Raw genomic sequence first — 64993 nt, 5'->3', positions numbered from 1 at the left:
GAAGCTGTCAGATTGCCTTGAAGACATGGAACATAAACACAAGACTCAAGTTGGCTGTTGGATGGCAACAGTTTGCGGTGTCACGGTAAGTTTCCAGCAAACAGGGGGATTCTAGTGGACAAGGCATTTTAAGTTGTGCGCCCGGTTTTCATAAAATCAGGTATATATCTCTGGTGAATGATGGGTTAGCTGGTAAATTAATTCTGCAGCGGACTGGAATGAAGTCATGTAGTGCCAGAGGCCACCTTAAAGTGAACAAAAGTTGGATTTTCTTGAAATATATGCCTGGAGTTTTGAAAACGAGTGCAAAATTTAAGGCTGGGAGCCAGGCAGGAACACAGCCGCAGGCTGTGTTTCTGCCTTGAGTGGAGCTCTTATTTGTAGGGGGCTTGCCGTCAAGGATAGTCTGGCTAGACAGTACAGGAGCAGGGCTAACAGGCCACATGACTCGGGGGTGCCTTACTTAAATCCAGGGGGGGTAGGGTGGGTCAGAATTTGACACTTAATGCATTTTCTCGCTTGAGTGAGTATAGGTAGGGCTGCATTAGTTTGCTCTGATTTCAATTGCAGACTACATGAAGCTGTCAGATTGCCTTGAAGACATGGAACATAAACACAAGACTCAAGTTGGCTGTTGGATGGCAACAGTTTGCGGTGTCACGGTAAGTTTCCAGCAAACAGGGGGATTCTAGTGGACAAGGCATTTTAAGTTGTGCGCCCGGTTTTCATAAAATCAGGTATATATCTCTGGTGAATGATGGGTTAGCTGGTAAATTAATTCTGCAGCTGACTGGAATGATGTCATGTAGTGCCAGAGGCCACCTTAAAGTGAACAAAAGTTGGATTTTCTTGAAATATATGCCTGGAGTTTTGAAAACGAGTGCAAAATTTAAGGCTGGGAGCCAGGCAGGAACACAGCCGCAGGCTGTGTTTCTGCCTTGAGTGGAGCTCTTATTTGTAGGGGGCTTGCCGTCAAGGATAGTCTGGCTAGACAGTACAGGAGTAGGGCTAACAGGCCACATGACTCGGGGGTGCCTTACTTAAATCCAGGGGGGGTAGGGTGGGTCAGAATTTGACACTTAATGCATTTTCTCGCTTGAGTGAGTATAGGTAGGGCTGCATTAGTTTGCTCTGATTTCAATTGCAGACTACATGAAGCTGTCAGATTGCCTTGAAGACATGGAACATAAACACAAGACTCAAGTTGGCTGTTGGATGGCAACAGTTTGCGGTGTCACGGTAAGTTTCCAGCAAACAGGGGGATTCTAGTGGACAAGGCATTTTAAGTTGTGCGCCCGGTTTTCATAAAATCAGGTATATATCTCTGGTGAATGATGGGTTAGCTGGTAAATTAATTCTGCAGCTGACTGGAATGATGTCATGTAGTGCCAGAGGCCACCTTAAAGTGAACAAAAGTTGGATTTTCTTGAAATATATGCCTGGAGTTTTGAAAACGAGTGCAAAATTTAAGGCTGGGAGCCAGGCAGGAACACAGCCGCAGGCTGTGTTTCTGCCTTGAGTGGAGCTCTTATTTGTAGGGGGCTTGCCGTCAAGGATAGTCTGGCTAGACAGTACAGGAGTAGGGCTAACAGGCCACATGACTCGGGGGTGCCTTACTTAAATCCAGGGGGGGTAGGGTGGGTCGGAATTTGACACTTAATGCATTTTCTCGCTTGAGTAAGTATAGGTATGGCTGCATTAGTTTGCTCTGATTTCAATTGCAGACTACATGAAGCTGTCAGATTGCCTTGAAGACATGGAACATAAACACAAGACTCAAGTTGGCTGTTGGATGGCAACAGTTTGCGGTGTCACGGTAAGTTTCCAGCAAACAGGGGGATTCTAGTGGACAAGGCATTTTAAGTTGTGCGCCCGGTTTTCATAAAATCAGGTATATATATATATATATATATATATATATATATATATATATATATACGATGAAAACACCTGAAGCCTGAACTTCTGTCAAGAATTATATATATATATATATATATATATATATATATATATATATATATATATATATATATATATATATATATATATCTGTCTGGATTTTTAAGAACATGCCCTCAGAAATTAACCACATTTTGAGACTTTCTAGGCTGATGGAATATGCTAGTCCAGAACATGACTTTAATTAGGGCTCATCACAAGAAAGCAAGGTCAAAGAATACTACAGACCTGGTATAGAAGGTTTGTCTTTGAAATTGGACATGACACTAGCACTGACATTTGAACTGACATGAAACATGGCCTATGTGTTGACAAAACAAGTGCGACATTTCGCAATTATTAACGGCGCCAACACATCTTAAATCTCACCAAAACCCGGTCTTTTAGCGGTCCAGTCTAGCCTTCTACAACAGAATCGGCTTAATCGGAGCAAGACAGCGTTCTAAATTGATTTTCCGAATCTCTTCTATATTTACAAATCGAAACGAATCACGCCGAACGACATCTGGAAATTATTTATGACATTGAGTCCGGAAATCCGACCCCAAACCACACCTCTCGACTAATCGATCACTAGCCTAACAACGCTACAGTTATAACGGCGAAAAATAATCGAATAGCTTGCTGCATAGACCGCAAGCTTTTTGATAACATTGTTAGTGATCAAAACCATAAATTGAAAGCGCTCCTTCCACCAGGTTATGACAACTCACGCTATAACCTAAGACGACAGCGTCATTATAATATACCGAAGCTTTGTACAAACAGAACAAGAAACACTTTTATCTATGCGATGTCAAGGCTGTAGTTTTATCCCACATACTTTGTAAGTTAACATATTTTAATATAAATACTTTATATAGAATTTTTGACACTGTAATTAGTTTTTTATTTATTATCAAGGATTCATTTGTAAATTTTTAAAGTATCATAAAACATTTGTAATTAATTGCGCAATTCAGCCTTTGGCTGCGATGCAGTTTTTCTATCTAAACCCCATATATAAGCAACCCATGATGTTCTGGAAACCTGTTTTCAGTAACACTACATCATTGATTGCTAACTCCGGGAAATGACAGACATTTAGATTCTAAAAATAATCTGGAGTGTTTGGACAATGACGCAAGTGTTCTGGAATGTTCTAGACGAATTGATTACGTAATTTCCGATGTTCAGGTTTTGTCAACTGTGGGAGAATCAGTGTGAAAACATAGTATAGGTGATATCTGCAGCTACTCAGTGTGCGAATTCTGAAACAGTTTCTAATATAGTTAGGTTAAACTTGGGGTTGCGTGACACGTCACCAGAGTTTTGAAAGATCTTTTGAACGGATGCTCAATGCAATGGTCTTCGATGCGTGTGCTGTGAGAAAATGGATTCAATTAATAACCTTTGCTGATTAAGCAAATATATGGCATTTGTAGAAACTTAGTGGTGCAGCATTAAAGGGGAAGGAATAGAAAGAACGGGTATGTTTTATTTAACTCTTTCAATAATCAATGCTAAATGCGAGTGTGTACTGTATTTGTTTTACTTTCTACTCGTAGACGGGAGTTATCAGTTTTGAAATTGCTACAAATATTATAAAACAGGCGTTTCTTTTTCCCTGAACTGGGATATTTATCCATGAATAAATCTCTTGACATCCTGACGTCTTGAGAAATCGGCAAATTGTTTGTTTATTTGTAATTTATCTTCCTTTTCAAATTACACGCGTACGACTTCAAGCGCTTGCTCACAGGTATTTTCATCTCAGTCAAGTAAAATACACTGTATGGCTTAAAATGTAAGCTTATTTCGTGTCCTAACGAATTAAGACGTTTCTCTAAGACTTTAATTAAAACCCCTAACAATTCACAGCATTTGTTTCCTTTGAAATGTAAGCCGAAATGTAAGCAATACTTGTCGACAACAGTTTGCAATTAGGGAAGTCGGCAAGGTGAATAACTAACCGGTGGTAAACATGGCGGGATATCCAGCTCCAATTTGCTTTTCCAGGATAACAAAAACCTCAGGATTCGCTTATTCTACACGATGATAAAATTCTTTTAACGTCGAGTGACAAATCAACACGACTGAAGTTTATTTTTTAGATTTTGTCCTAATTCCAGTTAATTAGCTTCCATTTTGTCGTTAAATCTTGCGTCATTTGAGCCGAACACATTGCAAAAGTTCTCCGATTTTCTCAGAGGGAAGCGTTGCGAGTCCGAGCTTGAAACTTGGCATGGAGAATGTTTAATAACTATATGTTAAGGCTGTAAAGTGAAATTATCGAAAACAGAGGTACCAGGAACACTTTTGTGCCGTTAAATATTACCTATATTTCGCCGCTATTTTTAGCGCTCTACAAAGGTGGTTTTAAAGTGCTCGCTATAATCACAAAATGAATAGATTTGAAAATGTTTAGTAGTGGACAATAAACAAGAATAGTTGTTCATTGTTTGTGTAACAGTTTGACTTCAACTGAAGTTATTTTAAGCATTTGGCAATGCTTCGTCTGCGCACCCTATTCTAAACCTTCAGTTGGCCGAAAAACCGCACTTTGACCGCATTTTCAATTTTTTGCGAATCTCTCAAAAATCAAAAAGTCGCTGGAACTTTTAAATATGATTTTTTAAAATAGTTCACCAAAAGGTATTTTTTGACGGAATATGAGAGATTCGCCAAATTGGTCGTTGACGGGACAGGGCTGAATAACGTCTGCGCATGTGCGGCTTGTCATGGCGCGCGCAGCCTGGGAATAACAACAAGCCGTATTAAAATGGCGGTGTTTTCAAAATTTTGCGAGCGGCCTCCAGTTTTTCGACAAAAAGTAGAGTTGCGTGAAAACAGTAGATTAAAATTTTCAAACTACCCTCCCCGTTAATATCGTATCATTTGCTGTTTTGTACAAAGGGTTTAAAGTTTGTGCAAGCTGTGAAAACATTGAACGAACACGAAAATTTTATCGCGAAATGTTTATGTTACACTTTACTGCTGTACTCTACATGCTCTTTATTGCTCCTAAGAGAAGATGCGCAGCCCAAAGAATCGATTTGTTGGTTTCATAAAAAAACAAAAGCTGGAGAAGAATTCCATGGTCCCCTGCGGAATTTTGAGGAAGCTATTGCACGGTTCGTCGGTGGGAATTTCAACTACTGGGTTTATACTCGGAACTGGGCTTTCGAACAGAAATACACAAGGAGATTTTACCATCTGCTTGATTGGTTAGGGACATATATCCCTAATTACCGGCACAGAACCCGCTGGTGCAACAAGTGCGCCACGATCGCGGATACTTTTTTCCTCGGACGAGTAGGACTACATTACTCCTGCAAAGGTACGTACAAATACAATGTTTCTCTTGTTTATATTTATTTCAAAATTACTCAAAAAATACGTGAAATGTTTATATAAAATGGATTCAAGACGACTGAAAAATGATACCCAAGGACACATACATTTTCTTACAGGGAAAGAAAAATAAAGGAATAAAAAGGCTTTTTGTTTTCTGAGATACCCCCCCCCCCCCCCCCCGCCAAAAAAGTAAAAAAAAAATTACAAAGTGGGAGACCTACCTATAAATTAGGTAACCTCCTAAAACCGTTTAATGATCAGATCAATACAAAAAAAACATTTTTTTTATAATTAAAGAAAAGTGTGCATATTTTCTCCATTTAGTATTTAAGACAACAAAACATTCAAGACTTAGTTATCTGTTCATTTTATTTCAGAGACAAACTAGCATCCATCTCTCACTGTACAGTCGTCTGTCGCTAATGATAATACATTTAGCTGTGTTTGTAACAATGGAAGACAGTTAAGTCAAGCACTATGAGAATAATGTTATTTTCCTTGCATGAAACTTCTTGGAGACTGCTACATCAAATGATTCAACAGATCTGCTTGAGAAAACCCTACAAAATAAGGACATAATATCAGGTTTGCTAGATTCTAAGAATCTGAACATTCAAAGGGTTTATTATAAGCTGTGTTGGCCGTTTTTGTGGATATTTTTAGTCAATAGTCAATTACTGAAAGACAACTTAGTGGGCAGAAATAACTTACCGGTATAATGTTAATAAACAAAATGTTCCAAATAAAACTTCCCCCTGCATATACCCCCAGGACATAAATTTTATTTCTGATTATCACTTTAAGTTATAAACTGCTTTGGGGTGTATATAAAGATGTAAATTAGACATTTATAACAAGGGGGTGTTCATTTCAATTTATTTAACACATTAAGAAATTGCAGTGAAAAAGTACAAGTACAAATGAATACATTCTACTTTGCAGACCTTAGCTTTGACTAGCTACTCAGTAAGTGCCGGGCTGCTACAATTATTATTGTATGTTCCAGAATTATGAAAGCAAACCAAAATGGAGCTGACCAGAGCTCTTGGGGACATCAATGTATCTGCTTTAGTTAGCAGCAAGCACTCCAAAGAGCAAACACTGTCAAGATGCCTTCTCTTATATCTCAAAGTTAAATAAGTTTAAATATTAACTTTGAGAAACACAGTGACACTCAACATTTGAAAATTTCGTAAATTTTAATTTTTTAAAGCAACTGTGTGCTTTTAAGTTAATTTTCAGCATATTTGTTTTACTAAAGCTTATGTAAGAAAAGTTATTTCAACGACAACCAGTACAGTTTGGATAGAATTTCTATTAATTAGGTCTATTAGTCTACAAATCACGCGAGAACAACGGCGCAAAGTTGAGGGTTTCTTTTTCTTAAAAAAAAATAGTAAATAAAAAATAGAACAGCCAATCAATACTTAACACAAAGATAATCACAAAGGTGTCTATGAAAGAAGTGGTTTATATAAATGGAAATTTTCACGTCGTACGGCAGCGTGCTGAAAAATTCATTTCAGCAAATAAACGCCGACACGAAAAGATGCGTTCGTTTCGATTTAAAATTCTTGAGATTTAAAATTAAAGGACTAATACTCACCTCCAGTGGCACTTTGTTTATCTCTCATTTCGCCGACGATGCATCACATAACATAATTTCTCTCAGGAAGGGAAGTACGGTAGCTGAACACGATAAAAAAAGCTCCCTCGCTACCAAAGTTGGTGCTACCTATGTGTTTCAAAATTCTCGTAATTCACGTCATTTCTCGTCCAGCAAACTATTTCGTCAACTTATAAGAATCCTAATTATTGTTTACGACGGAGAAGGAGAACACATTAACATTCTGTCCAAAAATAAAATACCTTTTCTTCCGTCTCTTCTCCATTGTGTTTTCAAACATGAAAACGAACTACAGACACGTTGGCGCCAAAAATTCGGATTGTTGTCATGACATGTCGCACATGCGCAGACGTTATTCAGCCCTGTCCGTTGGCGGCGAATTCTCTATCCTTACAGGCAACCTTTCAAGTCTATATAAATGAACAAGAAGTCGAACAAGTTAAAGAGACGATCCTTTTAGGTGCCTTCCTTGACGAAAATTTGTCTTGGAAGGCTCATATTTTTCATGTAGCAAACATCATTTTAAAATCGATTGGAATAATCTATAGATAAAGTTTTCTTTTCTCGAGAAGAATGAATTAATATCCTTATCTCTATTATTGTAACATTGTTTGGGGTTCAACTTAAAAATTAAAAGTAAGTCTAATTTTGATGCCTCCTAATTAAGATCCTATACCTTCAAGGAACTTGATATACATAAATTTGATAAAATCCATTTCTTAGTACCAGGTAAATTTATGTACCGTTACAAATATTCTATCCAGTAAGTTTAAAAATGCAGTCCTCATTTATGATCAAACTCATTCCTACAACAAAAGAATTCCTCTTGCTTTTAACTTGCCCTTTTGCAGAACCTAAGCCAAACAATTTTCTGTGTGCTATCAACGACCTAAGTACTCTAATTCTTTGTATAAAGACGTTTGTTACTCAGTATCTCTTTCCTTCTTTAAATCTATCGTTGAACAATATATCTACAATTTTTTATTCCGCTTGTAAGACCTCACCCCGGTTTATCTGAAATCTAGGAAACTAGACCCGATTACATTTCCCAATTTCAGGACAGTTTGTGGGCTTTAGTTACTATTAAAAGTATACAATTCGTCAAATTAAATCTTAACATGTAAAACGACTAAAGTCTGCTGAAAAGATTATTTCCTGAGGTAATTTATTGGGTGACCTTCCATTTTATGATCTTCTTTTTTTTCTTTTTTGAAGGTGAGGCTTCCGTCAGGTACAGTGGTAAGAATCCTGCGTTATTATTGGGGAAATAATATAGTGATGGAAGCTCCTAAATCAGACGAAACTAAAACGGAAGGCATGTGTGGAAATTATGACGGCATACCAGATAATGATTTCAAAAATGGGCAAACGACTTTCTCAGACCAAGATGCATTTGGAGAAAGTTGGAGGTAATCAGTGAAAATTGCTTCTCCTAACTGGCGAGGTGATGGGGGAACATACATACATACATACATACACACACACACACACACACACATACATACATACATACATACATACATACATACATACATACATACATACATACATACATACATACATACATACATACATACATACATACATACATACATACATACATACGTAGGAGATATATTTTCTAAATAATTTATCATTATTATTACAGTCGAACCTGTATATAACGGCCCTGTATTACCTGTATTAAGCGGCCACCCTCTATTAAACGGCCAGTTTTCAAAGTCCCGATTTTTTCGCTCATAGAAACGCTGTATTTGTTACCTGTATTAGGCGGCCACCTCTATTAAGCGGCCGCTGCCACCCTGTAGCAGTCCTATGTTTGTCTTTCTTTGTTATTTTTACCTGTATTAAGCGGCCACCTTTCAGTGGGAACTAAGCCATATGTTATTTTATGCGGTATTTTATTGTGCTTAAAATGCGACATATACAAAGCTACTGTAAGCTGATACTCGGCCGTTTAGTATCGTTAACACTTTTCAGATGTCCGCAATGTGCTGTAGTACCATATCACAAACGGTAAAAAAAGTTTGTTTTGAATATGCTTCACTCTTTAGCTAGAAATTCCTCTTTAATTAGCTTGTTCCTCAGCCATGTGATGGAGAATGAACCGCCTTCAAAGATCACTGTCAGATGCTATAGAACATGCAACACAATTACGGGCGTTTGCGCAGTACCATGGATAACAGGAATTGTCGCTGGCAGTGTCGACAGTTAACGACTTTGTTAAGTATTGATCGCTTGAAAGAGTGTTGATTGTCCTATTGTTTCCTTGCATGAAATATTTTTGTATGATACGCCATCAAAATTGACATTAGACCACGCCAAGTGAGTATTTTTAGCGATCCTGTATTAAGCGGCCACCTGTATTAAGTGGCCAGTTCCTCAAGTCCCAAGGGTGGCCGTTATATACAGGTTCGACTGTATTATTATTATTATTATTATTATTATTATTATTATTATTATTATTATTATTATTATTATTATTATTGTTATGTTGTTGTTGTTGTTGTTTTGTTTTTTATTTTGTTAGGGTAAACAAATCACAAAGTCTTTTCGAGACAGTACCTCCCTGCGATGCTGAGCCACAGTGTGACAACTCAGAACTGGAAATGGATCGCTGTAAATGTACTAAAGATGGTGGGGCGATGTCAATTGAATGTAACCTCACTCTGGCGGAGCGCAACAGTATAAATGGAGGAGGGTTTAAGGCCGTTACCAACAATGTTCAGAAATCTAATCGAAAAAAGCGAGACCTCATCTATAGTGATGATATAATTTACCTTTACGATGACCATGAACCGGAAGGAGACATTCATCTCACGCGAATGAAACGTTCGGCGAATACCAAAATGTCTTTAGAAAACGCGACTGCATATTGCAGAAAAACCCTACTTAACACAGCTGCTGCTAAAGTCTGCCTTGAAATTTCTGGAGTTAACGCCAGCAGTGCTATTCATTCATGTGCAGCTGATTTACTAGTAAGAACTGTAATTAGGAATCTTAGCATGTATTATGCATTGAAAAAAAAATAGTACTGATACTATCTGACGTAAATCGAGGATAGGCTCATATGTATGGCAGATGGATGGTGAAACAACTAAGCTACTGCGACGAAAGTCATTTCCTTTGATTCATGTGTGACACATATCATTGGCACAAAACAAGACAGATTTCGTTTTCCGTATGCTTACGGTGTTTGTTTATGGTTTCTGATGCTTCGGCAACTCATTTGCCTACGCTTGAGTTGCAGGTTGATAGCCAACCTAAAGGCATTGTTTTAACAAGCTACGAAAGCTAATTATGTATAAATTGTTTTAAAAGGGTTCAATTTACACATTTCAGTTCCCGAAAACATTTAACCGTCACATCATTTCCTGGTTGGTGCAACCTGCAGATTCGTTTACCTTAGCGAACCAAAAAAATTGCCATTTTAATCACACGACCATTTAATGAACCTATTTTATTCTATCTACAAATTCAGGTTACTGGAGACCTCACTTGGATAGAATCGGCATTCGAAAGTTTGAAAGTAAATTGCGAGTTTCAGGCCGTGAAAAACTTCTCTGCCTATGAGAAAGACGAAGAAGGAAACTTTGTCCCTCCAGTCAAGATTGCACAAAACCTATGCCCGAATGACTGCAGCTTTAATGGTAACTGTACCAATGGGAGTTGCATATGCTATGAGGGATTTGTTGCTTCTGACTGCTCAATGAGATTTGATGAGGTTCCTCGACTGTTCAGGTAACAATTTGCTAACCTTTTTGGCCACTAACGTGACGGGTATTGCTGTGTCATGGTTTTATTTGAAGTTGTTGGCCTAACGTTAAGTGAAAGGAATAAAGTTGTTTTCAACAGATACCGTATTTTCTCGATTAAACGCCGGACCCCGATTAACGCCGGCCTTGTTTAAACGCCGGGTCAAAACTGTTAATTTTTAAATAAACGCTGGGGGCGTTTGTTCGAGGTATCTGCGTTTATTTGCGTCGAGCCAACAAGTATAGATATTCACTAGAAAAGTACTGCTATGACACGTACTGTACGGTATACTGCTTTTGTTACTTTAATAAATGCTTAACAAACAAACAAGTCTGGCGTAATATTAACTGCGATGTATACTGTACAACAAAACAAACTTGAAAATATATAGCAATGTTCACATTCCTGTTGTTATGACTGCGGCACTCTCAGGTCTGTCAGGTCGGGTCCATGGGAGAAATTGTCCCGCCTTGACAAACTGCACAAGGGGTCTCAAAGAATGTAAAATAATAAATCAACCTAAAAATTGGTGAAAATTTTACTTCATTAATAAACGCCGGACCCCGATTAAACGCCGGCGTCAAATTAACGCCGGATCCCTGAGGCCAAGTTTTAAATAAATGCTGGGGGCGTTTAATCGAGAAAATACGGTATTCAGCTCGATATACTCATTAGCCAAGGTGATGCATTTTGAACAAACACCGTGACCTGCTATATTATTTTGTTGTAAAGTTGTTACTTATTGTTGTTGCTGTTCTTGTTGTTTTCGTTTTTGTGGTTGTTAGTTGCTCTTCGAATATGTTAAGCATTTATTTTTTTATTCACATGACGCGAGTATTTGTTTTGTTTTTTCTTCCTTTGACATTATGAAGTTTGTCGGATACTGTTCAATGTTGGCATAAACCCAGTGCCTTGTTTCAAGACACAAAGTACATTTCTATGTCTCTAAATTCCCCAAGTTCTTCAATAACAAAATTGTGACCGATGTCATTTGAGGATTTTTGTATAAATTAAAAGACGGCGTGCGATAAGAGATATACTAGCACGTGAACTGACCATTTGTCACAAGTTAGATGGTATGATCATCGAACTACATATATGTTTTATCTACTTTCTTAATATTTGTCAGCAACATTCATTCAGCTTCGTAATTCTTTTTAATGACCTTTTTTGGCAGGATATTAAACAGTGGAGTTTGCGATATCCGCACCAGACCATGCATGAGAACTATTGTCTTTGGGGAATACTTTTTGGATTCCAAAAATCTCACATGTCATGTGAAGGAATTTTCGGTAAGTTGATTTTGTACTTGTTTTTAGTCTTTTTTAGTAAAAGGATGAGGAAACTACCGAATGATGAAAGACGGACTGAGACACATTCCATTTATAATTAAAAATCGGTGCGGTTTATATCTAGCGTTTTGAGGGCTTTATATTTTCTAGCAACTGCAATGCGTTTATGCAGTTGAAATTGATTGCGTTTGTAGGTAACAGAGCTTATCTTTGATACAGTGAGGCCCATTGAACAAATAGATGGGTGGGAGTATTAACAACTGAACTGAAAATGATTATGGTAGCTTCTAAGTTTGCTCACGGACAAAAAAACGTGAAAGATTTTCAATGAGTAAACCTCCAGTTGAAGTCATTTTATGAAAGTTTACCTAACTATCTGATATTCTGTTTACAGGTAATTCCGACAAGTAAATGGATTCCATCAAACAAAACCAAGAGGCACGATGCAAGCAAAACTGATCTGTTTGCCGTCGAATGTCATCTCCCTGAGCCACCGATCAACCTTGGTAACTTTGACGTGGAGGGGAGTCCAGCAGCAGGATATATGATTTCCGTTTCCAATGACAAGGTCCATAAAAGCCAGGAAGCTTTAAAACTAATCATCTTTGACTCTGTTTGCCAGGAATGCAACATTTCCCATGGATGTTCGTTAAAGGTAAACTGAAATTTATTTTCTTCTGCACCGTAATAATAATAATAATAATAATAATAATAATAATAATAATAATAATAATAATAATAATAATAATAATAATAATAATAATAATAACATGGAGAAGAAGAAGAAAAAGAAGAAGAACAAGAAGAAAAAAAAAAAAGAAGAAGAAGAAGAAGAAGAAGAAGAAGAAGAAGAAGAAGAAGAAGAAGAAGAAGAAGAAGAAGATGAAGAAGAAGAAGAACAAGTGTAAATTTTATCTACGAACGTTACGGGAAATTTGAATTCAATAACATGGATGACAGTGAGTGTCTCGTCGAGTTCCGTTTTTAGAAGAGAGACATCCCAGTCTTTCTGTGGCTTAAAATGAGATAATTTCACTCACATTTAAACGCAGCGGCTTTAAGGAAGTGCTTGGGCATTTTCTTTCTACTTCTGCCTGCTCTCGTGGGATCTTAAGGTCTTTAATAACAAAGAAAGAAAAAGAAAAGTAAAAAAGGAGAGTAGCCCAGACAATGAAAATATTTGACAGTTACTTCACAAATTCGGGTAATATACGGTTCATCGTCATCCTGGCAGATGATGATACAGGAGTGAAACATTTGTCTGATATATGGCAACATCAGTATCAACGGATTTACCTTTTTTTTTTTTTTTTTTGTAATCTGCCTACTCGTGGGATGATTACTTCCTATTGAAGGAGCCAGTAAGAGATGGCGTCAGTTCTTAGAAGTGTAGACAGCCAAATGAAACCTCTAAGGTACTACGCCAATCTTCATGAACTAAATCCTACATTTCATTACAAGTTTGCTAAGAAAAAAAAAAAAGCTTGAAGCAGGGTTTTCATTTGAGGCCGGAGGCCGGACGTTTCGTCCGGTCGTTTGCCATTCCACGCCCGGTACTTTGAGATCAATATTGGCGATTTTTTTTTACTACTGTATTATATATTTTTCTTACCAAGGCATCTCATGAACATACTGACTGGAGGATAACAGAAAAATCAATTACATTCTTCAAAACGACCATATTACTCTTTTTCTTTACTTATTGAGCGGCGGGATATTTTATTGGTTTCCCCTCTTCATTTAAACAGAATTGAAGTGACTATTTCGTTTCACAGACAGTGATGATTCAGCTTTTAGCTCGGACCTTGATGAATAGACTACACTCTTGATGAATGGACTACAACCCAAGTTACCAAACATTTTTAAAAATCAAATAAATTCGCAATGATAAGCCGATGAAAATTCTGTTGTTGCCATTCTCCCTCCCCCTCCTCTTACCAACTGACCATTTTCATTCAGTAATTTACTTTTTAAAGAGAATTTTAGTGAGCGCCATCATTGCCTAGGAAACTGTTTCCTTGGTTCCAGAAACACTGGAAATGGCGTTTCTGAGTATTCTATTTTAAAAATTTCCTGGGGGAGCATGCCCCACACCCCCCTAGGTACTTGCGCCTTCGGCGCTCGCGAGGCGCCTTACGGCGCCAAGAAATCATTCACGTCCGGTGCTTTTAGAAGTATGTCCGCTACTTTATGAAAGAGTTGAAAACCCTGCTTGAAGGGATGTGATGTAGTCCCCACTAATGTGATATAGTTGCACTACATTTAGCTATGTGGGTCTTTTTAGCCGAGAAACCAGAATCATTCCTCACGATTTTTTTTTTTCCCTTTGTAACATTAATTGCCTTCTTCAACCTTTAAAACCTGACCGACTGGTGATAATCATTATAGTTAGCCTTATCATTGTTAGTTTTCGATTTCCTTTTCTCTTTTTCCTTGTTCGTATCGTTATCCTCTTATTATGTATTTTCTTCTAACTGTAGAGTGGCTCATGTTTGATCAAAAACCATTGTTTTGCTGAGGGTAATCCAAGTCCCAAGGACTGGTGCCAACAATGCAATACCACAGTTTCACAGTATCATTGGACAAGACGAACAAGTGAGTAAAAGTCAAAAGCACTGTCAACTTCTGATAACTGGAACCTTCAACGAAAATTGAAAAAGGTTCTAGTTATCGGGAGTTGAGAACAAATGATCGGAAACAAGGAAAAAAAACATCAGAGCTTTATTGGGTATTTCTATTCATACAGTGTGCAATTTAATCAAATCCAGTTATAGAGAAGTTGAGTGATAATGGAAAAATATTGCTAAATTTTTCATCAGAACGTCATGTAACAAAAAACAAAGCAAAACGTCACAAGAAGAAAAAAAACTGCGAACTTTGCAGGTTTCAAAGAGAAAAACGTCGGGCTACTTCTACAGACTTCATGCAGTTTACTTTTTTCGAGAAACAGACAGTTAATACGCTCTGACGCTTCTCAGCTTATCTATTCGATACTTTCGATTATTCTTGGAAGTTTTCTACCACTGGATTTGAAGGAATCGATATCTGAACGTCCACAAACAAACTGAACGTCTGTAGCAAGTCAATGGGGTGGCACAGTTCGAGTTTTGAGGGGCATTTCAGGGACAGCTCATCAATCACAACTCCGTCAGTCCTCCTCTTCCAGCTCATCTTCATCTGACCGAAATCCATGGTTCGAGTCATGAAGGGTAAAATTATATGGCAAATGACCTGAAGGGAAACGAAAAGTGGTTCGAGCAAGCGGAAGATTCGTGTTATCGAGGGTTTGAGTTACCGACGGTAAAATTACAGTAAATGTGTGACAGAAATCCGGGGGAAATCGACTGATTAGTTTCTTTCCATTTGATAAAATTTTCCTTTCTTTGTCAATTTGTTACTTTGTTTGTCTGATTCTTCATTTATTTATTTATTTATTTATTTATTTATTTATTTATTTATTTATTTATTTTTCTACCTTTTTTTTCTTTCTCTCTCTAACGAGGCCCGGAAGATTTTAAAGCTAGGCGCATTTTAAAAAGGGAAAAATAATTCTGCTATTCCGATGTCAGGAAATAAATTTCTAGCCTATGAAATCTGATGGAAAATTTCCAAGTGTATAAATGAATTACGCAAGGCAGAGACAGAGGCAGAGACAGAGGCAGAGATAGACAGAGAGACAGAGACTGGTTTAAGAATACTGGCACTAACATGCCCCTTTTTCCCATTGCAGTCAATTTTCCTCCAAACATAACCACACCAGGCGCAAGATTTGCTCTTCTTGGAGAAGACCTTGAGCTGCAGTTAGAGGGAGAAGATCCTGAAAGTAGGCCTTTCGTAATATCGTTGATAAGTGGAAACCCAGCCAGTGCTACACTGACCAACAAGGCTGTACTTTTGTGGAAACCTGAGTCCACGATCAAACAAACATTTTACTTTAAAGCCACTGACGAGTGTAACGCTTCATCAACATTCGAGATGACAATAGAAATAATTACCTGCCCTTGTACGGATAAGGGAACCTGCAAACCAGATCCAAGGCATCCGCGTGGTTCAGGCATGTACTATTGTGAGTGTCAGCCCGGTTATGAAGGACGTAGATGTGAAAATGAGATAGACGAGTGCTTATCAAGCCCTTGCATTCACGGTGAGTATTTGTTGCAAAGGGAATAGAAAGCAAACGTTCATATTGGATGACAGCTAGCTACTGAGAGCCTTTGTGATTGTCTTAGCAAATACCTCAAACTTAGTGAAATTTTTTTAACAAATGTATTCGGCTTCGTATACGTAATTTATATCTACTTAGTTTAATTTTGAGTCGCGCAATTTTCTTCCCACTCTCCCAGTCATTTTATGGTATATTTTCATTAAAACTTTGATCATTGTATGATGCAGTTCCAGAGTTTGGATTGAATCTGGTTAGCGGCCATGGCGTGTAGGCAAAGTAGATTAAGGAGTGCTAAGTTAGTGATGATGTCATGCGCCCCTGCAAAATCTGCGGGGATGCCAGATGAGCGTCCCATGATCCATTCATTCAATCAACGACTTCCCATACAATCTCGAGTATAATCTGCATAAGGAGTGCGTTCTTTCTACGTCGGAGCGTATTTATGAACAAACAGGATAGAAATACACAATTGTAAGATAAAACAACCACAACAACAGCAAAATTATTTATGCAAGATAAGATAAACGCAGCATAGATGATTTGATTGTGTCATACTACTATAAATTTCCGCATGATTTCTATTTGCTACAAGCCAAGAGTACAAGCAGTTTTTTTATAGATCGTAATCTGAGAGGAAAAATGGGGGAAGTCTTCTACCCTAGTGCAATACAGCACGTTTTGCAAGTCCAGATGTGACGTCTTGCCCAATAGCAATAGAAATTAACATCTTTTCCATAGAAATATGGATTCTTAACCCTAATACCAAAGAGGGTGCAGGAGGGTGTCAGGTTAAGCGAACGCTTAGAACTTTATTATTTGTATGCCTGGATTAACCCTATCTAGACCGGGAGAAGGACGGATTCTACCGTTCTTTGCCCAAGTTCGTCCCACACAGAAGATCTGCCTCAAATATCTATACTAGACAGATTATTCGTCAGATGATTCATCTTGACGGATGATCCGTCCGTACTATCAATTCGAGCCATAAAAAGCCATCCAATTACTGCTTCAAAGGAACATGTGTTGATCAAGTGAACAACTACACCTGTCAATGTGATCCTGGCTACACTGGTCATGACTGTAGTGTTGATATCAACGAATGCCACTCTTCTCCTTGCATTCATGGTATGTATCTACCGATTTTATGAATTTATTTTATAACGTTATAACTAACGAATTAATTAATGATCGCCTTTACATGAAAGTTAACGTGTTTACAATAATAATGGAATTTAAAATTACCAATGGAAATTTACACATGAACTGGGTGACGAAGTAAATGGTCTGAGAGCTAAGGTTTATATCATTAAGGTCAAAGCTAAGCTACAGTTTGATGCTATCACACTGAAGACTAATCAGTGCCCATTAGACTAATATATTAATATATGCTTATTCCATTTCAGATCATTCTGAAAACCCACACGTAGTATTTTAACATCACCCTGAATGTCACTGAATAGTAAAAAATGTTAAGTGATTTGTTTTTTAAAATTGATCGAGTAATTACAAGGGGAAAATGTTTAACAGGTAATAGTCTTAATATATGACGAATAGTTTGTCACTGATTTGTTAGGCACCTGTGTCAACGAAATCAACAATTTCACTTGTAACTGCGAAGCTGGTTATACTGGATTGAGATGCGATGTAAACATTGATGACTGCTACTTATCCCCTTGTGGAAATGGTAGGTGGAGGCAATATTATAAATGCAATAATATCCTTTCTAGGCTGACATTTTTTTGTCTACACGGGTCTGGGAGTAATTACTACTTCCCAGGCATAAAGGCCATGACAATGAGACTTGGATAGATAGTAGGTCCAAATATCTTCCCTTTGCCGCTCGCAACGGGAAAGTAATCAAAACGAAAAAAAAAAAAAATGACATACGAACATGAAATGTACTGTTTATCTTGTACATTAAAACCAGGAATCGTCCGAAAAGTCAAAAATTGGTTGCCATGGAAACACCGATTTTGTTGAACCCTGACCTACCTTAGCAAATTGATTCCAGATAAGGATGGTCTTGCGGGGATAGCAATGAATTACTTCACAGTAGTGAAATAAAATGAAAACTTACGATACAGCTACTTTCGCATTTTTAAAGCAAGTAAGAACGCCGAATTCCCTAGTTACTTTCTCGTGATTTGCCGTTCTGAGAAATTGCATGGTCGACGGTTTTAAAAACCTCTTAGTCTGTAGGATGGACACTCAAAGCCATACACTGTATTGCAGGATCCTGGCGTGGTGTATAAGAAACAACGACCGGGCCAATTGCGATGATATTTTGTCCCAGCATCTTTCACAAAAAATATGTATCGGTATAACTTTAATTTTCTGACTTTCATGTGTTTACAGCAAAATACGTTTTTTATTATTATTATTATTATTATTATTATTATTATTATTATTATTATTATTATTATTATTTTCTTAGGGACTTGTGTAGACCTCGTAAATAATTACACTTGCAGTTGTAACGTCGGATTCACTGGTCGAAACTGTGATGTAATCATCAAAAACTGCACGGCAGATTCTTGTTACCCCAATGTGACTTGCCACAAGAAGAGTGAGACAGTTAGCTGTGGCCCGTGCCCATTCGGCTTCAGTGGCGACGGAAAAAATTGCGAAGGTGCATTGAACAATTATATATATTATAACTAATAATAACTATTGCTTTTAAAAAAATTAGTAATTGCTCTTCTTTCTTCACTGTTTTCTTTCTCGTTGTCGTCTTTTTTATTGTTTTCCTTCTTCTTGTTCGAACACTGACGCCTCAAAATGACATTTTATTGCATCGCTATTCAATTTTATGACTATAATGATGACTGCTACTTATCTCCTTGTAGAAACAGTACTTAGAAGCAACATAAAATATACGGGCCTGTTTTTTTTTTTTTTTTTTTTTTGGGGGGGGGGGGGGAGGTTTTCACTCTAGACACTTAAGGCTGGCAATAAGAATCTTTAAACTGAGGAATGTCTAGTCAATTAACGAATGAGAATATGTTATCCTTCGGCTATGTTCAGATATCGACTACTGCAGAAACGCCACCTGCAAGAATGGTGCTTCGTGTGTGGATGGATTACACAATTACACGTGTTCGTGTCTTCCTGGATTTACAGGGGATCATTGTGAAACAGGTGTATGACTGACAAAGAAAAAACTTGTTTTGTTAAATGATGCATTACATTTTTAATTTATTTATCAACCAATATATAAAACACAAGTTTTCTACTTTCTTTGGGTGAATTCGAATTTCTCGAAAGCTTCAAGCAAGTTCTAGCCTTCCTCTGGAATTTAAATTTATTGTATAGAACAAACATTACGGAGTATGTTTGTTTAAAGTAGGGGGAATACCGTGAAATATGCAATAGTATTTAATTTACACGTCGATCAGGGGAATTCTTATGAGGTCCTGTGCCCCTACTTTCGTTCAGTAAATTTACTTACTTCTTCGTTAGATCATTCGTGGAAGGAAGTTAAACTATTTGCATCTCCGTGTACCGGGTAAAATGCAACTGTCGCTGCTTCAACTGTTTGCCTGTTGTTATCCATAACGCGTGGATTATATCAGAACGAAGTCAAGTATAACGACTTACTGTTACTTGCTATTTCCGGCCATCAACCTTTGCATGAGTATCACTATGTCATTTGTAAAAATTGTGGCCGTATCTACAGCTAGGTAGCCTTGCGAAATGGAAGATCGTTGAGTAATTCCACTGGCATCCTATATATTAGTTAATAGGGGGCCTCTTCGATAACACTGAACTGTTTTATATTTCTTTTTCTTTTTCTTTTTATCAAGACGTGAACGACTGCGTTAACAATAGTTGCCTCAATGGTGGATCTTGTATGGATAGAGTAAACAGCTATTCCTGTGTTTGTCCAGCTGGCTTCACTGGAAGTCACTGTGAAGTTGGTAAGATTCAAGTTGTGATGATGATCATCGCTTCTTCGTTTTTCTTTTCGAAATCTGGAGTTAGACATTCCATTAACATGAAACAAGTCAGTAACATTTAACATTTTCGCGAACATGTGGTGCCATAAATTTTACTTTTTTGCCACTCCTAGATATCGATTACTGTGTGAACGCTACTTGCAAGAACGGTGCCTCCTGTGAAGATGGATTAAACAATTACACTTGTGTTTGTGTAGCTGGATTCAGAGGGGACTATTGTGAAACAGGTACAGATCGAAAAATCCATCAGGCACACAGCTGGTTTTCTTATACATTCATTCCATACATTCGTTCGTTCATTCATTCTTGGTTGTTTCGTTGAATTGGTTGGATGATGCGTTCGTTCTTTCGTTTATTTGACAGTTTTTTACATGTTGTATTACACTGAAAAAATTCACTGGATAGCCTTGTCCTCTGTTGCTCGTACATGTCGGCTACAGTGTAAAAGTCACTGAAAAGAATTGTGTTTCATGCGTTGATGGATTCAACATATTGTGATCGATGCCTCTGCATCAATGGATTCCCGGGGTGATTATTATTGTGAGACAGATATGCGTTTACCTTACTATACTACTACTAACTTCATTGTTGTGCTGTTTCCTGAGATTTCTTTCCGATTCGCGCTGAAAGAACAGGATGTTCGTTGTCTCCTAGTTTATTACTTTAATTATAACACCAAAAACGATCGGTAGATATTTTTACAAAGACTTTACAAGCAGAGTCTTTATTAATGTTACACATCGCATTTCATTTTGCAGACATCGATGATTGTGTTAATCACACATGTGCCAACGGTGGATGGTGTATTGATGGCATCAACAGTTACTCATGTAATTGTTCCGTGGGATACACTGGAAATCGCTGTGAGACTGGTATGGCTGTGTTGACGAAGATACGTTAACCGATCACTTTTCTTTGCAATTATCCAAGGGTATAGAATTACTCCCACACTTATGCAGTTGATTCCTGCAGTCCTTTCCTTATTTTGATTAGTTTCTAAGTGAACAACCAGCATGGTGCAAACTTGTTGGAAATATTAATGGCTGTTGAGGAAAACTTGATACATGCCCTGCAGCCTAGAAATTCTGAGCTTGTGCTCACGATGGGCTGTTTAAGCTGGGCTTTCTTTTCGTATCTGCGCTAATTCCAGAGAATACCAGACTTTGGCAAGTGGACTGTAAAAATGGTGGTAATCATGTCGAAGGACGGAGTACTTTAATACATGTGTATGTCAGCACGGATTTCAAGGACTAATGGGTGTGAAACGGGTGCGGTTTCGAGGAACCACTGGGAAAAATTCAGATTACTAGACTAGCACTCAACTACCAAAAAAAATTCTCTGCTTTAGTGTTGGTAGTAAATAATGCAAACAAGGCGAACTTTTTTTATGCCACAAGAAAGGACCCGCTGACCTTATTTAGCTTTGGCCGGCTTTCGTGGAGCTACTGGGGATAAAACTCTCTTTCTAACTCCAAAAGCATCAAGACTATGAAGAAGAGACGTTCGTCTAGGTACGCTTTTCTTTGAGGTCAGACGACATGTGACTGGCAGAAGCATGCAAACATAATCACTACTCGTCAATGATGGAATTTAACTGAAATGAAATTATTTAACTTTGTAAAATGTAGGAAAAGGTACACAAAGTTTGATGGTGTTTTTCTTTAATATACTAAAACACACACTATTTTCTATGTCGTTATTACTTTAATTATAACACCAAAAAAAGACCGGTAAATATTTTTACAAAGACTTTACAAGCAGCCTCTTTATTAATGTTCCACATCGCATTTTATTTTGCAGACATTGATGATTGTGTCAATCACACATGTGCCAACGATGGATGGTGTATTGATGGCGTTAACAGTTACTCGTGTAACTGCTCCGTGGGATACAGTGGAAATCGCTGTGAGACTGGTATGCTGTTCATGTAGGCGAAGCCACGTTAGAGATGCATTTTCAATGTGATTAAGCAGAGTTCGAGAACGCAGTCACTGTGTCGACGGAGATACATTAGGGCCGGTTGAATTTTCAATCCAATTTACGAAGACTTGTCGAATTACTTCCATATTTTATATTTGACGCATTTTTTCGGTTATATGTCAGATTTTTGTGCCAAATTCAGTTCTTTCCTTATTTCGGTTACTTTCTACATGAACAACCACCATGTTGCTAATTTTTTGAAAACATTAATAGGTTAAACAGGACATTCCTCGTCTTATTTCTTCAGCAGATTTAATTTAACTGCACTGATATTCCTTGCTATTGATAGGTATCAGAATTTGTCAATTGGACTGTAAGAATGGCGGCTATTGTGTTGAAGAAAATTGAGGGCTTTACATGTGTATGCCAGGAAGGGTTTACAGGACTAGAATGTGAAAAAGGTGTGGTCTCGAGAAACCATTGCAAAAAATTCAAATCACACGTAGCTGTGTTCAGTGAGAAAAGCGATTGGCTTAATAACTTCCTTTTGGATATTTTTGCCTTTTTAATTTGCCTTAACCCTATGTAGATTCTCCCTGCGGCCACTTTCAACCTGAAAAACGTTTTTTTAGTATTCGAGCAAAAGTCGTGATACTTAAGAAATTTTTCAGAAATTTATTTGGGGAAAAATTTGATAAGGCCGGTTAATGTTTATTGATCTTGATGTTACCGTTGCAGCCTATCTTTAACAGGTAATTTTTTTTTCAGAAAATGGAATACCTCTTTTCTTACTGAAACTTTCAGTCTTTTTTATTTATTTATTTATTTATTTATTTATTCATTTATTTATTATTAATATTTATTATTATTATTATTATTATTATTATTATTATTATTATTAATTTTCGTTCAATTTCAAACTTTCCTGGAGTTTTTGGAGGAAATCCAGAAATCGAGGATAGTGGATCCAAGATGGCCCCCATTTAGCAACTCGTCATATGACGTCATCCCTTCCTGTTCTGAACCTCAAAGGAAACAACTTTGGACATACCATCTACATCCCAAGCCTCATTGTCATAGCTTTTATACATGTCCTAGCCCCTGTAGAAAACAAAAAAAATAACGCACGTTCTAGATACGGTTCAATTCTTTTTTTTTTTTTTTTTTTTTTTTTTTTTTTCACCGGGAAAACCTGGTCATACGTAACATGTACAGTGTTGACTTTACCTCGCCTTAGAGAACTATAGCAACTTAAGCGAGAGTAAAAAATTTAGATCAATGCGGTAGTGACCACTGAAATTGTCTTAAGTTAGGCACACTCTTGGTTAGCTTTGACTTGCCTAACAGGGCATCCGGAATTTAAGTTGAAGCATTCAGGTGTTATAGCATCGTCCGAAAAATAAGTGCTCCCATTTGCAAGACGCGCTTTGTCAATATCATGTTTCAATGTTGCTTTCTGTTTTCAGCCATTTCAAGCAGTGAAAGTATAGTTGCAAGCAGAGCAACAGGGAAAAGAACGATGGTGACTTCAAAACCGACTGCATCAATCAGTTCTTCTCACTTGACGACAACATTCTCCTCGGCTGCTATTTTGCTCTCTACAAGCAGTGGTTTTACCACAACTGTCTCGTCGCAGCAACAAAAAGAATCCATGTTTACGACTACCTCAGAAAACATGGGTGTGAGGACTTCGTCTATTATCACCAACGCTGACGCAAACCAAGTTACTTCAGAAACTGGTACGTAACTGTTAAAACAAAGCTAAAGTTATGAGAGAGTAACCTCTTTCATTTTTCAAACAATATTCTCATAACTACAAATGAGATCGTGAATGTTTTACCCTCCAAAAGCAGCAGCGTCACAACGACTGTGGCATCACAACAGAAAAAAACATTCAGTGTCTCAAACTACCTGACAAAATCTACGTGTAAGGTTATCGTCCATTGTCACCAATGCGGACCCAACACAAGTTATTCCGTCAGTAACAGAGGGACCAGAATCTGTTTCGTAACTGCCAAAATTGTGCTAAACTTATGCATAATCTTTAAGCCTCGTTCATCTTACAAACACATGAGAATCTGGATTCTGGATTCTCAAAACACCAAATGAGACTCTGGATGTAAACAAATTTCATTATCCTACAAAATATTCGTCTGTATTTTCTTCTTACAAGGCGACAACATTTTCCTTAACAGGTGCCCTGTCTACCACTAGCAGCGTCTTCGCCACAACTGTCTCATTACCGCTGCAACGATCTATACTTCCAACTACCACACGGAAGATTCCTCTGAGCTCATCGTCCACAGTTCCTAACGTTAAATCAACCCAAGTAACTCCAACAGCAACGGAGGAACCTGAAAAAGGTGAATAATTGTTAAAACTTTACTTCAGTGATCTATGACGGTCGTTAATTTACCTATCACACAAGAATATCAGAATAAAAAATGAATTCGTGAACGAAGATGAGCCACAATCCCTTTTCAGCATTTTTTCCCGTCATTTAATCTGCAATTATTATTATTATTATTATCATTATTATTATTATTATTATTATTATTATTATTATTATTATTATTATTATTATTATTATTATTATTATTATTATTAGTTTGGACAGCTGCCGCAAAAGAAAATTGGAAAAGAAGTGTGCGATTAGATTTAGCTTTTCATTAATCAAACAACGTTTAACTATGAAAGAAATGTGATGGAAAATTTTTTTTTTTTTTTTTTCCAGCCTGGTGAATGAATGAGAATGATGATTATTCTAGAAAGTGACGCAGGCATACTCGGCCGAAAAAAGAAATCCGAGTGCTCCTATCAGGAGTCGAACCTAAGACCGTCCGATTACTAGTTCGGATGCTCTACCACTGAGCTACAGGAGACTCGTGGGAGCTAGGGCCATTAAACTAGGTTCATGGGACAAACATCCTGCATACTGCTAGGATTTGAATGTCGAACGTGTGGTATATGAAAGAAATGTGATGGAAAATTTCCAGCCTGGTGAATGAATGAGAATGATGATTATTCTAGAAAGTGACGCAGGCATACTCGGCCGAAAAAAGAAATCCGAGTGCTCCTATCAGGAGTCGAACCTAAGACCGTCCGATTACTAGTTCGGATGCTCTACCACTGAGCTACAGGAGACTCGTGGGAGCTAGGGCCATTAAACTAGGTTCATGGGACAAACATCCTGCATACTGCTAGGATTTGAATGTCGAACGTGTGGTATATGAAAGAAATGTGATGGAAAATTTCCAGCCTGGTGAATGAATGAGAATGATGATTATTCTAGAAAGTGACGCAGGCATACTCGGCCGAAAAAAGAAATCCGAGTGCTCCTATCAGGAGTCGAACCTAAGACCGTCCGATTACTAGTTCGGATGCTCTACCACTGAGCTACAGGAGACTCGTGGGAGCTAGGGCCATTAAACTAGGTTCATGGGACAAACATCCTGCATACTGCTAGGATTTGAATGTCGAACGTGTGGTATATGAAAGAAATGTGATGGAAAATTTCCAGCCTGGTGAATGAATGAGAATGATGATTATTCTAGAAAGTGACGCAGGCATACTCGGCCGAAAAAAGAAATCCGAGTGCTCCTATCAGGAGTCGAACCTAAGACCGTCCGATTACTAGTTCGGATGCTCTACCACTGAGCTACAGGAGACTCGTGGGAGCTAGGGCCATTAAACTAGGTTCATGGGACAAACATCCTGCATACTGCTAGGATTTGAATGTCGAACGTGTGGTATATGAAAGAAATGTGATGGAAAATTTCCAGCCTGGTGAATGAATGAGAATGATGATTATTCTAGAAAGTGACGCAGGCATACTCGGCCGAAAAAAGAAATCCGAGTGCTCCTATCAGGAGTCGAACCTAAGACCGTCCGATTACTAGTTCGGATGCTCTACCACTGAGCTACAGGAGACTCGTGGGAGCTAGGGCCATTAAACTAGGTTCATGGGACAAACATCCTGCATACTGCTAGGATTTGAATGTCGAACGTGTGGTATATGAAAGAAATGTGATGGAAAATTTCCAGCCTGGTGAATGAATGAGAATGATGATTATTCTAGAAAGTGACGCAGGCATACTCGGCCGAAAAAAGAAATCCGAGTGCTCCTATCAGGAGTCGAACCTAAGACCGTCCGATTACTAGTTCGGATGCTCTACCACTGAGCTACAGGAGACTCGTGGGAGCTAGGGCCATTAAACTAGGTTCATGGGACAAACATCCTGCATACTGCTAGGATTTGAATGTCGAACGTGTGGTATATGAAAGAAATGTGATGGAAAATTTCCAGCCTGGTGAATGAATGAGAATGATGATTATTCTAGAAAGTGACGCAGGCATACTCGGCCGAAAAAAGAAATCCGAGTGCTCCTATCAGGAGTCGAACCTAAGACCGTCCGATTACTAGTTCGGATGCTCTACCACTGAGCTACAGGAGACTCGTGGGAGCTAGGGCCATTAAACTAGGTTCATGGGACAAACATCCTGCATACTGCTAGGATTTGAATGTCGAACGTGTGGTATATGAAAGAAATGTGATGGAAAATTTCCAGCCTGGTGAATGAATGAGAATGATGATTATTCTAGAAAGTGACGCAGGCATACTCGGCCGAAAAAAGAAATCCGAGTGCTCCTATCAGGAGTCGAACCTAAGACCGTCCGATTACTAGTTCGGATGCTCTACCACTGAGCTACAGGAGACTCGTGGGAGCTAGGGCCATTAAACTAGGTTCATGGGACAAACATCCTGCATACTGCTAGGATTTGAATGTCGAACGTGTGGTATATGAAAGAAATGTGATGGAAAATTTCCAGCCTGGTGAATGAATGAGAATGATGATTATTCTAGAAAGTGACGCAGGCATACTCGGCCGAAAAAAGAAATCCGAGTGCTCCTATCAGGAGTCGAACCTAAGACCGTCCGATTACTAGTTCGGATGCTCTACCACTGAGCTACAGGAGACTCGTGGGAGCTAGGGCCATTAAACTAGGTTCATGGGACAAACATCCTGCATACTGCTAGGATTTGAATGTCGAACGTGTGGTATATGAAAGAAATGTGATGGAAAATTTCCAGCCTGGTGAATGAATGAGAATGATGATTATTCTAGAAAGTGACCACACGTTTTCAAATCCTAGCAGTATGCAGGATGTTTGTCCCATGAACCTAGTTTAATGGCCCTAGCTCCCACGAGTCTCCTGTAGCTCAGTGGTAGAGCATCCGAACTAGTAATCGGACGGTCTTAGGTTCGACTCCTGATAGGAGCACTCGGATTTCTTTTTTCGGCCGAGTATGCCTGCGTCACTTTCTAGAATAATCATCATTCTCAACGTTTAACTATTTTCGACAATCTTTTGCCAGACAAAAATATATGTAAGGCATTCCTAGTGAAATGTTTCGTAATTAAACTTCGCACAATCATTATTTATTGCATCTAAAAGATGCAACAAAAAAGCAAAACAGACCAATATTTATCATTTATTGGCTTTTAACGTACATCTAACTTAGTTTGCTGCGAAGGAGACTCTTCTCAATTATCAAACCTACAACGTTAGGCATCATTCATGCGAGCTGGTCTTTCTATTGTGCTTCGAGTTCTGTTAACTGTCCAGGTTGAGGTCACAGACACCTTGAAACTCATGAAAACAAGATGTAAAATTGCGCCTTGAGTCGTGATTTTATTTCGTTTCTGAAAGAACTTGCATCAAACACGCTCAACATTCGCAGAGAGATATTAAAGATAGCGTTTCTTTGCACAGTACAACCTTCGAAATACTGGGCCCCTTCATTCCTTTGCCTACAAGGAAACGGAAGACATTGTAACGCTTCATCGTGTAAACAACTAAGCAAACTGAAAGTCAAACGATTGTGATTGGTTTTACGTAAACGAAAAATATATTTACGTCAATTGGCCAATACCCCGTTGATATGATACCATCTTCCGGTTAAGTGGCAAAACGTGATATGAAAATGATATCCACGAAAAGGAGTCGGCTCAGACAGTTTTTGGCTGAATTGAGACCAAAGGGGAACTGAAACGAGTGTTGAATTGACAATTTTTTCCCAAATTGCGACGTAGAGGGTTGAATCATATTTTGTTGCGTTGAACTACATTCTATAAGCATTATGGGCTTAACACCTGAGATCTTTTAAATTTGCATTACGAAATCGAGAAACGCCATTAATGTTATCTGTATTCTTAATTGTTGCAGAACATGTTTTCAAACTAAAAATCATTGAGGAATGGAATGATGATCTAAAGGACAAGAGCAGTGATGCCTTTAAAGATTTGTCTTCACGATTGGAAAGCGAGGTTAGATTAGTACAAACAAGAAAGTTTTAAGTGGCCAGCATTGCTGTGTATTCAGCATTGCTGTGTATTACTCAAATCCATCCGCACCATTTTTTGTTTTCAATATCACTTTTGAACCGGAACAGAACGTTCAGTTTAAAGAGCCACGTTTTGGTTTCACCTGTTTTTAGAGGTCAGCAATCTTTATTTGCAGATCTGGAAAACGTTCTCTGGAAGAGAAGATTTAATTGGAGTGAAAGTCATATCCTTTAGGTATGTATGCATTGGATGAGTTCCTGTAGTTTGTGAATTGCCCTAACCTCCCCCCCCCCCCCTTCCCTCCAAATGCTGACCCTAGTAGTAGTGTTCTCTCGATTGCCAGGATATTTTAACTTGCTTGCGAGCTCTGTTATTTAGAAGAGTTTCATGCCCAACACACATTACCAATGGTGTAGGGAAGATCAGGCTTAGTGACCTTAGGTCTTTCATTGGTCATGCTTTATTTTGTGCTCCAGTTGTTTCTATGTTTTCTTTATTATTCTTTTCCGATTCAACATTTTTAAACCTAAACGTAATAATATAATGAATAATAGTAGCAGTATGGCAGTGAAAAGAGAAAAAAAAAGGTGGGTCCAGAAAAGAAACGTCGGTAAAGTGATAACATTTAATGAATTTATTTTGAAACATAAAATAGACAGTTGGTTCGATGTTTAATTAATTGTTTTATGGTTATATATAGAAACACCAAAAATTATTCTTAGTTTGCTTCTTTCTTTCGTTCCCAGTAAAGGGAGTGTCGTGGCAGAGTTTCAGTTGATGTTCAACAAAAACGTGGCCCCTGAAGAAGCATTTTCCCATCTCAAGAACCAAATAAGTGATGGAAATCTTGGTGGCCTTCGGGTTGACCCTTCGTCTCTAGAACAGGTGTCACGTGTAACTGAAGGTAATTTTTTTTTTTTTTTTTTTTTTTTTATCATTGCAAGACATAGTTATCAACCGGAAAATTATCCGAGGGTCAGAGTTCAATTTGATGTTTTTCTTTCCTTGTTTGACCAATAAGACAAGAGAGGGAAATCATGTTACTTTTATTTATTACTATTATTATTATTATTATTATTATTATTATTATTATTATTATTATTATTTTTATAATTTCACTTGTGAAGTAAACAGGTGAATGAACATAACGATGTGAACAAGAGCATTGCAATTGCTTGATAAGCAAACACTCCTGGAATTGGAAGAATCAAAATGTAATAATTAGAATCCTAAAGACGTTAGTGTTCATTTCCTTTCCTGTGCGGTAGATGATGTTATAATCCTTTAATTTGGATTCTTTGAAAAATGAACAAAAAAGATCTTTTTCTCAATAGGTCAGGCACACAGCAGCCTGTTAAATAGACTTCTTGACGCACTGTTTCCGCTTCACTAAATGAAACTTTCTTGAACTCTCCTCAATACTTGCATAATATAGTCGTGCACCAAGGCGCCTTCAAGAAACCTACAACCTTCTAAAATGCATTTTCAATAATATTACACAAGCTTTTGCTATTTAACGACAGTTACGAAAGACATGACTCAGCATTCTTAAAGGTTCTGGACTAATTCCATGGACTGTGCTAGAATGTTAAATAGAATGTTCGAGAACGTTCTGCGAAATATAGACAATTTTCGTAACAGTCATAAAAAGATAAATGCCGGGACAACATACTAATCTGCTCTAAATTCGTTTGTATAGAGCCAACCAAGGAACCGAAAGAATTGAAAATGAAATATGCCATCATCATTGGTGCTACCTTTGGCGGAATATTTGTTCTGGCACTTGCCGCTATCTGCCTGGTGCGCTTCAAAAAGAAGAAAACTTCAGGTCGAAAAAGGCCTGGTTTAGGGGTCATGCCCTATGAAGAAGCGTTTCCAAATCCCGAAAAGTATGAGTTGCAAAATACCAAGTCAATGGAAAACATTCTTTACTTCGAGGGGGTGGGCGCATGGACTAAGAGAAATGGAGGAAAATCAAATGAAGCGTTTGATTAACATGATTGCTTACACGCGCTTTCCTAGCTATCAAAAGGCGGATGACTTCACTATAAGGGAACCTTTTAGTTAAACGGTCGATATATTTAACGGGTTTGCAGACCGTACACCAACTACCAGACGTTGGTATTCTTATTTAAAGACTTTTTTATTAGGACTGTTAACATTTTACAGCTTCTAGTAATAATGCAACTACTCAGGGAAGGCTGCCAATAGTCTTCTTATGTTCCATTAGTTTTGTTATGGGATAAAGTCGCAACGGATAAAATTGGGAAAAACGAAAAAAGAAAGAAAAAAGAAAATTAAAGCTTTATACGATTGTTGTGCTACGCTGAGTGGAATCCCGTTCTCCCGAGCTTTTAGTTTTTATATTTTTACGAGTCTAAGTATACAGCTTTGTAGGTATTTTTTAGAAAAATTAAGCTTAGTTAGATACTAGCTAATGCTACAAAATGTAGGTTATCTTGAAGTTTTCATGTTGACATTTTTACAAGTCAATGCCTACAGTTCTTGGCATTTTTGTTTTTGTTTGCAAAAATTAAGCTTAATTATTTAGATGCTGATGCTACAAGACGTAGATTCTCTCGAAGTATAACACAAGAGAATAGTTTTGGGAGCAAACTGTTTTGCTTTCCATTAAGTTTTCTATTCGTTTCACTCGCTTGGATATCGTATTTACATTAACTAAGTCATCCGTCTTCTGTAAATTGCTTTTTGTGGCTGAATAAAAATGTGTTTCGACGACGATTTTTGTCTTTTTGTTTTGTAGCCAACAGTATCAAGATTATTAATACTATTTACTTTTCTCGGGTGGAAAGTGTTCACGTAGGAGTTGCCATAAATTTAACCGTCTGTGATTTCGACGATGTGTCAATTAATGGATGTCAGAAGAAAGTCAGTCTCGAGACGATTGATTCCTCATAACGCCACAGCGAACCCACACAAACGATGTGACCAAGAAATGTTACATGTAAGGGGTGACTTAAACTTTAAACACGAGGTGGCAAGTTTGCAAAACATGAAAGGACAAAGTTCGCCAAATATCGTAGACAAAATGCAAAAAGTTAATTGAGGGTTTCTCATTTCTTCCTTCTCTACCCATAATACTAGTGTCGTGTGATGTTTAGTTTCAGTCTGAATGTACCTTCGATGTTAATCCGAAAAACGTTTACTTTATTTGAATGGCCATACTCTACGCTTTCACTGAATTGCTCACAACAAGAAACACTAATGCAATCAATGTGTGGTATTTTCTCGGCAACCCCCAGTCCCTGGACAGACATACTTCGTCAGTAAGACAGGTAATGGTAAAAAAAAGGTTGCCACAGGAAGTCTGTATCTACTTTTGAAAACCTTTAATATTAGTCTTTATCATTCGTACACTGCATTACTTCCTGCGTATAAACAGCAACTTTGTGCAAGGCTATATTTGTTTTGTCTCCCCAGGGAAATGATTCGTTGGAGAGGCCGTTTATTCTCGTTTGACCCCTCTTCAAAGCTCTCGACGTATCTGAAAAACGAGCGTAAACACGACTATAAAATTAGCGTAAGGATAAATGAAACGCGAAAATAACTGCTTACATCATGGTCGAGAGTCAATGCTGCGTTTAAAGCTTTGTTTATAAAAAAAAAAAGGCTAAACGTAATAGCCTAATAGCCCTAATAGCCTTAATTGGAATTTGACAATGATATTTACATATAGAGAACAAAACCGTACATTCCTCCTTGACACCTTTTAAGGATCTTAAAGCGCTATGGACAGATCTTTTAAATACAAATAACTTTGAAATCTTAACATAAGGATGAAGGTAACAAGGAAATACCGGAATGTATCCTGATTGATTCTTGTGGATTAAATCTGGCAGAACACGCTTCAGTCTTTCCGCAATGAATGTAGATGGTCGAAGGGAAGATAACAATTTTAAGGAGAGAGTTTCGATGAAAAGCAATCTACAGCCACAAGTTTTGCAAGGTAAACTTGTAATGTTGGCTTTCTAATCAAAATACGGTGCTAAGCGCTAAGATTTACTTGGAGTATTGGCTTCGATAACAGAAACTCTAATTCGATTATTTGTGTTTGTTGACAAGTGGGAGTTTGTGATTTTCTCGACATAGAGCGTGCTTTTTCGTGCAGAAGTTAAGAGCCCCAGACTAATTTTTATATCCTTGAAAAGAAGACCATTTCCATTAATCACAACCTTAATCTCAAGCGCTTCTGAGTTATACCGCATGGGAAAAATGTTTATTGAAAAACTGCTCCAAAATGAGAGTTTTACTCAGTGAAATATTGATGATTTTCAAACTCGTGCCGTGCATTCCTATTTAAGTAAACAATCCTGGTTTTAGACTTGAATCATTTTCCAGTGTCTCTTACACAAATGTACCAGTTTGAAAAAACCGTGCTTTCCTTTTGCGCTTTTCACGAGCGAAGTTCTTGTGTTGTTACTCGGCGCACTAATTTCCGCCACGTTATGACGGTCGGCGCCCGTTACAGTTTTTGAGAATTTTCTTGAAAAGACAACCAGCTTTGAACAAAAAAATATATCACGTTTGTTGGCTTATCATAGGGTATTTCTGAGCGAAATATGAAGATTCTGAAATTTTGAAGCATGTGCCACATTTTACTGATTTCACGCGGTCTTCAGGGACATTCTCTCTTAATAGTTCAAAAGAACTTCCTTTCTAGCTGCCGTGCACATGCGCTTTTATGATAGGGCTTTGAAGGGATCAAAAGTGCCAATTTACCTTACTTTGTACTTCATTGATTCTACGCCCGTTATTTTGTTGGATTATAAAAGAGCTTATACCCAATACTGGATCAATATCTCGAGCAATGTTTATTGCTTCATGAAACCACCGTGTGATTTGTACGCTTGAAAAGTCACTGAAAAGTTAAAACCCCTGTACGTCAAGTCATCTGTTGCAGGACAGAGAAACAAAACAAATCAAAACAAAACAAGAGACTGATACTAATATGTGTTTCTAAATTTATCCCCGACAGTGTGTGAAGTGTGCAGTTCAAATCGGTTGAAACCCACAAGTGCACATTCGTACAAAACCTCACTAGGAACAAGTTCAATTCTCTGAATTGTAATTTAGCTGCTTGTTTCCAAAACCAACTTAAAGTTATCGTGTACCTTCAGAAAGAAAATTTTTTATTTTCATTTTTTTAGATAAAAAAATAAACTTCCCAGTAAGTTCTTACAAACAAAAAAAGAATTTTCGAAAAAGAGTGAGTATTTGCCGAGAAATTGGGACGTAAGCGATTTCCACCGGAAGTTAAATTTTACTTTGATTGACAGCATGTTGCTGCCGGTGTAACCACCCGTTGCGGTATTTGCGCGATCGGTCTTTCTCTAGTCTTGAACCCCACACGTTCTCGCACTTCGAATATCCTGTATTTAGTGGAAGAACTTGCGTTTGTTCGAGTACGACACTGACATAAAAGAACACAAAAGCTCTAAGCTACACTTTAAAGTAGGTAAAGGTCTTAAAATCTTCCAGCAAAGCGAATATTTCGAGACGCGCTTGTTAATGTTTCAATTCGCGAGTCCGTGAACCGCGCTTCATGAGCCTCCTTTTTTTATTTGCGGCTGAACGTTATCAGATCACTTGTGTTTGGGTGCGTAAAACTTACAAGTCTCGGCAAGCGGAAACAAAACAAAAAAGCAATTGAAAAATAAAGTTAAGAATCATGTCCCATGTCTTGATCTTTTCTCACGTCACCCGTCGCTGTAAAATAACTAGTTAAGGGAAATCCACTGCTTTTGCTTGTAACGTTTTCACAAAGACTTACTGTATTACGGTAATTTCCAAAGCGTTTAACGGAGTCAGCTCTTTTAAACGGTTCCTATTTGCAGCATTAACAATTCGGGACGCTCATTCAAGAGCGAATTTTCAGCCGAACTTTCGTTAAGCAATTTCAAAACCTCGCTATTCTCGACAATATTTTGATCGAACAGATGTATTCTCCCGCTTTTCGATTGAAGAGCAACAAGAATTTTCGTCTTGACTGAGACAATAGATGCGGTTACGGTGGTTCCCCGATAATTCCGTAGCGCTGATAATTTTAGGAGTAACTAGGGAATACCCCGCCACTCCATTATTGTGTGGTCCCCTGGGATCTCACACAAAGAACGAGGTATAGTCATACAGTGATGTGTGATGATTAATTTTGGAGTGGCGGGGTATTCCCTAGTTAAGCTTAATTTTACCCTCCTCAGCCGCTTCTGCTTCGGCCCAACAGCTTTGCTTGATGAGGTGGGCTTCAGTCCCCATTTTGTTTTTCCTATAATCATTGCAGATTACAAAATCGACGTGTGCGTACAACAAACACCGCAGATATCCAACAAAATGGTGAAGGAGTCAACGCGTCAACGAGCGGCTTCGCCGCGAGGAACCGCCTGCCCGGATTCCAGTCATTTTCGACTGCCGCCCCCAAAATTTACATATTTGACAACCTGTCGATATCCAATTAACCCAGCCAATCAGAGGGCAGATGGTAAAATGAAACCTTGTTGGTTGCAAAGTTGGTGGGAAAGTGACAGGGCGGCTGGCTAGGCTTTTAAAATATCTCCTGGAAAATTCGATGTGTTTTTTTCGATGGCGGCGAAGGCCGACACTCCGGAAAAGCCTGTCAAGGGAGAAAAGCTTTTCAGTTCTCTTCGTACAGCAACAAGTGTCAATGATAACTTTAGATTGTGCTCTTGTCAGCGGAAGATTAAATACGGGAAATTTCAGAAGACTTCTTATTTCTCTACCCAAAACCTTTTCAAATCAAGACTTCGAAGCGCGAAGGATGTCAAAATGTGTACTTTTAATAGCAGAACTTTCCTCAAGGATCGCACTGAAAATAGACCGATCAGACATGTTTTGTGATCGTGTATGCCATGCCTGTGGAAGGAAAATAAGGAATGCATTCGACCTTTACAGTTTCATCCACTCGAGGCTGGAAAGAGAGAAGGAATTATTATTGTAAGGATAGGATTTGAACCGTGTAACAATCATTATCTTGCAACTTTTGTATTGCCGGGCCCGGTTGTTTGTCTCTTGATCCTTTGTCTAACATTGCAGCTTCTTGAAAGTTATGCAATACGTTCAAATCGACGGCTAAAGGCCGCTGTAGTCACGGCTGTGTTTTTGTTATCGCTCCGCCCCGCTCTGTAACTGTGAGGTTTGTGTTGCGGGAGCTTAGTATTTTCCTCCTGTGCTTTGAGCTGTTTGATTAATACGCTATAGAATGATTAGGCAATTCTTCTGTGTTGCTCTGGCCAGGGGCTGCTACGAGTCCTTCGGCCGTTCGTGAATTCTGTGGCATTTTAGGCTATGGTCAGGCAAGACCGCGGTTTCCATCCAAATGTTGTGGATCTCTTCAGTTGCCGATTTTTTAGTTTTGATAGAGATGAGTTCTCGGTAATTCCTTTCAGAATACGCGCTCTTTTCTCGAAATTTATACCCACGTTTCGGATCGAAAATTCTGCTCGATGAAGTTAGCTGTCTTCTTTCAATGCTGCGAGAATGAGATTTTGTCGTCGAATATTAAGGTTCGATAAAGCTTTAAATAATGCTTCTTCTGGCATTTTGCTTTTCACGATAAAAACAGGACTTTCCCATGGGAGATTAATAAAACATTTGATTGACGTGTGTAGAATCTCATCCAATAAAAATGGTCCGTACGCCAGCGTACGGACTACTCAAAAATGCCCCGAATCCGGGCAGGCGGTTTCTCGTTGCTCTCGCCCCATCTCCCCGCGGCTTCACCACTCGTTTTGGCCCTCGTGCCCGGCTTTCCGGCGAACCCACCAACAAAAACCGCCAGCTACGCAGGCTAGTGTAGCGAGATTTTTTTCAAGCGCTGTTTTCTCAAATTTTAATTTTCGCTTGCAGGGGACACTTTCAAGAGTTACAACTCAACAACAATTTGGCCGATTTCAGTTAAATTTAGCCAGATGCTAGAAAAATATACAAACAACAAAAACGTGTCGGGGAATTCGATAATTCTAAAAATTCTTTCCTTGAAAGCCATTTCCGTGCGTTCACTCCGCATGGTTTTCTCGCAGTTTTGAAAATGTTTTGTAACTTTTGAACGAAATCGAATTAAAGAAAACCCCGACACGCTTTTTAAGCTTTTGGGATCCTGACCTGGACAAAAAAAACAAACTTCCAAAATATAAAAATCGCATTGAGTTGGGACTCTTGAACGATGACCTGGACCTTCAAGTTCCGACTTTACGGAAAACCTGGGAATTTATTTTCTTGGAAAAGCAATGAAGTATTTGAATACCCAGTTCTATAAGCTTTTTTTTTTTTTTTTAATTGCAACACGAAGAACACTACTTTACAAAACAAGACGAACACTACTTACAATACCACCTACAAGACGTTACTTATCCTACTTACTATATAATACTTCCTTAGACTGCAATTCTTACACTACTTTTTACAGTTTTTTTTTTCCGCTTACACACCTATGTACCTATTAAATCATAATTCAAAATGGGTTTCCATTTAGCCTCTAGCATCTTCCTATCATTAAACTTAGCCGCAATGTGACATTCAGTTTCATATTTTCTTTTAACTAGTTCCTTATACGAAGGGAAAAAAGGAAGATTATTATTCCCACGGCAATTCCATAAATGTAGCTTACCTAAAACGATTAAGTAATTAAACAGAGAACAATAAGTATCTGTGACACCAATTAAAATAGTCTTTAACTCAAGTTTCCTTTGTTCTTTGGCTATAGCGATCCAATAAGATTCAAATTCTTCCCAAAATGCATGTGAGTAAACACAGTAAAAGAATAAGTGATCAATTGTTTCCGCACTAGTATTGCAAAAAGTGCAAAGATCGCTTTGTATTAAACCCATCTTAGCTAAGCGGGAATTTGTAAATAAAATGTCATTTAGTTCTATAAACTTTAATTTGATATAGGGTTTTGGGTATCTGTGATGTAACTGAGAGGCGCTATACCCGTTTAACTGAAGCCACCCCTGAAGGTACACGGCAACCTTAAGTAACTGTCTATTTTGTTTTTCTATCGGTGGTTGAAATCATTTATACGCGTGCTCTGTTATTTGAAATTGAGATATTACTGTAAATAAAGTTAAAGTAGTGATACTATTACAGGTGCCTAACATTCTCAGCATGATTAAACTTGTTTCCAGCGTGGCCTAGTAAAAGCCGAATTCGTTTTAAGGCCTGTGTTGACTATGGAATGTTCACCCAATTCAATTTGAAAACAGTGGGTCATTTTTGAAGATGTTTTAAAGAATAAAACCAGTTAATGTAACCAACTGTGGCTGATCAACTAAAGTGACTGCTTAGTTAGTTAGTTAGTTAGTTAGTTAGTTAGTTAGTTAGTTAGTTAGTTAGTTAGTTAGTTAGTTAGTTAGTTAGTTAGTTAGTTAGTTAGTTAGTTAGTTAGTTAGTTAGTTAGTTAGTTACTTGCTTGCTTGCTTGCTTGCTTGCTTGCTTGCTTGCTTGCTTGCTTGCTTGCTTGCTTGCTTGCTTGCTTGCTTGCTTGCTTGCTTGCTTGCTTGCTTGCTTGCTTGCTTGCTTGCTTGCTTGCTTGCTTGCTTGCTTGCTTGCTTGCTTGCTTGCTTGCTTGCTTGCTTGCTTGCTTACTTACTTACTTACTTACCTGCACTGTGACGTTTTCTACCGCTTGGAAATCACACGAACATAGACTGATAAAAAAAGCAAACGGTGGTTTCACTGAAAGGAACTTGCAGAGAAATTTTTTTCCACTGAATTTGACCTGCCCCTTCCTCCCATTTAAGGTATCAGCCACCCTTCAGGACCGTCCGCGCGCGGATCGCTGTAGCGTTAGTTGTTTTTATAAAAAACCCCTATAAACCATATATTTTTTAAAAGCTTAATAATTCCAGATTATGGATTTGAACTAACAAAAACTATTTACTTAAATGTGTTTCGAAATTGGAACGCTTTGTGAAAAAGTACACGTCTCAAAAAATCATGTTCCACTCCCAACGGAAATAAACGGAAGAAAACAATTAACACCGCATTCGCTTCTCAACACGTTCCACTAAAAAACCGTGTCTCAGATTTTTGACAAGTGCGTTTGTTTCTCTTTTATTAGCAAATGAAGATGGGGAAAGCAATAAGTCAACACTCCCTGTGGAAAAAAGCTCTAGCTCTAAAATCAAAAGGAGTATTAAAATTCGCAGACACGGTTTTGTAGAAGAGATATATGGCATCACTCTGGCCAAATTTTAGCCAAATTGATTGAAAGGCTGCCGACTTGGAGTTCAAAACGTACGAGTCAATCGGCCAAATTTGCGTTCGGAGATATAATAGAAAATACATTTTTGGCGGCATCCTACCTGGAATGAGATCATAACACCTAAATGGTTATTCTGATTGATATCAGAGAGGGGTCAATTTTCTCGAACAATAGGACTTTGACAGGTAACATGTAACAGGAACAAACTTTCGCGGCAAGTAGCCGGAAATAATTATTTTGCAGTCGTGCGTGTGTTTATTTCAAACGCTCTGCTCTTCTCGGAAGAATTAAAAACAGAATTTGCGTTGTGCGACGGACAACTTTCATTCTCGCACTGGATTCTCCAGGTAGAACCAAGTCCATGCTTAGTCGCTACATTTTCCATGACTTGGACTCTTCCCTGGCAAAATCGACAAGATACAGACTCGTCCAGTTTCTCAAGCAGCTTTTCGCTCGATACAATAGCTCGACCGCTTATCGTTTTCCACGTTCCATCAGCAGATGGGGTCGATGAGCTTGATTGGCTTTCTTCTTCTGGGTCTTCAAGCTGGATTTTGAAGCGGCTTGCACTCTCAGCAACTGCAGCATTTTCGCTTTTCTCCTCGAGCCACTTCTCTTGCCGATGAAATGAGCCTTTGTCGCTCTCTGCCAATTTTGCGGCCCATTCTTTGTCAAACCCGCTCTTCGATCTCTTTTTCGCTCTCGGTTTCGATGACGAAAACGGACACGACCTTCTCTTTTTTTTTGGCCGCATTTTAACCGAAGCAAACGCTAAATATCCACGGAGAATACTAAAGGCTATAAACAACACGAACACAATTTGCACGTGTTATGTCGAAGCATCACGTTACTAGTTCATTAACTGGTATATGACACGGGTATGACAGTTCTTGTCAACGATCAATTAAGATAATTTACGAGAAAAATTCTTTTACCCCCGATATCTTTCGACGGAATTAATATTTTCTTCTGATTTTTTTTTTTAAAAGAAAGCTCTCAAGTATATCTAATTGAAAACGTTGAAACCTCAAATATGGCCGCGATCCGCGCGCGGACGGTCCTGAAGGGTGGCTGATACCTTAAGGGGCACTGTCATGCTACGTTTTGTTCGTTGTAAGAAATAGCGTCGTCAGTGGTGAAAGCGCTTGGTCGCCAAGACTAATATCAGTTCCTCAACCAAACAAAATAAAGTCAATCCGATCCGAGTTTTAAGCTTTTGACAAAAATAATATGCTCTTTCTGTTTAGAGAAAAAAAGTAGGTCGCTAATTATATAAATACTAGACTAATGGCGTAATCATTTCCGGAGAAAGCCACATGCTCTGGATTCTCAACGCACTCCTCTGGAATAAATTAGATAGCCGCGCTTCGACCCTCCTACTGGGAAGAAGCGTCCTTCCTTCAATACAATACATTGGTGTTTAAAACCAAATTTATTTAACACTTTAGCAATGTTCCCGTTGTATTCCAATATACCCATTTCTCAGTTACGAAACATTTTTTTTTTATTTATTTATTTGTTTATTTTATCTTATTTTATTCATAATTGATAATGCTTTAGAAATACACAGGCAAGTTACGGCGACATCATGACGCCATTCTCAAGGAATGATTTTCACAAGCGAGTTCAACAGAATAAGACCTTTTAGTATATTCTCAGCTCCGACTATTGCATTTCTAACTCTCTAATTGGCTCAAAAACTCCGCCTATGAGCCATAAGTCGGAGTTTTACCTAATATGGAAAATAGTGCGCCAAGTTTAAACATTTTCCGCACGAAGTTTTTAACTTCAGCTCTCTATAATGACCGATACTGGCAGGTTTCAGGAGCTGTCTCCCACTAAACTTCAAGAGATACTAGACAATGCTGTTCCAGAAAAAACGAAGAAAGCCCATAGTTCGGCATGAACATATTTGATGGTACGTATCTGGGAGTTTTAATCAAAAACTAGCAACAACTGTTACGTTCACTGTCGACATTTTGATAATTTTATAACTGCGTAACACTGACGACAAAAATTCTCACCTTGTTATTTACAGAATGGCTGTCAAGTCCTGTTGCCACAAAATTTTCGAAAAAAAAATTAAGACATGTCCAAAGAGGAGTTAAATGAATGTCTTAAATCAGTGTTTCTACACCTCCGCAAGGAAGAAAGACGGCACGAATTACAAAATCACATCCATGAACGCCATAGATCGCTTTGAATTCTTCGCTCGCCACCAAACAACAAGCCTTTTTCTATCAACTCCGACGCTGTGTTTACCTAAGCCAATAAAATTTGGATGCCTTTGTAAAGGATCTCAGAAAGAAGGGTAAAACAGCTAGAATTGTCCATAAGAAAGCAGTGTCAAAAGATTAAATCCAGAAGCTCTTTGAAAGCGGCGAACTTGGGCCGGCCGACAGTCAAAATCCAGCCCAACTGCAGAGAAAGGCTTGCTTTTATCTCACCCTTTTCTTCTGACGACGAGGAAGACAAAATCAGGGGCAGTTGAACACTGGAATGCTCTCCCTAAGAACAACGCCACAAGGTGTCGAGTATTTTGAGTTAAACAGACGACAGCTTGGTTCACTGCTTAGCACAAAAAATCATCAAGCGGCCTTGGAGACTCTGAGGACGAATCCGACGGGAAGATCTTTGCCTTTGCTGGTTCTCAGAGGTGCCCAGTGAAAACAATCAAAGACTACTAGATCACCTGAACCCGAGTTCCGACGCTCTTTTCCAAAATCCAAGAGACGGCCAAAGTCAGAAATTCAGTCCAGCAGATGATAAAATCTGGTATTGCAACTCGCCGGTTGACCCGAGCACGCTGGACAAAATGTTGTAAAATATGAGCAGGCGAGCACGGCCAAAGTCAAAAATTCAGTCCAGCAGATGATAAAATCTGGTATTGCAACTCGCCGGTTGACCCGAGCACGCTGGACAAAATGTTGTAAAATATGAGCAGGCGAGCTGGCATAGAGCCGAATCTAACCAACCACTGCCTTAGGGCGACAGCAGTTACAGTTCTGTCTGATCACAACTGTGAAACCAGACACATAAAATCTGTTACGGGACACAGATCACACCAGGCGGTCGAATCGTTCAATGATCGCCCATCCATCGGAACAGCAGAAGAAGATGTCACTCGTTCTCAGTGATTTTGTCTCAGCCGGAGCCTCTGAGGCTTCCCCTTGCACTGGTATCTCTGCAGCTGAGAAAGAAAACGAATGCCATGGCCAGCAAGAACGGCAACCTCAAAGTGAAGGGACAGTTTTAGTCCAAAATCAGTTCGTAAATACCGAGGTTCGGCAAAGCGAGCAAAGAAGTTTTCCACAGGTTTTCTTCAGGAAAATCTTCCTGAACTTTGAACACTATTCTACCACTTGAAAGCTTTCGACGCCGTCTTTTTTCCTTGCATTTGAACGGTTTAATATTTCAAGGTTGATTTTCGTCAACAGTTGATCACAGTTTGTCGTTTGTGTAGCTATCAAATTTCATTCAGCTCATCCAGTGATGTAATATTCAGGTGATCATGGCGCGCATGTGACTGGAAGTTGTTTGCTCTTTTCACCGCTTTATAAAATTGTTGAAATAAAAATCGGCGGCAAAAACCCGATTTGAGAATATACTAAAACAATTGTTCCATTCGACCTTGTTGGATATGAAGTGTTTATAACCAACTCGCGCTACGCGCTCGTTGGTTATTTATCACTTCATATCCAGCGCGGTCTCATAGAGTAATGTATCAGTCAATTCCAAGCGCGATCATCCCCCCCCCCCCCGGGCAACCCCCGGGCATTTGACCCCTGTTCGGCTCCACATAGTGGGGCATTTGACGCGAATAGAAACCCGACCCATCGGGCATTTGACCCGTCGAAAAAATGCTGGTCAGCGGTCGCATAAATTGTCGGAATGCTTTATTCAGAGCCAGAATTTACTCGTATATTTTGCGTCAAACAGTTTTTAATGTAGTAAGCCATTTAATACTACCATAGAGAAGCGTTCGAACAAATATATCTGAGATTGTTTTTGGCATGGCGGGGTTACATATTGCCCTTCGATTCTCATTTTCAGTGGTATGTCCAAGGATCTCCAAGTTCCCTCAAGCCTCGTTCTCCCTTTGCTCGGCGTTCGAAGTTCGACTTGTTGGCATGTCTAGGTTTCATAACATAGTGTTTTTTATCATTGTTCTTGTTATCACACGTATTTGCAAACTTCATGTACATTTAATATAAAAGAAAAGCGAGTATCGGTACATATATCGTTAAACTCTCTGTTAGTTGAGTTTCATATGTGATGTTATGCATTATCTTTAATAATAAATTGTTTTAAATTTATTAATGTATGAATTTCGTTGATTTTTATATAAACAGAGCTAGCGAATACAAAAAAAAAAAAACCATTACGATGACTTTTCAGCCCCAACCAGTGGGGCATTTGACCTAGAAATCGGCCCATATAGAGAGGAATTTGATCAGGCATTTTTAAAAAAGTCAAATGCCCGGGGGTTTGCCCGGGGGGGATGATCGCTTTTGGAATTGACCTGAACTCGGGTTCAGGTGGAATATGACGTAGTGGTTTTGATTTCTTGGAATTCTTTTTTAAACCCTGTTCTGTCGCAATTTGCAATAATTATCGCACTTTGTAACACCTGTCGCGCTTTGTTGTAAAACTGTCACACTTTGTTATACCTGTCTCACTTTGTAATAACTGAGTTGTTGCACTTTGTAATAAGGTTTTAAATTACTTTTGAATACGATCTTCGGTAAAAAAAAAAATAATAATAATTAAAAAAAATAACTGAATTACTTAATCACCCAGGGTACAAATACGTTCTTCTTTTATATTTTACTTTGCACACTAAACGGAGGGGAGCGTTCTCCTCCACGCTTCTCGCAATTGTCATTTGTCTTGACTACGATGTATCGTGACACTAAAGAAACTTTCTCATCACAAATAATGACTTTTAAAAATCGGTTTTGTTAAGCCACTCCGTTGACTTGGTACTATTCTAATTTACCGTGCAAATGACCTTGTTGCATGTTTAATTTGTAAATGATACTTTAATGCAGGTATTAAAAAAAGGTATTTATCATTGGGTCTTAAGATCTTGAATAAAGATTCGAATTTTAAATATAGTGGCATCTCCTGTGGATGAAAAAAAGACCTGCCTCCGTGGGGTTTTAGAGAGGAAGAAACTGGAAAGCAACCTGTGATGATGCTCAGGACAGAAGGAGAGATTTAATGTTCTCTTGCAAAAATAGCAAAAAGTGTTCCTCTGTTCCCAACCAAGTGGTTAAAGACATGCTAGTCTAACTACTATGCATGACCCACACCTCAAAATGACCTCATCGATCTAGGGCAGGGGGCATTTGTACATCTCATGAAATGGTTTCGACCAATGCTTGAAGGGAAAGGCTGATCCATTCCACACCAGTGGATCCTTTTAAAGGTTCTGGTCAGTACTCATTTTAAGAGCGAAAGCATACCTTGATTTGTGGACCACCTTTCTAACAAAGAAACCCAAAAAAGATGGTCTCAAAGATGAACTTCATTTGGTTGAAATCTTATTGGTTCTTCCTATCTCCGCTGCTCAGCTGAAAAAGGGCACAAACAGCCTAAAATAGAATCAAGAATGATACACGTTCCTCTCTTCCCTTGAAAATCTTATGGGAATTTCACTGGAGGGTCCATGTGTTCTGGATTTTGATCCAGAGGCAGCAGTAAAAAAATAATTTTCTTCGTCAAAAAGGCCACGAGGACCATTCCTCCAATCTTGAGGATATAATGCATCAGATATTCAGAATATAGATAGAATCTATATAGTCTTCTTTCTTGGCCCACCGCTCACTGCAACTCCCAGCTACTAATACCTCGGCACACACCAATCGAAGAACGATACAACTATAGATTCAATTATTTAACGTGCTTGCATATACTGCGCAGACCTATCGGCTATTTACACTGCGTTCCATGTATATTTCGAAGAGCTGCATTATTTGTCTTCTAATAGCGTTCAAGGTATCCCAACTTTTAGCCACGATTGTAGCATCTATTTAAAATCTTGTGACTACCCCCCCCCCCTCCAAAAAAAAAAAAAAAAAGAAAAGAAAAAAGGAAACTGATATTGAACAAGTAGCGAGTCATTTGAAGCCTCTGTCTCCCTTACTAACACTTGGACTCAACCCTCTCGCGCATCTTTTTATTTATTTTATTTATTTATTTATTTATTTATTTTTTTTTTTTTTATTTATTTATTTATTTTTCTATTTTTTTTAACAAAAGTAGACTTTATTTTCAAGAACACATTGCTTACATTATATTCTAATGCTTTCACTACAGATTACTTATACTACTAACAATACAAAACTCTATTTAACAATTAGACGGAGAGCTCGAGGTTTCTATCGGCTGATAGTTGGCGAGGGGCGAAGCCCCGAGTCAACTATCAAAGGCGATAGAAACCGAGAGCGAGCCGTCTAATTGGTTTAGCATACCTCAGTGATCGATCTATGAAGCCAAAAGATCTTTTTATTTCATAAATTTTGATATATTTGTGCTAAATCGCCTGCTAAATCGCGCGCGCTCTGACCACCTGCCGTCTATCGATCGATAGACGGCACCTGTGTAGCCAATCAGATTGCGCGTTACGCGATAGTCGGTCACTGAGGTATGCTAATTGCCATTACCTGGAGTTATTTCCCCTCTGTTCACTTATTACACTCCATCGTTGCTGAACAAGCTATGTGATCTCCAAAATAACAATTGCGAGAAGCGTGGAGTAGAACGCGTTCGTCCCCTCAGTTTAGAGTAAAATATCAAGGAAGAACGTATTTGTGCCATGGGGGATTAGTTAAGTCAAATATTTTCTAACAAATGTCCTATTCAAAGGAAATTTGAAGGCTTATTACAAGGTGCGACAACTTGTTATTACAAAGTGCGACAACTCATGTTGTTACAAAGTGCGACAGCTTCATTTATGACAAAGTGCGACAGCTATTTTATTACAAGGCGTGACAAGGGTTATTACAAATTGCTACAGGTATTACAAAGTGTGACAGTTTTATTACAAAGTGCGAAAGGTGTTACAAAGTGCGACAGAAAAAAGCAGGAAAAACTGAATAAAATCTGTTCGGGCCCACGTGTCTAGAAAAGCACCCAAAATAGACGTGCCCCATACCTTCTCTCAACTTCACTCTGTTTAATTCGCATCGAGAAAAAGCCTCCCCTTTTAAGCTTGTAAATGTGCAGTTGAAGTGTTTAAAAATCATTTGAGGCCAATAATAGATCTCTGCTTTAGTTTTGAAGGTCATGGGGGAGGAACAGAAAATTACTAAAATTGGCTTAGTCGAAATTCTCAATTTGGCGCACTTTTTCAGGAGAGTTTCCCTACCCGGTAAAACGCCGAATCATTTGAAATTTAGAATTCTTGATGGACGAAATGCCGTTCTAAAACCAGGTTTAAAAATCAGTTTCGGGCTTTCTATAAGCGCTGAAAACTAACGCTCTCAAAATCCCGATAATTGCAACATTAATCTGTCAACAACTGTAAAAGATAAGCATGTTTGACCATGTTTCTGCAAAATCACCGGAGACTTTTGTAACTTTTCTCTTGTTTTCCTCAATATTACGATGGAACAAACAACAGAAAGCTCATATTTAGGTCACCTTGAATAAGATGTTATCTAAGCATCAGTTTCTTGGCTTACAATAGATGTACCCGTAAAAAGCTATCATAGCTCGAAGGGTTGACCTCCTTCAGTGACTAATCGGTCTCTGCTATCGCATTCACGCCACTTGGCAAATGCCAATCGAAGGGGCAAAATCCTTTGACGGTAACAAAACCTTGTCGGCTAAAAGTTCTCCACAGTCATCTCAGAAACCGCCGAACTTTATAGTCTTCCGTCTTCCACTGTTTTTGACTAGTTAGTTTTCCGTCACGCAACGGCTTCCTTTACTGTCTTTACTTTGGAGTTATTGGTTTTTCTTACATAATGGCCAAAATGGAAAAAAAGATCCAAACATTAGGACGTCTGAAACCATTTCCTTTAAAGTTATTTGAAAATGCAAACGTGACTGTTCACGCATTAAGGCGGCTTATGAATTTAACCGTGAACAATGATGTTCATTCAGGTTGTCAGGAGCCCAGGTTATCGGCTCCTGAGGTTGTTTATTTCACCACAGGTACTCCAAGCTCTATGAGAGATATAGGCCGTGACTTTTCTCAGTGTTGTAATTTGAGCGTTACGGCGAGCATTGCGTAACGGCGAAATTATAAGGATTTGTATGAAAGAAAAAAAAAAAAACTATTCCTGCGTCAATTTAAAAATACCAACGAATTTTCAATAACGATTTCCCTACCTGAACTGCCTTGTCTGTTGTTCTTTCTCCTATGTGATTTTTGGAGCGATTTAACGCGATTTCAGTGATTTTTAGTTCCATTGATTTTCTCTATAGGGGCCCTCTACATATATCAGAGAACGTTTTGAGTTTCTCAACCAAAATGACGATCGTTATTTTCGCATGTGTCGGGTGTGCCAACATAAATAACAGCTAACGAGATAAAAGATATACAGACAAGTAAAGAGTTCCGTGATCACTGATGATAACAGTATCTGCAATGTCGGTTGCATCAATTCTTCGTTAACAAGATCTTTAAAAAAGTTCTGTTTTCTGTTTAATCGTGAATTTTCTGTGATCTGTAGCACTTTTCTCTCTTAACATCCTGCAATACTGAGCAGGTGAAAAAAGCAGACCTGGGATAGGCAAGTCGGAGTCTATAGCTTTATTGCGACAAACCGGTGTACTGTTTCCATTTGGCTCTTGAATTGGTAAGTGCACCTTAATTTTGTCACATACGCTGGCCTCCTCTGTAACTGATTTGCCAACAATGGGCCAATTTAGTGTGGAAACAGTGCAATCCAAACGCAGCCTAATCCCATCCCACGCAGTCGTTGATAGGGGACATCGTATTACCTGCTCCACTAAAAGCCACACCGTGGGAGTATAACCCAAGCGTGACTAGTATTTGTCTTTTCCGTCGCTGGTGATTTGAACATTAGACTAACCACTACATAAATCAATAAGTGAGCTTAACAATCTTTATAATCTGTCTTTCGTGGCAGAGGTATATGCCGTGACCGCAGGCCTATTGCAGATGCTTGTGAGACGACACCAATAACAGTGCCAGAAATTGCAAGCATTTGAGTCCGAGGGGACGGGGGGGGGGGGGGTTATACTCAAAGTACACAGTATATGTGGTATATTCCGTCACATTGCAGCATAGCCCAAATCCTATCTAGACCTGGTCTTTTCCTTTTTTGTCTTCTGGAGACGGAGAGGGGAAGGCATGGCAATGAGACTCCGAGGAGCGATCATGCGTCCAAATATGTCTCCTCTGGGGTCCGCAACGGGGCATGATGACGTCATATGACAGCTGAATGTGATGGAAGCGGTTGTCATGTTGCCGATACTAGCACTCCCTAGACTCGCGAGACTAGAAGTCCTTTGACAGAGCTTCAGTAGAATATGCGAGGAAGCTTGAGACAAACGCTGTTACCGGTGGTCAGCATAGTCAGTAAGAGAGCAACAGACAAGATATAGTATGGATACTCAAGTCAACTGCGTCACGAAGAGACCGGTTCTAGTTCAGAAGTCCTATTTGACAGCAAACGGGAAGTAAAGCAGACCCTGTATTCAATACTTGCAGGATCAGACCTTTGTGACATAAATACTGAAGCGTGATCAGTCGACCTCATTGCCAGATGAAGACTAGCAGTAAGCCGTCGAAACGTCGCGATCTACAACTTAAGTGACTACATTGTCGGGAACAAACCATTATTTAACTTTTTACCATGCATTGCTGTCACAAATGATCCAGTTCAAAATCAATGATCGATGTGTGCTGAAGTAACTAGCAACCTTATTAGCAGGTTTCTTCTTGCACTTTGCCTCGAAGAAACCACCGGTGGATGATGAACCAAAAGCCGATAACGCGGTCGCAACATACCGTGAAACTCATCTCAATTTTAAAGGATCTCCAAGTCGAAAAGAAGTGGTCCGATGGTAAGTTATTTGAGTTGATTGTCGCTCCATCGCAATAAGCGATGATAATTTATCTTGTTGACTTCACACATCAAGATGGCTATAAGATAATGAAAGCCAACAACCAAATATCTTATTTAGACAATACAAATACCTTATCGCAGTTAGCGAAACATGACCTTTCACTGGTGGTTTACAGCCGAATGCCGAGCTATCTACACGGGCAAATAAAAATTGCCACATACAGTTGCCACATAAAAATTGCTCGTGAATACGGGGCTTTAGTTTGGTTGTAGTCATGTGCAGTTTGTTTCCACGTTGATATTGCGATTTTCGTGATTTTGAGAGCGTTAAGGCTCGGCGCTGGAAATAGGCCGAAGCTATTCGTTTTCAAACCTGGTTTTAGAGCGATACTTCCTCAATCAAAAGTTCTAAATTTGAAGTGTTTTACCGGATCACGAAATTCTCTATTAAAAAAGTGCGCCAAATTTGGCAAGTGATAAAAATTTGCGAGTCAGCGAGCCATGCGAGCCACAGTATAAATGTTAAGAATTTTTATTTGTTGTATTTACATTCACATAAGAAGAAGAGCAAGAGCATAGGAACAAGATGAATAACATCGCAATATTTAATTCTTACAGTGGGACAACGCAAAGCACATCAGGACTGATTGTCAGTGTCATCCCAATCTTGCTAGTCTGAAATGTCAGCCGTCTCCTCCCCCTAACCCACAGGGGGGAACGGGAACATGACAACCGCTTCCATCATGTTCAGCTGTCGTATGACGTCATCATGCTCCGTTGCGGACCCCAGGGGAGGCATATTTGGACGTACGATCGCTCCTCGGAGTCTCATTGCCAGATTGGACCGCAAATGATCCCCGATCGCCTCACCATAAATATCGAATGGAATGGACTCAAATTTGGACAGTGGATATCAACTTTATACACAACAATTTTTTTTATCTTAATAACACTAATCGTTATAATTAAACTATCTGCATGCAAATTTCACATCTTTAAAAATTATAATATAGCAGCACAGTACAACAGAACAATTTACCTATAAATTGTAACATGCATGTATATGATTTACTTGTAGCATTACAATGCCAAAAATGTGCAAGAATTGTACGAAACTCTTCCAAATTAAAAAAAAAATAAAGAGCGGGTCAGTCAAGACTTTCGCTAGATTTTTTTTTGTTTTGTTTTTTGTTTTTCGAAAAAGGAAGGAGAATCGGTCAATGCGCCTCAAATATTAAAGGAAGACTGGGAGTCCAATCAGCGGCAAAACGAAAACGAAAGACAAAATCAACATATTACACGATAACGTATTGGACGACCGAGGCTAAAAAGCTATGCTTAAGACTAAGATCCGATTAAGAACAAAGGCGACGATAGTGGGCGAGATTTGACCGCCATCATCTGCGGTTCAATTTGGGGATCACTTCCGGTCCGGGGATCACTTGCGGGCCGGGATCATTTGCAGGCCTGTACAGTACTCAAAGATGGGCGAAGTCAATATTGTCGCACTAAATCCAATTTGAAAAGAAGCAGCGTAACAGAAGAATTTGCCGTCAGCTGGTGGGTCGAATGCTATCTCGAAACCAGCCTCTGCCACTCCAGTGGCGAGTTTTGAAGAAAGACTTGTTTAAGGGAAAGGACAACCACATGTAGCAGTCAGCCAACTGACAGAGTTCTAATAACTCTGATTCACTAAAGACCAAACCTGTTAAAATTGCGCTATTTACTCTCCATTCTTGACGCCAACACACGGAGATCGAAGTGCTGTTCTTCTTTTTTTTTTTTTTTTTCTTGAATGAAGTTCCACGTGGATATTAATGAATGACATGTGTCAATAGATACCTATTCGAGTAGCGGTGCAGCCGTATGTTTTTCTCGGATTTGTTTTTTTCTGAAGTCTTGAACCTTAATAAATTTTTGCGTATTGTTTTTATTTTTTTGCGCATCTTGGGCGATTTTGAATAAACAAAATTCTCTCCAAAATTATAACACAAACGAAAAAAAAGAAAAAAGAAAAAAGGAAAAAATTCGTCCAAAAGCTGATCGGGTATTGAAATTATGCAAATATACATTCCTTGTGAAATAATTGCTAAAAGTTGCAGGTACTGTTTCACAGAAGTAAGAGAACATTTAAAGAGCTTTAAAGTATGTGTTTTGATTCATTACTATGCTTAGAAAAAGTCATAATCCTTGCAATCTTTTTGTTTAGCTTTGTTTTGTTTTTTGTATCAAAAAGATAGGCTGAAGTCCAGTAGAATATGTACTGGTTCATATTACATTACAATATAATAAGTATGGATATACCATAGCTAGTATCGTATTTTAATACATACATAATGCCCTAACTTATTACAGCCATTTTAGATGATATCTGATTAATGTGATATTTCCATGAAAGTTTATCATCGATGTTTTGCCTAAAAAAATTGGTGTGTTTTACTTTGTCGTTTTCTTTTTCAGTAACTGTTATAGTTTTGCCATGCAATGTCTTTGGTTTTCGCTTTTTTTTGGAGAACGCACCCAAATCAGCATTTGTTACAGCTACCGACAAGAATATTGACTAACGTATGATTTATCGAGGATTCAAGTAATCAATTATGCTGTGAAACATTCAAACGTTTGTTAATATCCAAAGCCTGCTTCTTTGTCTTAGTCAGTCCGTAAGTGCCCACTCTCAAGGTGACATACCATGACATATGTGTATTGCTTTTAACCCCTTTATTATTTTGTTGTTTTTAGCTTTAAAGTACCAAACTTCGATACATTTTGCAATAAATTTGAAAACACATCAAGGGCTAAGGACGGTATCATACGTGTACGATTGGGTCTTAAATTTAAATTCAGTGTGCTTGCGAATGAACTAGAAATTCTGTTTTACATCTGGGTATCACATACAACTAAAGCCGGAAACTATTTAAATTCAGTAAAAAGTATTTATATATTAACGCTCTAAAATTGTAAATGATGCCATGACTCCAGCAAAAAAGTTGTAGGCGTGTATTGTTCAGAAAAAAGTGACAAACTCTGGATTCTCAACACACAACTCTGGCATAAATTAGATTGGCGCGCTAATTGACCCTTTTTCTTCCTTCAATGCAATACGTTGATGTTTCAATCTCTGGATTTTTGTTTTGACACTTTGGAAATGCTCCCGTTGTATTCCAATATATCAATTACTTAGTTAGTCAGTTACGAAAATATACTTTTTTTAATGTTTGTTTTTGGCACGTTTTAGCGATCTACGTGTTGTGCTCCGTGGTATGTTTATTGTTTTGGGTACATATACCCTCCTTTTTTTTTTTTTTTTTTTTTTTCTTGCACGTTTTGGCCATTTGCCCGTCGTATTTGCGGTACTTCAACCCAGACATTTGGGCTATGTTGCCGTATAGTTTTGCGCTATATTTGTTCCTCAGGCACATAGTGCGCCTCCTCTGCACGTTTTTGCGATGTCGCTTTTGGGTTACTGGGTATATCTATTTCTCAGTCAGATATCTCTTTCTGCACGTTTAGAAGATGTTCCCGTCGTGTTTGGGCCTTGAATATACGTTAGTTTTGAGCAATGAAATCTGACCTGGCAAACTCGCTTTATCACAACAAAGTTTTGGTTATTTGGTATACAGTCAATATTCGCCTTGAGTACACCTCGCTATCACGGACACCCCGATAATACGCACAGCAGCTAAATCCCCAGCAAAAATAAATTACAGACGTTTGACTGAAATAAATTTCCGCTATTACGGACTCTCGCTAGTTTTTGACTTACTTAGTTCGGCTTATCAGCTGTGCAACATAGAAAACTTTGTAATATTCACGGCGTGTTATAGTTTGTATTTCAGTCGATAATTTGGATTGTCCTCGTTAAGCAAATCCTCGTGACTATGGTTACAAAATGTAGCATTTGAAAGCATATCAAGGGCCAAAAAAACACCATACATGTATAATTTGGACTTAAATCAGTTTGCTTGCTGGCAATTGACCTACAATCGCCCTTTTGTTTTACTTTTGGGTATCACATACAGCATAAGCCGGAAATTTATTCAACTCTTTTTTTTTTTTACGTGCTTCACGAGAGTCATGTGACTCCGACATATAGCCCTCTAATAACAAAAATACTTCACTAAAGTTGAGGATTACGAGGCCAAAGTCTCGAACTGGGGATTCTCGACGCACCCTCTGAAGTTTAATCTTACGGTCGCTTTCCAGGACCTTAATCCTATCGGGAAGGCAGCTGAAAATCGTTCAGCGCGATGCATTGACGTTTTCATCCCTGATTATTATTTTTTTTCTTCAAAATTTGGAAATGTCTCCGTTGGTATTCATGTATATCTATTTCTCAATTCAGCATCCCCTCCCCATTTTGTTTGCATGTTTTGGTCATGTTCCCGTTGTGTAAGAGTGGTATTTTATCATATCAGTTACATATCCCTATTATGCACGTTTTGGTGATAATCCCTTTGTGTTGTGGTATTTCATCATCTACAGTTTCATATCCGCTTTTTGTGCTTTTTTTTTTTGTTGTTGTTTGTTTGTTTGCACGTTTTGGTGATGTTTCGATTGTCTTGTGGTATTTCTTTTTCTCGGGTACATATTCCTTTTCTGCACGTTTGGTTGATGTTCCCGTTGTTTTGCGGTATTTCTATTTCTCAGTTTTGTTTGCTGCGACTAAAGCAAAAACAGCTGAAGAAGAAGTTGTAATTTGCTACAAAAAGCTTAGATCACACGAAGAAAGGCCAAAAGTGGTAGTATTTCTCTCAAAGATGCTTCTCGGTCTTTTTCCTTTGAAAGGCCTTTTTCTCTTTGTCGCCTTCTTAAATGCATCGTCCGGTCAACCAATTGCCACGTGTAACAACTGTTGCCGGAGGGAGAATCACAAAGAGATAGATAATTCTCGGCGAAGCGTAAGGAGTCAGTGGAAATGGGGTCAAACTCCGTTGTGTGACAAAAATCTTCCTCAAGGATGGTACCGTTTTAAGAGCTTTGTTGGAGGACAGATGCCGACCCAGAGAGTGAGCATGAACCGTTGCGGCACCATGGCTCCAATGCACGCACCCTGGTCCCGACAACCCTGTGGCTCGCGTCAAGGCCTGTGTGAATCTCTTTGAAAGAAGACGGGGATGCTTCTTCTCCTTCTATGTCTCGATCAAGAACTGTGCCGGGCGTTTTTTCCTTTACTTTCTTCAACCGACGTCCATTTGCTACACCGCATACTGTGCTGGTAAGAAAGTCTGTTATTAAGAAGTACCTTGTTTTGGTATCATGTAACCACTATTGGTTTTCTTCTTCTTCTTCTTCTTCTTCTTCTTCTTCTTCTTCTTCTTCTTCTTCTTCTTCTTCTTCTTCTTCTTCTTCTTCTTCTTCTTCTTCTTCTTCTTCTTCTTCTTCTTCTTCTTCTTCTTCTTCTTCTTCTTCTCCTTCTTCTTCTCCTCCTTCTTTTTTCATATCCAGTTGTACCTCTTGAATTAAGCACGTGTTTATGATTTGCTAATAGTTTGCAAATGGTATTCGGAGGTTGCAAATGAAATCTCGATTTTTCTTAGGCAAAATTAAATGTAAGCTCAAATTTTCTACTTAATTCGTTACAGTGGAATGCAATTATTTCTGTCCTGGGAGAAGCAAGTGTGACGTAAATATGCGAAATAAGCCATTAAGTCAGATAATATTTTTATAAAACTATTAATTACTCGCAAAAAATTTTGAGGAATAAACTAGGGCTAAAGAAAATAAGAGTTGCCGAGAGTAAAGACTCTCAGTTGCGTTAAATTTGGGTGTCATCATTTTGTAACGCAACGAGCAGCTAGGCATGCCTTTAAGGATCGAGAATAGTGAACTATAGTGAACTATTTTAAAAAATCCTATTTAAAAGTTCCAGCGACTTTTTAAATGTTAAGAAAAATTTGAAAATACGGTCAAATGCGTTTTTTCGGCCAACTGAAGGTTCAAAATAAGGTGCGAGAACAAAGCACTGCGAAATGCTTGAAACTTCAGCTGAAGTCAAACTTTACACAAGCTATGAACTATTATTCGTGTCAGTTTATTGTCTACTACTATCATTTTCAGATCTGTCTATTTTGTGATTCTAGCGGACACTTTAAAACCACCTTTTAAGGGCGCTAAAAATAGCGGCGATAAAAAGGTAATATGTAGCGGCACAAAAGTGCACCTGGTACCTTCGTAGTTTCGACAATTTTACTTTACAGCCTCAACTTATAGGTATTAAACATTTACCAAGCCAAGTCTCAAGCTCGGACTCGAAACGCTTCCCTCTGAGAAAATCGGAGAACTTTTGCAATATGTTCGGCTCAAATAACGCAAGATTTATCGACAAAATGGAAGCTAATTAACTCCAATTAGAACTATTTCCAAACATAAATTTCAGTCTTGTTAATTTGTAACTCGACCTTAAAAACCTTTTTTTATCGCGTAAAAAAATATACCCTGAGGTTTTTGTTACCCTAGGAAAAGCACATTGTAGCTGGAAATCTCGCCACTGTTACCATGGTTAGTATTCACCTTGTCGACTTTGCTAATTGCAAACTGGCCTACGACAGACTTATTGCAAACAGTTTCGTGTAAATCAAACCTACAACTCGCTTACGACTGTCGTGTACGTCACAAGAAATGTCGTTTACAACATGTTTTTATACCCTGCGACAATCGTTAGCATAGGCAATGTTGAATGACGAGAGTTGTGTGTGATTTTGTGCATGATGCAAGTAGCGCGCGCTCTTGAAATCGCATGCGACAGCCCGGTGAGCAAAAGTAATGCACCGTCTAAATCGGCCTTTATTTTGAAAGGCAACAAAATGTTATGAATTGTAAGCGGATTTAAAGATTTAGAGAAACATCTTAAATCGTGTATTTTACTTGACCAAGCTGAAAGTACCTGTGAGCATTTATTATACAAGCGCTTGAAGTCGTACGCATGTAATTTGAAACGTACTGTGAATTTCAAATAAACAAACAATACAATCGAACCTCTATTAAGAGGCCTCATATTAAGCGGCCAATCTCTATTCAGCGGCCAGTTGCCAGAGTCCCAACAATATCTTTGTTACACACTGCATTTGAAACCTCTATTAAACGACCACCTCCATTAAGCGGCCGAGGCCACTTTCCTGGCGTCCCGACAAGTGATTATCATTGGAAATTCAGTTTCGCTTTCTTACTTAGCTGAGAGCGATAAAATAAAAAAGATACTTATAAACACATTGTTACAACATTTTTTTTTCAAAGTACTGAAGTCACAACGTGGCACTAACTAGCAGTAATGACAATAGGGACTTTACGCAAACACGACGCCGACGGCAACGAAAACGTCAATAAAGAAAAGGCTTCATGAACTAAACATTGCTGTGCACGTGCATTGCAAATTTTGATACATTTCGTCGCCTTCTTCGGCCAAACAACAACGTGAAATGCCCAAATTCAAGGCTTTATGGAGAGCGTGTGCTAACTCATCGCTTGAAGACCGTTCCCATCAGTTCTATTACTGGATCGATAGTTCGGCCACATTGTAGAAGTTGAACGTATTGGAACTTGCGCAAAGTAGTACAAAAAAGTAACACGAACTTGTATTTTCAAGTGACGTTTTCGTTGGCGTTGCCGTCGTGGTTACGTTAAGTCCTCAATCTTGTCCATGCACGTGTGCTTTTGACCATATGAACAGTTGTTATTTTTCAAAATGTCTTGGTCCTTTTTATAAAAAAAAACAAAACAAAACAAAACAAAAAAACAAAAAGAAAACACTTGTGGCTATCACATGGTTCCGTATTTTTCTTGTTTGAACAACCTTTCTTTGGCTCAATTGTCAACGTAACATTTTATTGCTTATTCAATTTTCGACAGTTTATGGAAAACAAAATACGGTGCGGGAAACGTAAAATTTAACGTCGACCACAGTTTCCCGTAACAAGCAAGTTCAATTAGGCCTCAAAGAGTTACTGTTCTTCGTGTTTAGACAAATTACAGTTGTTTGATAATTGTATACTGTACGAAATCTTGTTTTCGTTAACGTTGTGGGCTATTTTGTGTCTTGAAACTTGACACTTTACGATTTGTAGTTATACTTAATAAAGTGATTCTACCATGCCTCGTGTTTATTTCCTCTATTGAGCGGGCAACCTCTATTAAGCGGCCACTAAGCAATTCCCCGAGGGTGGTAAGTTCGACTGTATTTGCCGCTTCCTCAAGAGGTCAGGATGTCAAGAGATTTATTTGTTCATGGAGAAAAATCTAAAGAAACAAGATGCCCCTCTAATGGCATTACACAGAATGCTTAATGTAGCCCCAATTATTCCCCATTGTATGTTTCGCAGATATTTAAAAACTATCCTCCCTTGGCAATTGAAATAATTGTCTGAATGGTTTTATTCAGATATATTGCGTGATACTTATCGTTGTGTTACTAGGAATCATACCAGAAATAACTATGCAATAACGTCATGACCCCGCTGAACTGGTCTGGCCTCCTCTAGCTCTAATCCTTCGCGTTGATCATTCGATCTGTTTTTTTAAAGCGGAGTTTCTTTGCTGTGTACTCTCCCAATTTCCACCGTTTCAACTGTCGAGTACTACCTAGAAGTTATTATTTCGATTTACCGCTTGAAAAAGGTTTGTTTTCTCTCCGAAAACGGCAGATCAAAGTCTTAAATTCATACATGTGGCCGCCATTGAACAAAAACAACTTTTCGAAATGATGACTTGCTTTGACGTCACACAGGTAGAGATGAGTGGGTCCCCTCCCTCGTGACATACGCGCCGATAATAGATTTTGATTGGGCCGCTTTTGTTCAAGACAATCAAAACAATAGATCCCTTCTGGGAGAGGGAAGAAATTTAATGTATAAATCAAATTATGATTTGACGTCACACAGGAAGTGATGAGTGGGTCCCCTCTCTCGTGATATGTGCCTGAAAAATAGATTTTGATTGGGCCGCTTCTGTTGAAGACAATCAGAACAATATATCCTTACTAGGGGAGGACAGAGTTTAATGCATAAACAAGATGCCTACTATACTGGCATTACGCGTGATGCTGTGGCTGATTCATTTATTCCAACTGTATGTTTCGCAGATTTATAAAACAATCCTTGTTACTGGAATAGTTTGAGTCACGAAGATCGCGTTATGTTGTTTCCCTTGTGTTACGCTACTCAGGGTTTCAAGGGAAATTGCGGGAATTCCATTGCGATAACGTAAGCTTCTCAATGACCTCTTTTCTGTCTGCAATCGTGGTCTAAGACTGTCAAAGAAAGCACGATTCCTTCGCCAGGAACTCTCCAATTTCCACCGTTTTAGATGTCGAGTGCTGCTTAGAAGTTATTCTTTCGATTTACCGCTTCAAAATGGTGAAATTTCCGTTTGAAAACGGCACACTTGAGTCCACAACATGTTAACAATATGGCGCCACAAATTTAATCCGTTTTTAATAAATATATCAAATGATGCGTTGACCTCACACAGGTAGGGGTGAGTGGGTCCCCTCCCTCGCGATAATGGATTTTGATTGGCCTGCTGTTGTTGAAGACAATCAGAACAATACATCCCGAGTAGGAGAGGGGAGGGTTTAATGAATGAATTAATATACAGATTTGTGGCTACGAGGAAAAAGAAATCGTCCCGTTTTTAGACACGGTATGCCCCCTCAGGGCATCCCGCGTAATTAATGTGCACATTTGTGACTACGATGAAGAAAAAGAAAAAAAAAAGATACCCGACCGAAACCTAGACACGTCATGCCCTGCGGGCATTCCGTGTAAAAAAGAAATGCCAGTTTTATGATATATGTGGCAATTTCAAAACTGATTAATTCAGTCCACGAGTAGAAAGCAAAGCAAATACACAGAACTGATTATATATTGGTTATTATAATGTTTGAAAGAGTTAAATAAAACATACCGGTTCTGTTCTGTTCTTCGCCTTTAATGCTGCACCACTAAGTTTTTACAAATACAATACATTTGCTTAATCAGCAAAGGTTAACTGAATCCATTTTCTCACAGCACACGGGTCCAGGGCCATTGAGCATCCGTTCAAAGATCTTTCAAAACTTCTGACATGTCACGCAAACCCAAGCTCGACCCAATTATACCAGAAACAGTTTCAGAATTCACAAACCGAGTAGCTGCAGATATGACCTATACTACGTTTTCATACTGATGCTCCCACAATTGACGAAAACTGGACATCGAAAATTGCCGGCAGATCTCCTAATCAATTCATCTTGAACATTCCAAGAACACTTACGTCATTGTCCAAACACTCCAGATTATTAATTAATTAATTAATTAATTAAATTTGGTAATAAAGCTTGTTGTTGTTGTTGTTGTTGTTGTTGTTGAACCTAAACGCCTGTCAGTTTCTAAAACTGTTTTCCAGAACATCATGGGGTGCCTATTTACATGGTTTAATTAGCACTTTTTCAACCGGTTTTTTTCGAAGGAAATCAACCGAGGCCCACAAAAATTCCAGAGTGATTCCCCGGCGTCTTCAAAGTAATGTGTGAGTAATGGCTCTCTGTAGCTATAGTATGCTACTCAGTCAGACTACTCCTTGCGGACAGTTTGGGGATTACCCTCGTCATTTTGAATGTGTCGCACTAAAGGATTGAACGAAAGGTATCCCAAGGCACAAAGTTGCGGTTAGCTGGAGTTGCCAAAGATGCTTTCGGGTATTTTAACAGCGAAAGAAAGGCATCATATCTTAAACATTTGCCCACGCCATAAGGCCTACTTTGGCATCCGTTGCAGCGTGTGCGAAGACTTGGGCCTAGATATTCCTCTCCCAAACCTGGCTCTTCTAGAGGACGTTACTCTCAAGTGCACGTGCCGGAAGTAAACCATAAGACCCGTGAGCATTCCATTATATATTAAGCAATGAACTATGGCATATGCAAAGGGTGGCCATTCCCTAAAAGAACAGCGAAACCTCTGTTCCGCAATTTTAGATGTTACTAAGGTTGAAGTAATTAAATGAATAAGTATGGTTTAGAAAAAATGCCGGTACGTAACCCGATGGCGTGGTGTTGCGTGACATCGAGAGATTAGAATTTCGATTGCGGCTATCAGCAAATGGCAGAAATGACCACGTGACTATGTTTATCCTACATTTCTGGTTCAATGTCTTTGATTTCTCACAAACATTTAGTAGTTTCCATTAGCATCAAAGGCCACAATTATTTTGCACTGTTCTTGTCTATGTACTCATTTTTCGAGAAAACATAAACGCGAATCTCACGGTTTCTCTTTTGCCGCAAATCGAGCAACAATTTTCAACCTTCAACCCGAAGATAAAGAAAGCAGATGATACTGAGTATGAAGCAAAATAATGTGGATTCGATTTGCGTCTGATGCTTATAACAGTTCTATAGTTTCAGTGGTGTAGAATGAAAAGTGGATTCATGCATAGTTTTGGGTATGTGCTTATTTTTTGTGACGACTTGAAACGACATTACGAAATCGCGCCCATTGAAACACGTCGCTCGTAAAATGCAAATGAGCTTCATTTTGGACGTCAATCACAGCAGTCTTTTGTGTATGGTATTGTTAAAGTGACAATTCGCGAAACGCATTTATTCATTGAAACATAATAGAAAAATTACGCAACACAAAAGAACGAAAGGCGAAGTTTATCAGCAGAAGTTGCGTGACTAAACTAAAATAAATAAAAAAATTGTCCTGCGCTATCAAGGAAGTGATGATTTTTAGGTTATTCGATGACAAACGACGGTTTTAATAAGGATGGGCATTATGTATGCTATCGTTGCGATAAAAAAAGGAGGAAAACAGATAATCACAGTCTCCAGTGAATTGAAAGTAATTTGCATAATCGAGCGGCACGGCGAAATTTAATTTTCAATCAACGAAGCGTGTTTTTACGGCAATATACTGTGATTCCAAGCGAAAATTTTGAATGAAATGATCCTAAATCAACCACATTCGATGTTAAAACTTTTATACGTTCCTTTCAAGGGGCGCTGCTACCGTTTCCTTACGTAAACTCCTTCTTCTTGTGCAAACAAATAAACGAACACTCTTGAGGATTCATGCTGCGAGACAAAAGATACCGCTAGCAGCGGCACGCTTTTTAATGCTCGCAAAGCATCATGGTACCCCATTTTTATCGGGCGATGTGTTTCAATGGGCGCGATTTCGCAATTTAAGCTTAATTTAAGCGCTAAATCTGCTGCAGTTGTTAGCGATCGGACAAGTTTACCTCTCGTTTCTTAATTATTTAATGGAATCTGTGTTTTTTAATTGCAATTACGACGTAACTCTGTCATTTTATCATTTTAATTATTTGAAAACAACATGAGCAAATCTTTTTTTTTTTTTTTTTTACATCCTGGCATCCCAACTGAGAAGTCAACGAATCCAGCCTGGTTACATTGCCATTCAACGCAAGAATATCTCGTTAATTGGTTCATGGCTGAAATCGATTTCAAGTCGATCTTACAGTTTTTAAACTCCTTATTCGTAAAAAAAAAAATATTCCATTGTTCCGCTAACTTAAAGAATCCAGCATTTTTTTTAGAGAACCAAGCAGCTATGGATTCATGACATCTCTTAGATTTGATCTGTCAAAAGTGCAAATCGACAACTCTTACAAAAGGTTTAATACTGCCGTAAAAAGCACGGATTTTCATTTGAAATGAAAACTTTGGAGAGGCCATAACACCTTTGTCACCGTTGTTTGCATGATAGTGGACATTTCTTCAGGGTCAAAGTACAAATTAACAGAAATGAAGTTTTTTTTTGGAAATAATTGGTGTTAATTAGCTTCCATTTAGTCGATAAATCTTATGTCATTTGAGCCAAACACATTACAAATGTTCTCCGATTTTCTCAGAGGGAAGCGTTGCGAGTCCGAGCTTGAAACGTGGCATGGTCAATTTTTAATAGCTATAAGTTAAGGCTGTAAAGTAAAATAATCGAAAACTGAGGTACAAGGAGCACTTTTGTGCCGTTAAAGATTACCTATATTTCTCCACTATTTAAGCGCTCTTCAAAGGTGGTTTTAAAGTGTCCGCTAGAATCACAAAATGAATGGATAAAAAACAACAACAGCAACAACAATTTATTATAAGAGAAGACTAATTACAATATTATATAGCAACAATTAGCAAGGGCTATTCGAGGTGGGTTGCATTGATAGTTGTTTACACGCTTAAAAGGAACAGAAAATTAACAGCACAAAATAGAAATGATTCATTAAACAAAGAGAAAAAGAATTAAATAGGAAAATAGAAAATGTTTAGCAGTGGACAATAAACAAGCATAGCAGTTCATAGTTCAGTTTTGTAAAGTTTGACTTCAACTGAAGTTATTTTAGGCATTTGGCACTGCTTCGTTCTCCGCTTTATTTTGAACCTTCAGTTGACCGCACTTTGACCAAAATTAAACAGTCGCTGCAACTTTTACGGTAAATTTTTGAAAATAGTCCACCAAAGGGTATTTTTGGACCGAATATGAGCGATTCGAAAATTCGCCGTCAACGGCGAATTTTCGATTCTTAAAGGCAGCTGCTCTTAAGCAACCAGGACGCAACGCCAACGAAAACGTCACTTGAAAATATATGTTCTCGTTGTTCGCAAGACTACGTGGTTATTCCACCGAGGGCGGCCGGCGAAGAAATGTAAATAACAGTCATGCAGAGTTGCTTGATGACGTTCTCGTTGCCGTCGTCGTCGTATCTCCGTAAACTTCCTTGTTCAGTGAAGTAACCTTAAAGGACCGTGGTCACCAACTATACTTTGCGCCCCTCGAAGACAATATGCGCCATTTTTGGTGGAATCGAATTTCAAATCTTCTACATCCCGCCCAATACACTGCCAATTTGGGTCTTTATTCACCGTCAACACGTTCTCAGATAATCAGTTGTTTTATATAATGGATCATTTGTGCTGTTTGTGAGTTTTCGCATATTTAATCGCATATCTATAACACACACTCGGGATTGTAATCGTTTCATCGTTCTGGTTCCCGCCGAAACCTAAACAACATTCAAGGTCTTCGATTGAATCATCATTGGAACACCATCTTGATTATTCTCCGTGCTATGGAAAAAGATAGTCAGAAGTTTGAAGGACTGGTCGAACCTGGAGTTTTGCCCGATGAAGCGTATTAGGAAGTCTCGGAACTCTGTCTGCTGGATACATCCGGGCTGCGAGGGCTTTTATTTATTTACTTACCGATGCTTCAATCCGCAATGATTACTTTAGCCAAAGCTTTTTACTCTTGGAACGGTCCCCAACCGTTTCCTCGAATCTCGCTTCTTTGCGGCGGCTATACTAAAGAAACCGTATGTTGATTGTGAGCAATAAGCTTTGTACAGGCCCGCAAATGATCCCCGGACCGGAAATGATCCCCAAATTGAACCGCAAATGATCCCCGGACGGGAAATGATCCCCAGATTGGATCGCAAATGATCCCCGATCGCCTTATCATAAATATAGAATGGAATGGACTCAAGTTTGAAAAGTGGATTTCAACTTTATACACAACAATTTTTTTTCTTAATAACACCATTCGTTATGTTTAAAAATTTTAGTCAGTTATATTAAACTATCTGCATGCGAATTTCACCACTTTAAAAATTATAATGTAGCAGCTCAGTGCAACAGAACAATTTAGTTATAAACTGGAACATACATGCCTGTGTACATAATTTACGTACACCATTACAACGCCTAAAATGTGCACGAATTGTACGAAATTCGTCATCAGTTTTCGAATAGCGCGAACAATACGACACAAATTTTGACAGTGCAACTCAAAAATACTTAACTGGAACAGGCCAACTTACTCGAATGGGAAAGGCTCTTCAGAGAGTACCACAATTTCGCACGCACTGATGCAGTGAGCTTTCCCCGAAGTAACCCAGCCACTCCCATCCCGAACGCATTCACCTTAGAGAATTCGTGAATCGTAGTGGGTGGAAGACGCACCTTCGACGGATTTCCATTACCCGCGCGTGAGGCGATTATGTTGCCTTATCAGGTCCGGTGAACATTTTCGATATTCCGGTTGCAACAGTGTCTAGCTAAAAAGAAGGCTTATCTATAATCTACCCAAGTAACCATAGACAAGAAGGAGCCGATTTCGACAGCATTCCTTTGGTGAGCCATGAAGCTCATCAAAGCAACTTCCATAGCCTTCAGCAAATGGACGCAAAAATAACAGATGTGCTCGAATAATTAAAATTCAAGTATGGAGAAGGGCGAATTACTGAAGATCAAATTTGCCTAAAATGCGGAAAAAAATGACAGCCATTCCTAAGGCGTCTATGAGGGGGACAATGGTCTTCTGCAGGTCTATGCCGACGACAGTGTGTTTTGTAAAAAAAAAAAAAAAAGAAAGACTGGGAGTCCAATCAGCGGCAAAACGAAAACGAAAGACAAAATCAACATATTACACGATAACGTATTGGACGAGCGAGGCTAAAAGGTACTTAAGCTTAAGACTAAGATCCGATTAAGAACAAAGGCGATGATAGTGGGGGAGATTTGACCGCCATCTGAAGTGCATTGACCGATCTCCTTCCTTTTTCGAAAAAAAAATCTAGCGAAGGTCTTAACTGACCCGCTCTTTAATTTTTTCATGTGGAAGAGTTTCGTACAATTCTTGCACATTTTGGGCATTGTAATGGTATAAGTAAATCATATACATGCATGTTACAGTTTATCAGGTAATTTGTTCTGTTGTACTGTGCTGCTATATTATAATTTTTTAAGTTATAAAATTTACATGCAGATAGTTTAAATATAACGACTGGTGTTGTAAAAAAAAATGAATTCTGTAAAGTTGAAATCCACTGTCCAAATTTGAGTCCATTCCATTCTATATTTATGATGAGGCGATTGGGGATCATTTGCGGTCCAATCTGGGGATCATTTCCCGTCCGAGGATCGTTTGCGGTTCAATCTGGGGATCATTTCCGGTCCGGGGATCATTTGCGGGCCTGAACAGCTTACTTCTGCCCGGTGTCCAATTTTGAGTTTCTTTCAAAATTGATAGGGACAGGGGGAAAATGTGTTGCTATTGTTACTAGACTTGTCTGCGGCATTTGACACAATGAACCATTCTTTGCCAATCTCGCATTTGGAGAACTCGGGCCGATCTCAATGTATTGAAATCAATGATAGAGAATCGTAGGATCGGGATCTGACTGTGGGTGTTTTGCAGGGCTCTGTTGTACGTCCCATATTGTACCAGGAGCTCATGACCCCTGTTGATCCCTTGAGCTCCTGATTGCACCTATTGTTCACCGCACCACTTGCTGAGATAATACGAAGTCATGGATTCGGCTATCGTTTCTATGCTGATGATACTCGGCTCTATGTATCGTTCAAAGAT

General features: G+C 38.7%; 1 protein-coding gene and 1 pseudogene across 6 annotated transcripts in view; both read left to right on the top strand.

Moving 5' to 3' along the window:
- The first annotated feature begins 8065 nt into the window (after positions 1–8065).
- On the top strand, positions 8066–31097 carry LOC146450118 (uncharacterized). 5 transcript variants are annotated; one of them, XM_085100726.1, is made up of 21 exons: positions 8068–8331; positions 9453–9900; positions 10404–10663; positions 11856–11970; positions 12365–12625; positions 14451–14565; positions 15701–16114; positions 17150–17260; positions 17709–17819; positions 18570–18764; positions 19160–19273; positions 19939–20052; positions 20205–20318; positions 20850–20963; positions 21892–22005; positions 23478–23750; positions 24207–24374; positions 28240–28340; positions 28534–28592; positions 29105–29262; positions 30058–31097. In XM_085100726.1, exons 1-21 carry the CDS (start codon positions 8201–8203, stop codon positions 30351–30353), a joined length of 3786 nt encoding a protein of 1261 aa, XP_084956852.1. In that variant the 5' UTR covers positions 8068–8200; the 3' UTR covers positions 30354–31097. The 5 variants fall into 5 exon arrangements, with proteins under 5 accessions (XP_084956853.1, XP_084956856.1, XP_084956855.1 ...); XM_085100727.1 differs by lacking the exon at positions 21892–22005 and having other exon boundaries at positions 8066–8331; XM_085100730.1 differs by lacking the exon at positions 23478–23750 and having other exon boundaries at positions 8067–8331; positions 21892–22018; positions 24226–24374.
- A 22152-nt stretch (positions 31098–53249) lies between these two features.
- The window catches only part of LOC146450117 (von Willebrand factor D and EGF domain-containing protein-like), a 20781-nt pseudogene continuing 9037 nt past the window's right edge, over positions 53250–64993 (top strand). Inside the window, exon 1 of the transcript XR_014860392.1 lies at positions 53250–53856. The product of XR_014860392.1 is annotated as a von Willebrand factor D and EGF domain-containing protein-like (transcript). The remainder of the gene's footprint in view (positions 53857–64993) is intronic.

The sequence above is a fragment of the Pavona decussata genome, unplaced genomic scaffold (assembly GCF_977016875.1).
Source record: "Pavona decussata unplaced genomic scaffold, jaPavDecu1.1 SCAFFOLD_509, whole genome shotgun sequence".
NCBI classification, from domain to species: Eukaryota; Metazoa; Cnidaria; class Anthozoa; order Scleractinia; family Agariciidae; genus Pavona; species Pavona decussata.
This window is presented reverse-complemented; position numbering and strand designations above follow the sequence as displayed.

What these genes read in the sequence shown, in the direction of transcription:
- LOC146450118 (XM_085100726.1), top strand. Translation starts at nt 8,201, where the DNA reads ATGGAAGCTCCTAAATCAGACGAAACTAAAACGGAAGGCATGTGTGGA. An exon ending in TGGAAATCGCTGTGAGACTG is followed by an intron (nt 22,006 to 23,477) that starts GTATGCTGTTCA and finishes TTCTGTTTTCAG; the next exon opens with CCATTTCAAGCAGTGAAAGT. An exon ending in CCAAGTTACTTCAGAAACTG is followed by an intron (nt 23,751 to 24,206) that starts GTACGTAACTGT and finishes TTTCCTTAACAG; the next exon opens with GTGCCCTGTCTACCACTAGC.